A 72,089-nucleotide genomic window follows, 5' to 3' on the forward strand; every position below is an offset into this window, starting at 1 on the left:
AAGAGCCACATACTGTTCTTATTACTTTCAGTGCTTACCCATCAGCAACCAAAGATAGAGTATTGGCAGACTGTGCACTTATAATCCCAAGGAGATGAAATAGAACAAGCGAGTTCGTTTTGTATAGCATTTCTACTGTTGTGATAAGAACAAAGGGTATATACATGCACAAGCTAAAAAAAAGTACATGTTGTGTAATTGTAGTAATTTTATAGATGAGTTAAATGGACATCACACAATACGAACATGAAAAGCAAAATTCACTAATAATTTAAAAGCTTAGTTTTTCTTTAGCTTGTAATGACATTAAATAGCAAATTTTTGAAAACATCACAAAAAATCTAGACAGAGACTCTAGAAGTTAGGAAAACCTTTTTTATTTCAGTGTCGTTAATAGTGATCTTTCACTATTTTTGACAAAGTGCTCCTCATTTTTATTTTGCATGGGGTCCCACAAATTATGCAGCTAGCTCTGAAATGAGATAATAGAGCTGTAAAATTTAGTATAGTAACTAAGTAGTATGCTCAAAATGATGAGCTATTGCAATTTTTATTTCCTATGGCAAATTTTACATTAATTTTGCAATTGAAGAAGATGCTATTCTCCTGCTAAGTGGCCTTGAAATAGAGAAGCACACACACACACACAAATTTCTTTCTTTTAAACCTGTGTGCATCCATCTTTACTGGTGTGCAACAGGAAGGGCCTTAAACCCAGCACTATTTTTGTATTTGCTACCCATCTGAACACATTCAATCACATTATCTAAAACTCTGGGAAATACTGGATCTGTTGTACTATCTTATTTTTTTTCTTGATCTATATTCCAATTCCTTCTTCTTAAGGCCAACTACAAAGTCCTGTCTCAGAAATGTATCTTGCATAGCTTCCCCATTTAAGGCAACTAGTAGGTAGGTTTATATTCTGAACTCTTGAGCAAAGAAGCTGAAAATAGAAAATAAGATCCACTTCTTCAATAGAGAATTCAAGATTCTCAGGGGAACCAGAACTCTGTGACTAATAATACATAGTACTGGGATTTTATACATACATTTTTCCATCTTATGTTCATGGATATCCTGTGATTTATTTGTTATGATTGGTGTTTTACAGATAAGAAAATCAAGACTCAAAAAGGGTGGTTAATTTTCTCTGGCTAAAGTACTAGAACCAGAGTGTGATTGCTAATTAACTCAACAACTGTCTAATAAACCATGGTGCCTCGCACTCCATTAGGTGTTAATGATTGCTGATGGGTTATTCTCCTTCTACCTCAATTATATGTCTCCTTGGTACATATGTATATCAGCTGAGGTTTCTGGAGAAAGAGAATACTAATCTAAAAGAATAAAGCTTCATAATTAGTTTTTAATTGATTTTTCCCCAAATTACTGTATTCAGTACTTCAGTTTTTCATGGTGAAAAGACATTATCCCTGCATTCAAGTTTTTTACAATTTAGTGGAAAGACAGACACACAAATTTGAAATTGTAATACACAAAAGTAGTATTTTTTCAGATTCTATTTTGCATCAGAATCACCATAGGGTTTGTAAAAATACAGATTGCTGGACCCAAGCCCCAGTGTCTGATTTAGCAGGCCTAGGAAACAGCTCAATAATTCACGTCAAACCAGTTCCCACAAGATGCTGATGCTGCTGGTCTAAGGACTGCTCTCTGAAAACCACTGCCCTAAACGAATTGTTATAATAGACGTTTGCACATTGAAGTAGATGGAAAACAAGAGCTACCAAGTCTTTAGGATGGAATCAGGAAAAGATTCACAGAGCAGGGAATACTTGTATACAAATGGAAGGGTCTGGAGAAGTTGACCAAGTGAAGAAATACGAGAAATCTGTGAGCTGAGATGAGGAAGTCATTCCAAGTAAAAGTTCATTTAGAAGAGGAATGAGGTTTATTGCATTTTTGTGCCCCCAAACCTCCAATGTCTGGCTCACAGAACACATTAACAAATGTATCATGTTACTGAATAATTGAATGAATGAATGAATGAATGAATGAATGAATAAGCTAATCTAAAATGCAGAATCAACAACTTACAAAACTTAACCTGAGGATGAGATGAACTATGAACCTTCCCCTGTGGGCACAGGAATTTTCAAGATTCTCTTCTCTCTATCCTTAATAATTGTTAAGAAATAATGAAGATATAAATCAATTTAATAATTCAAAATGTACTTTGGCACTCTAACAGCCTCTCCACTGTTAATGCAATTTAAGATATGAAAATATTGGGTGGAATTAGTACAAAGAAATACAGACAGCTTGAGACTGAATTCAAGACAGCATGCTGGGTAATTACCAATCTACATCAAAAATGATGGCCTTGATGGAAGCACGCTCAGAGTCAGACTGTTGCAATCTGTCTGTGGCAAACACAGCCACGTGCTTTCAAGTACACACATGGCCCCACGGTCTGCACGGCATCAAAGCACTCATAGGCTTCTTCTTCAAGTGCTTGATTTTTTTTTTTTTTTTAAGAACAATCTCGACTTTGGAATATTCAGATAGATTTATTCAAAACTGCATTGATGGTAGAGAGGATAATCGACTCAATAACGATTCTAGAAATACATAATGATATTATTTTAGGGCATGTGCTTTTTTACTTTGAAGCAACATTCCTGTTTCCTACATAAAATTTTGTGTCTTGCAGTGAGAATGACTAGAAGATTTTAAAATAACTTTAACTTGTCCAAATGAAGAAGTGAGGTGTTATGTGTTGTTATTTGTTTCTTTCTTTTTTCATTATAAGTGTTTTCTACTTTCGAGATCAGAGCTCTGCTTTCAATTTAGAGGAAAAGCCAGGCTGTTCCCAGATAGTCAGCAGATAGCAGAGAATAAGCAGAAAGCCTCGGTATCTCAGAGCAAAATAGTGTGAAGGCAGATTGCCAAGAGCCTCCTCTTAAAAGATCAGTAGCTTCATTTTCCAGACAAACATCTCCCAGCCTGTAATTCATAAAATAAGCCATTCTTGCAAATGTAGCCATTTTAATCTCAATATCTGTGTTTTAAAAGTTAGAAACCTTGAAATATGTTCTCTTTCATTCTTACCCCATTGGATGAAAATGATGAGACTATTCCTGGATGATGAATCGAGACTGAAGAAGGAACCAGCATTAGGAAAGGAGCTAACAATTTGCTATCCATCTCTTCCACCAGACAGGTCGTATTACAGAAATGTATGTTACTATTCTAACTGTCCCCCTTAGATATTGGATATTTTGTCTTCCACCTTCCTCAGGACATAGCACCATTTCACTAAAAATTATAGCATCCACTCTAGCTGTTATTGAGTTAAATTAGGATCCCATGGCTCAAGTTGATGCAGCAAAGTCCATTTCCTGGAGAGCTTGCTAGTATAAATAAGCAGAAATGACTCAAAATAGAGCACTTCTAAGATCATCAAAAAGGAAAAGAAAAAAAAATAAACAAATATAAAGTCCCAAAACCAATTCTCATGGAAGGATTATTTAATCTAATAAATAATAATAATGCCAGAGTTGCATTTTGGTTAACATTCAAGCACTCTGCTAATCACTAAACATGTTTTAATTAGTTTAATACTTACAAAAATATCCTGAAGTAGGTACACACACACCCAGTTAATAACTTTTAAAACCTGAGGCTTGGAGTTTTAAGCTTTAGTTAAAACCTATTACAAAGCTAGTGAACACTTCATTCTCTATCCCTTATTTATCTGACCCTTACTTACATGCAAGTAACCATAATTTTATGCGTATTTTTAAATATGTAGATAATGTCAATATCAAATAAAGTAAGCACCATGGACTAAAACATCATAGTGATTTCAGGTGTCTGCTTGGTCTGAATCTGAGTACTATAATCCTTAGGTGTCCTGCTATCAAGAACAAAAACAAAAACATAAAAACTGACTGGGCGCCGTGGCTCACGCCTATAATCCCAGCAATTTGGCAGGCTGAGGGAAGTCGATCATTTGACGTCAGGAATTAGAGACCAGCCTGACCATCATGATGAAACCCCATCTCTACTAAAAATACAAAAATTAGCCGAACGTAGTGGCACATGCCTGTAGTCCCAGCTACTTGGGAGGCTGAGGCAGGAGAATCGCTTGAACCTGGGAGAGGGAGCTTGCGATGAACCAAGATCACACCACTGCACTCCAGCCTGGGCAACAGAGCAAGACTCCATCTCAAATTAAAAAAAAAAAAAAAAAAAAAAAAAAACAGGGGCCAGGCACGGTGGCTCAAGCCTGTAATCCCAGCACTTTGGGAGGCTGAGACTGGCGGATCACAAGGTCAGGAGATCGAGACCATTCTGGACAACACGGTGAAACCCCATCTCTACTAAAAAATACAAAATAGCCGGGCGTGGTGGCGGTGCCTGTAGTCCCAGCTACTCGGGAGGCTGAGGCCGGAGAATGGCGGGAACCCGGGAGGCAGAGCTTGCGGTGAGCCAAGATCTGGCCACTGCACTCCAGCCTGGGCAACACAGCGAGACTCCGTCTCAAAAAAAAAAAAAAACCAAAACCCAAAACCTCTTTTCTAATTCTGTAAGACTTGAAGACAGCATTCCTTTTTTATTCACTTAGAAAAAGAATTCCTTAGTCCACTGTTCACACATTTCCAACACAAACAATGGTGGTAAAATTAAAACAACTTGAAAGAATTTGGGAGAGGGAGTTTCCACCGCGGGTAAAGAACAAAGGTCCAGACCAAGAAGGCCTGAGTTCGACCTCCAGTTCTGCTTATTCTTCTTTAAACTTGAATAATTTACCTGAAGTTTCCCTCTCTGTTTCCTTAAAGACAAAGTAAGGTTCACCGCCGTGCCTGTCTTGTGACTGTGTCTGGAGGATTTCACGAGTTAATACATACAAAGCACATGAAGCCATGCTGCGTACACAGCAAGCACTCAATATCAATCAGAACACTTTGTAGTGTTCTTTGTTACCAAATGTGTTAAATGAAATCCATTGATTCAGAACAGAATATGAATTCTTAGGTTCAGTCAAGAAAAATAACAGCAGCCTAGTTGCTATTAGGCCTCTCAGGTCATTGTCAATTGGCTAATAGTTAAGTATTGAATCAATGTTTTGTCCTTAAGGATACATTCTTATAGAGGCTGTACTCTGTTTTTCTAACTGAGCAAGATGGGAGCATCTCACACCTAAAGTGACTCCAGGTCATAGGTTTAAAAAAAAAAAAAAAAAAAAAAAAAAAGCCCTTAATACTGTGATGATGGAATCCCTGTCCAAGTGCTTGGGTCCTGTGGGGTGTTTTCTGTGGGAGCTACGCTGTTTATGTCTCAGTAAAATTCATGATTTGTGGACAATGTTTATAATGTTTACAGAACAGCAATATTACCTTCTCTTAATGAGCTATTTTTCTCATAAATGATTACAGCTCATATCCCTGAAAACCAACCCAAAATAAAAATTTAAAAAATCACTAGTGATGGGTGATTACTCTCAGAAAGCTCTTTTTTATGAAAAATTGAATTTTTCTTTTGGGCTTACGTATAAATAATACATTCTATGCAACCAAGCAAGAAGTGGAAACTTCCTGGGTTAAGACTGAGGGAATAAAAGGAAACCAAAGCAGAAAACCAAAGCCAAGTGACAGGTTAACCAACTGAGGGAAAGCGACATAAAGTGGATGGGACGCAGTTGATGAAGCAGGATGGAGAATCATTGCCTACATTCAGAGCTGATCATCTGGAAAATGTGTGGCGATGTCTAGGACTGCCAGGCACCTCAATCTACCATGAATTTAAATGTTGCAAGTGTTGGAATAAAGGATGCTTTAGAAGTAGCATTCATTGAGGTGGAGGGGAGTGTTGGATACCTCAAAAGGTGATGGCTACAAAGTACTTGGTGGGCACTACAGATGCTTCCTGGTTTACAATGGTTTAAGTTACAAATTTTTGATGTTAGGATGGTGCAAAAATAATATGCATTTATTAGAAACTTTACTTGGATTTTTGAATTTTGAAGTTTGGTCTTTTCCTAGGCCTGTGATGCTGGGCAGACAGCGAGCTGCAGCTTCCAGTCAGCCGCATGATCATGAGGGTAAACATGCATGAGACATTCAACTTAAAATAGGTTGGTGTCGGATGGTTTTGCCCAAGTGTAGGCTAATGTAAGCTTTCTCAGCCCATTTAAGGTTGGCTAGGCTAAGCTATGTTTGCTACACTGGATACATGAAATGCATTTTTGATTTCCAACATTTTCAGCTTACAATGGGTTTACTGGAATGTAATCCAACCATAAATTGAAGAGCATCTATGCTTTTGTTCTGATTTTTTCTGTCTAACCAGTTTTAGGGGGTTTTTTGTTTGTTTTCTTTAATGCCTAAACACCTATTCTCCTCCAAATTTTCCAAAAAGCAGAGTATCATTCTAACATTCTAACGTGGTGTGAACGTGTATGTTCTTTCAAAATGTGCATTGTCTTTTGGTGGGCATATGCCTTTAATCATCATTAATATATTATCTTGACTATCTCCTTATTTTCTTCACTTTTTCCAACAAACACTATTTTTAAGGTCTATGCATGTTATTTTGTGTTTAGCCAATCCTCTGCCTCTTTGAATTTTTGCATATGGCTCCATGGTATACATGCAACATATTTTTCCTTTCTCTTATCTTAACAAGGGTGCAATCCCCAATTGCTCCTAACTCCTGGCCATCAAAAGTGATACTGCAATGACATCCTTACACATGCAAAGATTCTAAGTTTTGCCCACAAACTTGGCATCTGATATTCTGCATCTGAAATGAGGATGCTGGTAAGCACACCTCTCTTAGTCTCAAATCTATTCACAAGTATAATGAGGTAAGTGCATACTGGTCGGAGCCAAGGTGAATCTACTGAGTTCAACAAGCGTTCTGACCTGCTCCCATTCACAAATGCTCTGTCTCCTTTTGTGGATCTGAAGCAATTGCTTCTGTCAGCTGTGTAACATTTTCCTTGACTGCTGGTGCCTTGACACAATGAGGGTAACGTGCCCTGTTGGCAACCATAACTTGATGTTCAATAAGCCTTTTGATGTACCCTTTCTGAGTGGGGCTACTTCTGTTTACATCTCTTGGTCCCTGGACCCTGTTGAGAACATCACACTATATGAGAATCTTGGATTTAATATATACATTGCTTCCTACAAGAAATGAAACCTATTCTTTCGGAGTGCTGCCTCTGAGCTGGTGTTTCAGCTGAGTTGTTAGAAGATCATGTCAGCACTCTATGAGGCTGGGTACATCCAGATGGCATAATATGTGAAATGATCAGTGTATCCTGTGACCAACTGGCCATGGTGCAGTGTTCCGTGTCTACTGTGAGCCTACTCACACACTTATTAGGTGTAAAGTGGATCCCCTTGTCAGATGCTATGCTATGTGGGATTACATAACTGTGTATAAAATATTCTGAAAATTCCTGGACAGTGTGCTTCCTGAGGCTCACTGGGCAGCAAAGGCAAACTTCTACCTGGAATAGTGTCTATCTTGTAAGGACTAATGACTATTTTTTCTAAGATGAAAAATACTCTGTATAGGGACCTAAATAGCCATTTTTTTCTCTTTAGGGAGTCTTGACCTGTTAGAGGATGAGTGTTGGTATCCACTGCAGAAAAAGTGGAGTTAGTTGGGCCCATTCATAGCCTCTGTCTCTGCCAACATGACCACTTCACTTGCATGTTCATCACACCAATTCTGTAGGATCCAGTGACAAAAGGCAGCTAATGACGACTGGGTCACTTTTGTCTATTTGGTTTTTCAGGGCCTTTTCTGTGGTAGGTGTTTTCTGCTGGATGTTAACGTGTAATATAAAAGGCTTCACACACTTCATATCATTCCCAAACACCTGTCCATGTGTCTCTATGCCAGACATTCTTTCTCTGCTCTTCTATTCATTTTTTTTTTTTACTTCTGAGCCCCTGAACAGACAGCTGAGCCAGTGTCCAGGGATCTGTATATATCCTCACCCCACTCCTCTTCTCTTTCCACACCCAGGGATGACTAGGTGTACTGCTCATAGCTCTACCTATTAGGGACATTTTTTTCTCTCCAGTGTGTTTTTAGGGTCATCCCTGAGTGGTTGTAACTCAGACAGTATTTATTTTTGATTCATACTCAAGCACCAAGCTGACCCACTCACAATCCAAACTCGGATTTTTCCCTCCTTTTTCAGCTGGTTGTACAGGGTCCTGCTGCCATGGATGTGAGCCAGGGAAGGGGCACGAGGGGAACTATTAGGTTGACATGGAGCCTCTGGTCTACCTTCTCCAGCAGTTTGCTCTAACTCTCTGACATGCTCATGCTCAATCCCAGATCTAACATTTCAACTTATAATGAACTTCTACTCGTCCAGTCCAACTCTATGATTTTCAGGCCTAATAGAACTCAGATCCTAAGAGGTAGTTCTGAATAATACTTGCTGTCCATCTCCACCTGGGCCCAGTAGCATTCCAAAATGCATTTCCCAAGGATATATAATCTCTGTTATGAAAGCCATGGTCTTGCTCTAGAATAGGAAGTGGCTGTGTTGTGACTCTCACTGGCACTTGACATAAACTTTACAGGGCATCTTTTCACACTGATGACATCTTCAACAATATACGGTCAGCTGGATTACACTGTCTATTTCAGGGCTAATGACACCATGACTGTCTTAATCTATTTGGGTTGCTGTAACATATTACCATAACCTGGGTGGTTTATAAACACAGATTTATCTCTTACAGTTCCAGAGACCAGGAAGTCCAAAATGAAATCACCACTAGATCTGGTATCTAGTGCGGACCTGCTTTCTCATAGATGGCAACTTCTCCCTTCATCCTCACAAGATGAAAGGGTCAAACAAGCTCCCTCAGGCTTCTTTTATGAGGGCATTAATTCCACTCATGAGGTCTCCAGTCTGAAGACCAAATCACCTTCCAAAGACTTCACCTCTTAATATCACCACATTGGGGATTAGGTTGCAACATTTGAAATTTGGGGGCACAAACATTCGGATCGTAGCAATGACCTACAAACACCTGATACAGACTCTTTTTTCTGCTAGGTATCTTACTCAGAGTTGGTAGCCTTCCATATCACTGGGAAGATGGGCTGGAGTAGTGTATGGAATATGCTGTGTTAAGAGCCTAAAGATGCTGCATGCTTCTCTTCTTTCCTCTTAGCAGTGAGGATAGCATCTGCAGCATTTTTTCTTTCATTTGGATAGTATTTTTGGCATGGTCCTAACGACTGAATACCTTAACACTTCACTGTGCTTGTTCCTGAAACTTCATTTATCTTGCACCCTCTGTAGAGAAACTGTCTTAGCAATGCCTCCAGCATGCTTATCACCTCTTGCTTACCCTGTACAATCAGCATGATATTGTCAATGTAAGGAATCTGTGTGATGTCCTGTGGGATGTACACGTGCTACAGAGCTCTTTGGAAGGGGTGGGAAGTTAACATAGCCCTGAGACAAAACTTTAAGTAAATATAGTTGGATGTCTCATTTAAATGCAAACTGTTTCTGATATTCTTTTTTGAAATCGGAATGCAAAAGAACATGTTTACCAAATGAGTGGCCACATACTGTGTACCCGAGGCCTTATTAATCTTCCCTGGCAATGATACTACATCTGGTAAAGCAGCTGTGATCAGGGCTTCTCCTTGGTTAGGTCTGTAGTAGCTACAATTAAATGGAGCTATGACAGGAACTAACACTCCTGCACCATTTTTGTTTTTAATGGATATAATGTTGACTTTTACTTACTCTCTTGGCTTGGCAGAGGATGGGAGGTGAAGGGAATTATGCAGTTTCAGAAATTTACACTTGATCTTTCAACTCCAATGACTTACGTGTCAGATTAGGGAACCAATATGATGGGTACATCAAATAACAAGTATATCACCTCCAGGGACTGGGGAGATGACCTCTAGGTGGGTTTGCAGATGTGCTGGACCCACTGTCAGTGGACTTTAACTAAACCACAGGCCTCCAATCTAACAGAAAGGGGTTCATGATGACGCTACGAAACTCCAGGTCCCTGCCCTTCTAAACAAGCTTTATAATCAATAATCAATTGGTCAATGCCAAATGCCCAAAATGTCTGGTTAGTCCTTTTTCTCTAGGATATAATTGCCAACATAAAAGTCTTAGGGCCTTTGGGGGAGAACTGCGAAGAAAACATCACTCTTTTTTTTTTTTTTTTTTTTTTTTTTTTTTTTTGAGACGGAGTCTAGCTCTGTTGCCCAGGCTGGAGTGCAGTGGCCGGATCTCAGCTCACTGCAAGCCCCGCCTCCCGGGTTCACGCCATTCTCCTGCCTCAGCCTCCCGAGTAGCTGGGAGTACAGGAGCCCGCCACCTCATCCGGCTAATTTTTTTTGTATTTTAGTAGAGACGGGGTTTCACCGTGTTAGCCAGGATGGTCTCGATCTCCTGAACTCGTGATCCGCCCGTCTCGGCCTCCCAAAGTGCTGGGATTACAGGCTTGAGCCACCGCGCCCGGCCAAAACATCACTCTTGAAGGTTTTTTCCTCCTAGGGACCCAGTTACCTCTTTTGGCAATGAATTCTAGATCTGAAAATTGATTCTGGTCTGAGGATAAAGAAGGAGTCGTGAATTTTTAATTTTTTCATTTGGATGACAAAGCTCAGCCTCCTGCTTCTCTACTCTTCTCTTCTTGAAAAATAAATAAATAAATATTAAGCAGTACCCTTGATGATTTTCTACTTATTTTACACCCAAGAACATCATGACCTATTAACCATCCCACAACACCCTGCAGGTCTCATTCCCTGGCTACCCCTCTTAGTATTCCAGGTAACTAAGGCCTCTTGACTTCTGGTGGTTAAGAGCTTCCATCTTGTTTCAATTACTTTGTGGGAGAAGGTATCAAGCCCAGCTCTATGATTGCCTCTTCAACTGCTGGCCCTGGCCTGCTGAAGGAAGCCACCACTGAACTTGCACAGGCTGCAATCCTCTGTGAACTATGCTCACTGAAATGCAAAATCCAAACGGCTTATTCTCAGGGCCACAACTCCACAACTTACACTCCACAACTCTGAGCAGTAAGGACAGGATGAATCCTTCTCTTTATGTTCTTGGAATTAATAACTTCAATGTGCAAATGAAACATAAACGTGAAATCAATATTGCATGTATTAAGGGAGAAGGGAAGGTTGACAAATGTATAGGTATTCTATCCATCTTCATCTTATATTATTTGTAAGATGACATCAGTAGTTTCTAAACATTGAGGAATTTGATGAATTAAACTGGATAAAACTACATATTAGGAAGACCAAACATTTGAGGAACAGAAAGGAACTAATAAAAACTACTGGAAACGTAGACATGTATATTTAGGGGCATCGGAAACAGAAAAGATAAATGGAAGCAGAATAAATGGGAATAGACTGAAAGAAAAATGAGTAGACAGATGACAGAGGCCTCCAAAAGTTATTAATAATTTTTAAAAGGCAGTTAGAACATGAAGAATTTGAAGGGTAAGGTCAAATATAAAACTGGAGTCTCCACTGATGAAAAGGTAATGTTATGTTAATTATGCTAGTTTGAGTTTGAAAGTAAAGATTCCAAAACCAAAATTTTAAACTAAAATGAATTCATACATATGTCACACATACAACATGTTCTAATATCACATTTATTAAAGTCACTAGTGGTTCAAAGCAGTAAGGCTTATCTAGTGCCTTAATAAATGCATGGTTTTTAGCCAGAGATTTTGGAGAACACTCATTAGTAAATTATTTTTCACAAAATGCCTTTCAAACTTCAAATCAAGCCCTTTTAATTTAGAAGAGTCATGCGTATTCAACCCATAATGACTTATTCAATCCTCTTCTCCTATTAGTAATTTTCATTAATTTACTTAACCAAATTCTTTAAAGCTCACCATGTTCTGGGCACTATCCTAAGGTTTGGGAGTGTGGTGAGCACAGCAGACATATTTCAATCCTCATGGAGTTAAACAACAACATGTTAGGACCTGCGATCTTCCACGTATTGATCACTGCTGTGTTAGAGATGAAATGTTCAGATTGACTGACATTTATAAAGATGTCTGTATATTCAAGTATCTGTCAGTGCATATGTAAAATTCTCGAGTCATCCTTACTCCTTTTTTTTTTCCCATGTTCCATATCAGATCCATTAGCCAAGCACTAGTACTTCTACGTTCAAAGTAAATCCTGACATAACCACTTTCTACTTTCTACAACACTGATATTGTAATCCAATTAGCCCTTATTGTTCTCTTCCAATTTTCAACAACTTTCAAATGAATTTTCCTTTTTCCACTCTTGCTAGTTTCCCTGCCACAGTCTGCGATCCACACAATAGCCAGGATAGCGAATCAGATCATGTCACTTATCTGATCACATTCCCTGTGGTTTCCTATCTCAATAAGAATAAACTCAAAATATCTATGATGAGGTTTTCAGTTGTAGCAAATGTACCACTCTGGTAGAGGGTGCTGATAATAGGAGAAGCTATGCATGTGTGGAGGCAGGGAGAATACAGGAAATCTCTGTAGCTTCAGCTCAAGCTTGCTGTGAACCTAAAACTGCTGTAAAAATAAAGCTTATTTTTTAAAAAGCCCTACTGTGATTTTGAAGATGCACATATGTAATCCTGTTCCTGGGAATTTCTTTTATTTCATTTTGTACAAGTCTTCCCTCCCTCACTCCACTCCAGCCTTGCTGGTCTTCTCGCTCTTCCCGAGACACAACGACCTTGCCCTTATAAAGGGCCTTTGTACTTTTACTAGAGACCTGAAATATTATTTCCTAGGTGTGGCTACTTCCCTTCCCTTCCCAAAACACATTTCTGACAATACTATTTTAAAAAGTCTCTCCCCCTGCACTATTATTTTGTGACTTCATCATCCTGCTTATTTTTTAAAGCACTATTTGATTATATACTTATACATGTTACTGCCTCTTCTGGTTACATGGAAGCTCTGCATAAGCTTTATCCACTTAGTCTGCGGCTCTGTCTCCAGAGCTTAGAACATGACCTGATACTTAGTAGGTGCTTAATCAATAACTGAAGGAGTGAAATAGATGCTTTTATTAGGCATGCAGGCATAATTTAATTTTCTGAATAACTACATTTCAAGAAAGCAGTTCTACACTTAGTTCATTCCTACTCCTTTACCCAACAAATGAAGAACAAAGAGGAGCATGAAGCTTAGCAATTTGAAGAAAGAAAATTTACTGCTATATCATGTTTCATCCAATCCAGGTTATTGTCACCTTCTTAATTCTTTATCATCTCAGGTTTATTGTGACTTTTTTAGCTTTACTGTGCCTGTTTTATGTCTTATTTATTACAACACTCCTACTAAAATTGTTTTTCACATGATTATACTAGAAAGGTCAAAATTATATCAGTTAAAACAATGGGAAAACAATCTCATAAAGAATGCCTACTATTTTGCTGGAATGCTATACTGCTAATATCTAGACAACTTCCAATATGCGTAATACATAAGGAAAGAAGTATTAACCCATTTAACAGATGGGGTTAATAACATAATACATAACTATATATGGCTAGTAAGTAAAAAGTACTGGCTTCTAGAGAGATGAAAACGCTGTCAGCCTATAAAGCCCAGCACTTCAAACTCTTTTTCTTTTTGTTGGGGAAATGGTAGCTTGGTGAAAATTAATTTCAAAACTCACTATGCAATACCATAATGTCTGACACCTCTTTATTTGTTCTCAAATATTAACAAGTAGTCAATTAGTGTATTGACTGGATACCATGAATAACAGCCTGTGAGTTTCATTCATGATGTTTATATATGTTTCATTCTACCCATTTTGCTCTAGATTCAGTATTTCTGAGAATGGCTAAACTTTTAGAGGTTTCCATTATTTTAGCACTGTTTTAATGCACATTAATTGAGAAAATATGCGATGATTGAGAGAGCTAGTGTATATGCAGTGACATTTATAAATGAGTTAATCAAATTCATTCAATTTACTTCAGCCACTTTAACACATGGAGAAAAATACATACTTCCATGAAGTATTTTGTTGAGTCTACACAATGCTCATTCATGGTCTGCATAAAGATTTTAGGACCCTCATTTCCCCAGGGTTTGTGACAACAGATAAAGGACTACGGTCTCAACCCTGGAAAACAGGACTCAGTCTTCCACTTCCTGGACTCAGTCTCAGGGACCCCCAGCTCTTCATACCCAGTGTACAGGCCTCCCCAGGACTTATCAACTCAGTCCGTTCACACCACCAGCACAGGCACCGTGGATGAAATTGACAGGTGAACTGGGATATACACTAGTAGGTTTCTGCAGTCAGACAGAGGAACTCAGTCATTCCATGTTAGACTGGCAGACTCACTCTTCCTGTGCACCGTCACTCCTCCTGAGGTCACATCCTATTCTAACTCCTCAAGCTTAATGGTGGAATCTGACTCAACTGGAATGGTGTCCTGATTTTGGCTCTTAAATCACAAAATCTAACCAACAGTTAGCATTTGACCAAATGCATCTGAAGATCCAGTTATGCAGGCATCAATAAAAATGAACAATTAAAGCTGGAAATGCTGAATAAAATTGAGTGTCACTGATTTCTTTATGTGGGACTTCTTGGGGGCCTTTTATGCTAACATATACTGTGAACCTTCAAAAGGAAGGTTCAAAATACAGAAGAAGGCAATTCCTCCTTAGCAAGACATGGAACTAGAGCACCACCAAACACATCAGGACACGCAGCTGATCTCACCTACAAGCTCTCCTGTTCTCCACTGTCCTGTTTAAAGTGTTTAGACTATTAATGTTTTTAGATTATTTTAACAAACTTTTTATTTTAGAATAATTTTAGACAAAATATTATGAAGATAATACAGTTCCCACATACTCCATACCTAGTTTCTTACATAAATAAATAACTTACATTAACATGGTAAATTTGCCACAATTAATGGACCAATATCAACACATTATTATCAAATAACATTCATATTTGATTTCAATTTCCATTGTTTTTTACTTAATGTATTTTTTTTTCTGTTCCAGAATCCTATCGACAATACAACATTACATTTCATTGTTACGAATTCTCACAGACTGCTTTTGGTTGTGACAGTGTATAAGACCTTCATTGCCTTTGGTGACCTTGATAATTTTTAGTAACACTATTCAAACACTTTGTAGAATGTCCGTTGATTGGGTTTGTCTAATGTTTATCACATGATTACACTGCAGTTGTGGGTTTGGAGGAGTATAATAATTCCCAGGACTGCTATAACAAAGTGTCACAAACTAGATGGCTTAAAACAACAAAAATGTATTGACATGCAATTCTAGAGTCTAGCAGTCCAAAATCAAGGTATCAGTGGCACACCCTACTTCAGCATGATGTCACATTTGTTAACTGCACCTGCAATTATCCGAATAATATCCCTTTCTGCATGAGTAGGGTTAGGACTTCAACATTTCTTTTTGGGGAGGATATAATTCAGTCTTTCACCCCACCTCCTTCAGTGAAGTCATTTTAAATGTTTCTTATACAATTCGATAGTTTCATTTTATCACACTCTGCATTTCATCTTGTGATCTTATTGTTTTTAACTTTGCTTACAGTAAGATGCACTCCTTATGCTGTAAATGTCTATACTACTGAGAAATGCATAGTATCACACATCAACATAACAGTATCATACTGAAGAGGTACATCACCCTCACAAATTCCCTGAGCTCTCTATATATAGTCTCACACGCACACGCACACACTACTTGAAGCCTTGTCAACCTCTAATCCTTTAATCATTTTTATAGTGTTACCGTTTCCAGAATGTATGATTATTGAAATCACAGAATATGTGGCTTTCTTAGGCACCTCCTTGAATTGATGAGCCAGTTTGCTTATCCATTCATCTGTTGATGGATACCTTGGTTACAGCCAGTTTGGAGCAATTATGAATAAAGCTGCTATAACAATCATGTGTAGTTTTTTGTGTGAACATAAGTTTTTAAGTCAGTTGGGAAAATAGCTAGGAGAGTGATTGCTGGATTATTTAGTAAGATAAGCCTAGGTTGATTTTTTGTAAGATACTGTTGAACTGTCCTCCCAGTGGCTGTACCACTTTGCATTCCCACCAGCAATAAAAGAGAACTCCTTTATTCCACATCCTTGCCAGCAACTGCCATTGTCAGATATTGAATTTTTACCATTCTAATAAATGTGTATTTTGTTGCTTTCATTTGCAATTATCTCATGATGCATGCTCATAAGCATATTTTTATGTGTTTATTGCCTTCTATATATCTCTTCTAGTAAGGTGTCTGTTCAGATCTTAGGCTCATTTTGTAACTCGGTTTTTGTTTATAATATTGAGTTTAAAGAGGTCTTTGTACATTTTGGATAAAAGTTCTTTATCAGATATGTGCTTTGCAAACATTTTCTCCCAATGTGTCCCTTCTGTTTTCATTCTCTTTCAGTGTATTTTGCAGACCACATTTTTAAATTTTAATAAAGTTCAACTTATATATTTTTAAAATAAATTTTATGATTTTGGTTTTGTTATTATATATGAAAATATATCACCAAACTCAAGGTCACATATTTTCCTCTTTTATTCTAGAAGTTTATAATTTTTTTGTTTTAATTGAAGGCTATGATGAATTTTGAGTCAATTTTGTGATGTAAGGTCTATGTTATTGATTCAATTCATTCAATAGTTATTGACCTATCTAGATCATCAATTTCTCCTTGTATGAGTTTTATTTATGCTTTCCAGAGAATCTGTCCATTTCATCTGTTATCAGATTTGTGAACTTAGAGCTGTTAGTAGTATGCTTTTATTATCTTTTAATGTCGATCAAATCAATAGCTATTAGTCTGTTTTCATTTCTGTTATTAGTAATCGGTACCTTATCTCTTTATTTCATTAGCCTGACCAGAGATTTAGAATTATTATTTATCTTTTCAAACAAGCAACTTGATTTTATTGATTTTCTCTGTTTTCCTGTTTTCAATTTCACTAATTTTTGCTCTAACTAGTATTTGTTCTCTTCTGCTTATTTTATACTTAAATGTCTCTTCTTTCTCTAGTTTCCCAAGGTAGAAGCTTAGGTTATTATTTAGATCTTTATGCTTTTCCAATACAGTCATATAATGCTATACATTTCTCTAAAACCACCACTTTAAGATCTCAAAAATTAAAAGTTGTATATTAGTATTTATTTAAATGATTATTTTTAACTTGTATTTTAGATTCTAGGGGTACACGTGCAGGTGTGTTACAATGGTATATTGCATGATGCTGGTGTTTGAAATACAATTAAATCTATCACCAAGAAAGTGAGCATAGTACCCAATAGTTTTTCAACACTTGCCCCACTCTGTACCTTCCCACTCTTGTACTCCTCAGTGTCAATTATTCCCATCCTAATGTCCATGTGTGTCCAAGGTTTAGCTCTTAACTGATAAGTGAAAACACGAAATATTTGGTTATTTGTTTCTGTGTTAGTTCACTTAGGATAACGACCTCCAGTTGCACCCATGTTGCAGCAAAGAACATGATTTCATTCTTTTTAATGACTGTCTAGTAGTTCATGGTATATATGTACATTTTCTTTTTTCTTTTTTTTTTTTTTTGAGACGAGTCTTGCTCTGTCGCCCAGGCTGGAGTGCAGTGGCCGGATCTCAGCTCACTGCAAGCTCCGCCCCCCGGGTTCACGCCATTCTCCTGCCTCAGCCTCCCGAGTAGCTGGGACTACAGGCGCCCGCCACCTCGCCCGGCTAGTTTTTTGTATTTTTTAGTAGAGACGGGGTTTCACCGTGTTAGCCAGGATAGTCTCGATCTCCTGACCTCGTGATCTACCCGTCTCGGCCTCCCAAAGTGCTGGGATTACAGGCTTGAGCCACCGCGCCCGGCCCCATTTTCTTTATCCAATACACCATTGATGGGTACCTAGGTTGGTTCAATGTCTTTGCTATTGTGAACAATGCTGCATTGCACATACAGATGTATGTGTTTTTTTGGGTAGAATGATTTGTTTTCCTTTGGGTATATACCCAGTAATAGGATTGCTGGGTCAAATGGTAGTTCAACTGTTAGTTCTTTGAGAAATCTCCAAACTTCTTTCGACTCTTGAAACTTCCCCTTTGATCTATGTGTTAGAAATTAAAAATGCATTGCATAATTTTCTGATATTTGGGGACTTTCTAATTAACTTTCTGTTATTGATTTCTAGTTTATTTACATTGTAGTTTGAGGACATAATTTTTATGATTTTTACTCATAAATTTGCTATAATTTGTTTTTATGGCTGAGAATGAAGCTTATCTTGGTGAATGTTTTGAGAAGAATATATATTCTTCTACACATTTTGTGGAGTATTTAAAAAACGGTAATTCAATCAAACTGATTTTTAGTGCTGTTCAAATCAACTATATTCTTTCTGATTTTATGCCTGCTCAATCTGTTCATTATAGAGAGAGGTATGTTAAGTTTCTAACTATAAGGGTGGATTTGTATATTCCTCCTTTCAGTTACATTATTTTTTCATATATTTTGACACTGTTACTAGTTGCACACACATTTAGTCAATTTGTCTGCTCATAAAATTGACCCTTTACCATTATATAATGTGTTAGCCTCTTTATCCTTTGTAATTTTTCTTGTTCTGAAGTCTACTTTGTCTTAAATTAATATACCTACTCTATCTCTTTCTTTAGATTTGTATAAGCCCATTGTATATCTCTCTCCATATATTTACTTGTACCTATTTGAGCTTATATTTAAAGTGGGTTTGTGCAAAAAACATATTATCTACAACATGTACTCGGGTCCTGATTTTTGTCTGTTTAATCCATTCTGATAATCTCTCATCTTTAAACTGGAGAATTTACTCCATTTGCATTTAAAGTGATTATGGATGTAGTTGGATTAATATCAACTATATTCATAGCAGGTTTCTATTTGTGGCATTTGTTCTTTCTTTCTTCATTTTCTGTTTATTCTGGTTTTAATTGAGCACTTTGTATGACTCCACTTTATCTCCTCTTTTGTCATACCATTTACACTTTAAAAAATATTTTTAGTTATCACCCTAGAGTCCTCAACATACATTTTATTTTTTACTTTAACAATTACATGTGGGATACATGCTCTGGGATACATGTGCAGAACATGCAGGCTTGTTACATAGGTATACATGTGCCGTGGTGGTTTGCTGCACCTATCAACCCATTATGTAGGTTTTAAGCCCGGCATGCATTAGGTATTTGTCCTAATGCAATCTGTCCCCTTTCCCCCAACCTCCTGACAGGCCCCGGTGTGTGATGTTCCCCTCCCTGTGTCCATGTGTTCTCATTGTTCAACTCCCAGTTATGAGTGAGAACATGCGGTGTTTGGTTTTCTGTTCCTGTGACAGTTTGTTAAGAATGAAGGCATCCAGCTTCATCCATGTCCCTGAAAAGAACATAAACTCATTCTTTTTTATGGCTGCATAGTATTCCATGGTATACATGTGCCACATTTTCTTTATCCAATCTGTCATTGACAGGCATTTGGGTTGGTTCCAAGTCTTTGCTATTGTAAATAGTGCTGTAATAAACATACATGTATATATGTACAGTAGTCTTTTTTTTTCCTTCAAGTTCTGGGATACATGTGCAGAACATGCAGGTTTGTTACATAGGTACACATGTGCCATGGTGGTTTGCTGCAACCAACCAACTCATCATTTAGGTTTTAGGCCCCATATACATTAGGTATTTGTCCTAATGCTCTCCCTCCCCTTTCCCCCTATCCCCCAACAGGCCCCTATGTGTGATGTTTCCCTGCCTGTGTCCATGTGTTCCCACTGTTCAACTCCCACTTATGAGTTAGAACATGCAGTGTTTGGTTTTCTGTTCTTGTAATAGTTTGCTGAGGATGATGATTTCCAGCTTCATCCATGTCCCTGAAAAGGACATGAACTCATTGTTTTTTATGACTGTGTGGTAATCCATGGTGTATATGTGCCACACATTCTTTATCCCGTCTATCATTGATGGTAATTTAGGTTGGTTCCAAGTCTTTGCTACTGTAAACGGTGCTGCAATAAGCATACATGTGAGTGTGTATTTAGAGTAGAATGGTGTATAATCCTTTGGGTATATACCCAGTAATGAGATTGCTGGGTCAAATGGTATTTCCGGGTCTTTTTTTTTTTTTTTTTTTTTTTTTGAGATGGAGTCTCGCTCTTGTTGTCCAGGCTGGAGTGCAGTGGCGTGATCGTGGCCCACTGCAACCTCCTCCTCCCAGGTTCAAGCAATTCTCCTGCCTCAGCCTCCTGAGTAGTTGGGATTACAAGTGCCTTCCACCAGTCCCAGCTAATTTTTCTACTTTTAGTAGAGACGGAGCTTCATGTTGGCCAGGCTGGTCTGGAACTCCTGACCTCAGGTGATCTGCCCACCTCAACCTCCCAAAGTTCTGGGATTACAGGTGTAAGCCACTGTGCCTGCTGGCATTTCTTGTTCTAGATCCTTAAGGAATCACCACACTGTCTTCCACAATGGTTGAACTAATTTATACTCCTACCAACAGTGTAAAAGTATTCCTATTTCTCCACATCCTTGCCAGCATCTGTTGTTTCCAGACTTTTTAATGATCACCATTCTAACTGGCGTGAGATGGTATCTCATTGTGGTTTTGATTTGCATTTCTCTAATGACTGGTGATGATGAGCTTTTTGTCATGTTTGTTGGCCACATAAATGTCTTCTTTTGAGAAGTGTCTGCTCATCTCCTTTGCCTGCTTTTATATGGGGTTGTTTTTTCTTGTAAATTTGTTTAAGTTCCTTGTAGATTCTGGATATTAGACCTTTGTGAGATGGATAGATTGCAAAAATTTTCTCTCATTCTCTAGGTTACCTGTTCACTCTGATGATTTTTTCTTTTGCTGTCCAGAAGCTCTTTGATTTGATTATATCCCATTTATCAATTTTGGCTTTTGTTGCAATTGCTTTTGGTGTTTTAGTCATGAAGTCTTTGACCATGCCTATGTCTTGAATGGTATTGCCTAGGATTTCTTCTAGGGTTTTTATGGTTTTATGTTTTACATTTAAGTCTTTAATCCTTCTTGGGTTAATTTTTGTATGAGGGGTAACAAAGGGGTCCAGTTTCTGTTTTCTGCATATGACTAGCCAGTTTTCTCAGCACCATTTATTAAATAGGGAATCCTTTCCCTATTTCTTGTTTTTGTCATGTTTGTCAAAGATCAGATGGTTGTAAATGTGTGGTGTTATTTCTGAGGCCACTGTTCTGTTCCATTGGTCTATATATCTGTTTTGGTACCAGTACCATGCTGTTTTGGTTACTGTAGCCTTGTAGTATACTTTGAAGTCAGGTAGCATGATGCTTCCCACTTTCTTCTTTTTGCTTAGGATTGTCTTGGCTATATGGGCTTTTTTGTTTCCACATGAAATTTAAAGTAGATTTTTCTAGTTCTGTGAAGAAAGTCTAGCTTGATGGGAATGGCATTGATTCTATAAATTACTTTGGGCAGTATGACCATTTTCATGATATTGATTTTTCCTATCAATGAGCATCCATGGGATGCAAGGCTGGTTCAACATACACAAGTCAACAAATGTAATCCATTACATAAACAGAACCAATGACAAAAACCACATGACTATCTCAATAGATCCAGAAAAGGCCTTCAACAAAATTCAACACCCCTTCATGCTAAAAACTCTCAATAAGTTAGTTATTGATGGAATATATCTTAAAATAATAAGAGCTCTTTATGACAAACCAATAGCCAATATCATACTGAATAGGATAAAGCTGGAAGCATTCCCTTTGAAATCCAGCACAAGAGAAGGATGCGCTCTCTCATCACTCCTATTCAACACAGTATTGGAAGTTCTGGCCAGGGCAATCAGTCAAGAGAAAGAAATAAAGGATATTCACATAGGAAGAGAGGAAGTCAAATTTTCTGTGTTTGCAGATGACATGATTGTGTATTCAGAAAACCCCACCCCATGGTCTCAGCCCAAAAACTCCTTTAGCTGATAAACAACTTCAGCAAAGTCTCAGGATACAAAATCAATGTCCACAAATCACAAGCATTTCTATACACAAATAATAATCAGAGAGCCAAATCATGAGTGAACTCCCATTCACAATTGCTACAAAGAGAATAAAATACCCAGGAATACAACTTACAAGGAATGTGAAGGACCTCTTCAAGGAGAACTGCAAACCACTGCTGAAGGAAGTAAGACAGGACACAAACAAAAGGAAAAATATTGCATGTGTCTTTATAGTAGAATGATTTATAATTTTTGGTATTTCTGTTCTAGATCCTTGGGGAATCACCACACTGTTTTCTGTTTTCTGAATATGGCTAGCTAGTTTTCACAGCACCATTTATTGAATAGAAGATCCTTTCCCCATTGCTTGTTTTTGTCAGGTTTGTCGAAGATTAGATGGTTGCAGAGTGTGGTATTATTTCTGAGGTCTCTGTTCTACTCCATTGGTCTATATATCTGTTTGGTTACCAGTACCATGCTGTTTGGTTACTGTAGTATAATTTGTAGTATAATTTGAAGTCAGGTAGCATGAGGCCTCCAGCTTTGTTCATTTTGCTTAGGATTGTCTTGGCTATACGGGCTTTTTTGATTCCATATGAAACTTAAAGCAGATTTTTCTAATTCTGCAAAGAAAGTCAATGGTATCTTGATGGAACAGCATTGAATCTATAAATTACTTTGGGTAGTATGGTAATTTTCACAATATTAATACCTCCTATCCATGAGCATGGAATTTTTTTTTCCATTTGTTTATGTCCTTTCTGATTTCCTTGAGCAGTGGTTTGTAGTTCTCCTTGAAGAGGTATTTCATATCCCTTGTAAGATGTATTCCTTCAACATACATTTTTAACAAATTTATCTCTACTTTCAAATCATAGTATACTAATTCAAGAGTAGTATAGGAAACCCAAAGTAGAGTATTCCTGATTTTTTCTTCCCATTCCTTGTGACATTGCTCTCATTCATTTCACTTATCCATATGGTTTCATTGTCTAATATATTGTTACTATTCTTATAACAAAGTTATTCTCTACATCAATTAAAAATACAAAATAAAATATTTTTATTTTATTTATGCCTCATTTCTCTCTTGCATGACACTTCTTTTGTTGACCTGAGTTTCTGTCCTATATCTGTTTCCTTCTCTCTGAAAATTTTCTTTTAACTTTTCTTGAAAGGCAGACCTGCTAGTGATGAATTTTCTCAGATTTTGTTTTCCTGCGAGAGTATTTCTCAACTTTTGACAGATAATCTTGCTATGTGTATAATTCTAGGTTGCTGTTTACTTTTTTTTCCTTTAAACCCTTTAAAGGGTTTAAACTTTACTCTCTTTGCTTGCATGATGGTGCTAAGGTCTGAAAGTTGTTTCCTCTCAGCATTCACATGTTAATACACAATGTGGTGGTTTAAGAGGTGGGGCCTTTGGGAAGTATCTAGATCATTAGGAAAAAGTCCTCACGAATAGGATTAATGCCCTTATAAAGAAGACCCAAGGGAGCTTACGCATCCTTTTCTACCCTGTGAGGACACAGTGAGAAGGCAAAATCTATGAGGAACAGGTCTCACCAGACACCAAATTTGTCTGTATATTGATCTTGCACTTTCCAGACTCTAGAACTATGAGAAATAAGTAGTTGTTGCTGCCACCCTGTTCGTGATATTTGTGTTACAGCAGTGTGAACAGACACACATACATGGTTTTTGATGAGAAGTCCCCTGTAATTATCAGAATTGTTTCTCTACAATTTTATTCTAATGTTAACCAATTATCAAGAGGGAAAGATGATATTTTCATTGCATTTTTAAGTATTTGAACCAATTTTGATTAAAATGTATAATTTGGGGGAATGATATGATTTGTCCAATTTGTCTACAATCTGTTAAACAGATTGCATATGACTTTGATTTATCAAAGCTTAAGGCAGTCATGTTTAATGAAATATTAAATATGATTTATTATAGGAAATAGTGTTTAAAAGTATCAAAATGATAAATTCAAATAATATGGCTCATAAAAAATCTTTTGAAATATATATGGTAAATTTTGATTTATGGGCATTAATTTTTCTATTAGAGGGGTATATAGACATAAATATATATTTTCTATTAGAGGGATATATTTATATATTAATATACCCCTTTAATAGAAAACTTAATGCCCGTAGATCAAAATTTACCATATAATATTTTAATATATAATACCTCCCCGTGCATATGCTAGCTTCTTTCAAAATTTTCTCTTTTTGATTTTCTGTAGTTTTAATACGATATGCCTACATGTAGTGTGTGGTATTTAGCCTTCTTGATGGTTTTCTTTTTAGCTTCCTGGATCTGTTATTCAGTGTCTATCCTTACTTTTAGAGTGTTTTCAGTTATTATTAAATAACTTTTCCCGGCCGGGCGCGGTGGCTCAAGCCTGTAATCCCAGCACTTTGGGAGGCCGAGACGGGCGGATCACGAGGTCAGGAGATCGAGAGACGATCCCGGCTAACACGGTGAAACCCCGTCTCTACTAAAAAATACAAAAAAATAGCCGGGCGAGGTGGCGGGCGCCTGTAGTCCCAGCTACTCGGGAGGCTGAGGCAGGAGAATGGCGTAAACCCGGGAGGCGGAGCTTGCAGTGAGCTGAGATCCGGCCACTGCACTCCAGCCTGGGTGACAGAGCAAGACTCCGTCTCAAAAAAAAAATAAAAATAAAAAAAATAACTTTTCCCTTTTTTCAAATTTTCCTTTCCTTCTATAATAGAATTCCAAGTAAACATATTTACAACTTTCGAAATTGTCACAATGTTTTTGAATATTTGATTTTCTTTTCCTTTTTTTAATCTCTTGTTTCTCTTTGTATTTTAATTGGAAGGTTTCTATTTCCATATCTATAATCTCTCCTTGGCCATGTTGTGTCTACCAGTGTACCCATTGAAGGCATTCTTCATTTCTATTGCAGTATGTTTTATTTCTAGAATTTTCCTTTGCTTATATTACACATGTATTCATGTTGTATACTTTTTCCAGTACAGCCCTTAACATATTAATCATTGTTATTTTTAAATCTCTAATACTTCCAAAATGTATGTTATAGCTGAGTCTGTTTCTGATGCTTGTTTTATCTTTTCAGACTATTTTTTTTTCCTTGTCTGTTGACATTCTTTCTAAATTTCTTGTTGAAATCTGGTCATTTTATTGAGTGTTGAGAACTGAAGTAAATAGGCCTTGAGTGTGAGGATTTATACCAATCTGACTAGGGGTTGGGCTGTGTTTAACGTTTGATGTAACTGTGTCAGCAGTTTCAACTTTCTCTATTACAAATTTTTTGGTTTTGTTTTTCCTCTTGATTTTGGCCTTCTTTCATTACTTCTCCTCAGAGGCTGTGTCTTTCTTTAATCCACACTTACCATACTCGAACGCTGTTTGGCAGTACTGTGTGAGAGAGGGGAACCTTTCTATAACCTTCTAATTAAATTTCACTTTTTAGTGAGCCTGTGTCTCAGACCTGCGACTTTCACAAGTTGTTTGTCCAATGGTGTAGTTTGTTCTCTCTTTGGTGGGCAGGAAAGCTGAAGGGGTCTAGAGTGGGTACCCCACTGGGGATGAGGCTTTAGTAAAGTGTTTTTCCCCTGCACGTAGGCTTTGTTATAGAGAACACTTTGGAAATATTTGTCAATTATTTCTATTCTATTTCTCCCACCAGGTCCATCAGAGAATATTTACCACTAGACCCTGGTGGTGTTTACAGAAAAAGTCATAAAAGTGTGTGGGTTCCCTAAAACTTCAGCTCCCCGGGGTTTCTTATCCTCAAGCTTGTCCATATATAGCTACTAACACTTTGTACAAATTATCATTTCAGTTTTCCTAAAAGTGTGCAGTTACAGCAGCATCTGCTTCAGGAGAGAAGATCTTGGCCTTCATTTTCTGAATTCACCTGTTTCTTCAGATTTGGGGGCAGTGTCTTGTCTTAAAAATCTCAGTTTTCTGATGGAATATAAAAGTCACTGATTTTTCAGTTTATTTAGCTTTTACTTGTTTTAAACATAGGAGTAGTGACTGTTAAGGTTTCTACATGTCAAAACAAGTTGGAGGTCTGCAAGACTTTTGAATGTATTATTTCATTTTCCCTGTCAAACTTCCTATGAACTATCAGGCAATTTACTTCATCTTGGAGGTAGGGCACTTCTTCCTGCAGATGTGAATCATTTAATTTCAAAGAACTTTGTGGCATATGATAACTTTATGACAAAGAAAATACCAGAATATTGTTTCCCATATTCCATCCGTGATATATTTTTATTACCTTCCTCTTTTTAGAGATAAAAGTAAATAGGTTTTCACAGTTTAATTTCAGAAATTATTTATTCATTTATTTAGAAATATTTATGAAGGATCTAATTTGGGCTGGATGTTGTGTAAGGTTCTGCAAATACCATAATGAATAAGACACGATTGGTATCCTGAAAGACCCCAGATTTGAGTGGGAGGGGCAGGAACTTACATGAATAATTTAACTACTTTGAGATAAGTGGTAAAAGAGAGCTTTGTACAGGTTGCAATTACAATTTAAAGAGGGAAGAGGGAGTTTGGAAAAATTAAAGTTGCTTTCCCAGAAGAATTAATGTTGGTTTCTCCATCCCCCAAACATTGCCTTAGATTGTGTTCTTGGTATTTTCCTCTTTAGTAAACATTTTGTCTGGTCCTGAAAACTCAAAAATAAAATTTTACATCATGTGGTGTTAGTGGAAGTTCCATTTTCACTAGAAATTTGTTGCCTAAACAATAATAATTTTACTTCCTCGAACTCTAAGACCTATCTCATTATAAAAACAGATTATTATGTTATAAAGGGATTTTGGGAGGTGTAGGTACACTGACACTGATATTTTTAACAACTCTACCAAAACATACATGCTCAGATGACTTTTGCCTGTTAGCACAAAAGTCACCTTCAGAAGCTATTCCGTCATTTTAGTAATGTCATCATTGACCAAAAAGTTACTGGGCTGCATCTCCTGGAATTGCTTTCAGACTCAGTTGTATATTATCTTGAGTATGTATTTTTACCTAAATGGTAGAAAATGTTCTTCCTCTAAGATTGAATGTAATTTATGAACATAACCAAAAGTCAAATGTCAGCTAGGGAATAGTTAGAGAACATAAATAAATAGAGTAAAATGTAGGTCAAACCAAGTTTCACCTAAAAATTATAATAAATTTAACATGGCTATAATACTACTAAAAATGCTCCACTAATATAAAACTTAATGCCCATAGATCAAAATTTACCATAGAATATTTCAAAAGATGTTTTATAGGCCATATTGTTTGAACTTATCTATTTTGAGACTTTTAAACATGATTTTCTATAATCAAATTTAATATTGCATTAAACATGACTGCCTTAAGCTTTGATAAATCAAACTCATACGCAACCTGTTTAACAGACTGTAAACAAATTGGACAAATCATACCATTCCCCACAAATTATAGATTTTAATCAAAATTGGTTCAAATACTTAAAAATGCAATGAAAATATCATCTTTCCCTCTTAATAATTGGTTAACACCAGAATAAAAAATCCTTCCTTTTTCTTCAAATATTTCCCACACTGCTTAAGAATCTTGTCAGTGTTTATTGTGTTGGCAAAGCCACTTAAAAAGAAAATACAGAAGCAAAACATACATTAACATATTAGCAGATGAAAACTACGTAACAGTCAAGGCAAGCGTGAAAATGAAGGTGAGAAGGATTAAAATATGTCCTGGTTCTCACAGCCATTTCTTTCCCCATGGAAAATAATTGCACTATGAAATATCTGACATCGTGCACATTGCTTTGAAATTGTATCTTGTGGGTGTCTCCATAGTCAAGGTAATAAAATGTGATGGATTTCTAGTCTCTATTGCTCCAGGTAAGATAAATTTAGGAAACAATCATGATGTAATTGAGATCAATACGAGGTGCTGAAAAACTTTATGGGGGATCTCACTGACAGATGGGCAATAAGGACAAGCCCACAAGTAACCGGCTTCTGTGCCAAAACTTATCTGTTTTTTTTCTTTCTTTCTTTCTTTTCTCACCTCTTCTTATTAGAAGGAACAGTGAAGGGAGGAGCTGGTTTTCTCTTAGTAACAAGGGTCATTGTGGTATATCAGGCAAACCTTGGTAACCAGCATGTCTATTAGATATAAACCACTACTTGTACGTAATTTAGTGTGGAATTAGTTTAAATTGTGTGTTCAGCTGAGTATCTTTGGGTAATGAAGTAAGTGTTGAACAGCCTTGTTGGCACACTATTGAAAAATGAAAGTCAATCAAAAGGAAAATCATCTTCCTATAGAATGTAATGAATAATAACATCTAACATTTATTGAAAATTTGCAACAAGGCAGACACTTATGTCATTTAGTCTTCACAGCAACCTCTCAAAATCAGCCCTAATTCTACTCACTTTATTTTATTAACCACTGTTTTTAAAGTAAGTCAGCACAGAGAAGTTAAAGAATTTCCCAGACCAGGTGCTGTGGCTCATGCCTGTAATCCCAGTACTTGGGGAGGCCAAGGCGGGAGGATCACTTGAGGTTAGGAGTTCCAGACCAGCCTGGATAAGGTGGTGAAACCCCGTCTCTACTAAAAATACAAACGTTACCCGGGCATGGTGGCAGGGACCTGTAATCCCAGTTACTCAGGAGGCTGAGGCAGAAGAATCACTTGAACCCGGCAGGCAGAGGTTGCAATGAGCTGAGATCATGCCTGGGCAACAGAGCGAGACTCTGTCTCCAAAAAACAAAAGAATTTCCCTGAACTTTCACAGCCAGTATAGAGATCTTAGAAGTCAGACACAAGCAAACAGACTGCAGGGTTGAGTGTTTAATGATAATATTATGCGATTAAGATAGTGTAAGGGCTAGGAGAACTCCTAGATGCTCCTCCAAAAGCTATCATTTTGACTCCATGAATACCAGAAAGTGTTTTAAGGTGATTCAATGTATTTGCAAGTATAAACATAAGTGGGTCTGCATTAATCATATTAAGAAATGTAGCCTGCCTTCTTGTTTATAAGGTTGGTACATGTTGCTCAAGCTATCTGGTTATTAGCTTCACAAACGCAAGGAATTCAGTTCGTCCTCATGAAATAATTTGCTGAGTTCAAAGATCAGAAATGTAATGGCAGTACCTTCAAAGAACATAGAGCTGTATATTCTGTTCTATCCTCTACTTCCCCTCCTTTCCCAAGTTTCTCTTTGATCAAGCTAAACATCAGAATCTGGCTTTTAAAAAGACTCGAAGTGCCTTTCATTTTCTCTCAGTAGCCTGAGGAGTAACAACTTCTGCATCTTACACGAAAAAAAATTATTTCTCCCTAAAAATAACTTCAGCTTCAGATGCCCCCTGCAAAGAGGTTCAGATAATTTATCTTGAACTCAGAGAAGACAAAAGAAGGTAATTGCATGGGTGAGCCATTACCTGCAGCAGGGGAGGCAGGCACGGGAGGCATTATGGATCTCAGGAAAGCAGCACAGAACATTTCCTGCTTATGGCTTTGTGGGGGAAGAGGTCAGGGCGCACACAGTCTCCTTTGAGCCATTCACATCCTTGTTTGGATTATGAACACTCACCATATCACCTGTACGCCTGGATGTGCTTTGGTGGTTTCGTTTTCCTGTGGTTCTCTCCTTCCTCCCATTAATGCTGTATAAGTGTTAAGAGTAGCAAGAGCCTAAACAATTAATTTCTGTGTTCCTTAGCTAAAGTTGTTCCAGTGAAAATGAGTCTGAAATTGTAAATAATGGCTTAAATTAATAGAGCAAGACCTAAAAACTTAAAAATCAAGCAAAATGGAGCCTATGGTATAATCTACAACTCTAGGAGATCAGAATATGCCATCCCAAAACATGTCTCCTTCGAGACATAGACAAAGAAAAAGCTCAAAAAGAAAAAGTCAACCTTTTACAAGGGAAATTTACATCTATTAAAAAATATCTATTCATGAGAGTATCTACCTTTCTGTACCAGAAAGAGAAGGATGACTCCCAAATCACTAAAAACTCAATCAAGAGAGAATAGGTACTGTCTTAAATCTGCATGACAAACTTGACCCTTGTTTGCTTTTCCTGGTCACTTCCCTTTTTTCAGCCTCCCCCACATCCTTCTTTCCTGTTTCAACAAATGTATCAAAAAATCATACTTAAGCCTGAGTTCAAAGCCACCTCTTTGAGATGTACTCACTTCTCTGGATAGCTCTCATATACAATGACATATACATGTTACTAAGTTCTTTGTTTTTCTCTCCTTAATCTTTTGTCTCATATTTTGCAACAAGAGGTCCCAGCTAAGACTCACTCGGCAAGAGTAGAGAGAAAAACATTTTTCCTTCCTACACATCCAAAAGCATTAGTACCTTATGTATGGCAAAGCACTCACTATAAATCAAATTGCACAATGAGTCAGTAAATTCATTTGGACTAATATACTGTTTTGCTCCAAAAAGCCTAGAATGTTCACAGGAATTTCATTTCTTAAAAAAATTATGCTATATAGTTATTTATTTTTCTCCCAAGAACAATGTTTAGTTCAGGCCAATATTTTTTTTTTTTTTGGTCTTTTTTTAATTCACATATTCAGTAATTGAAAAAAAAAAAAAACAAAAACAGTGTGCTTCACACTAGCTTTAGCGCATAAGTTACTCTTGGTAATCATACATTTCCTTCCTGTCTCCAGGGTAGGCCCTCTTGAAGAATGAATCACATTCCTGAACTTCCCTGTTGATTTTCTATATACCACTACTCTATTCTTGCCTTATCTCCTTGGTTCTTATTTCATTCCTTTGGATGAGGTTGTAGTGGGTTTTTGTACTTACCACATACTTTCCTGCAAAAGCAATGATATAAACAACGGTTGTATTCTCAAGCAAGCCCACAAAAACCTATAATAAACCTGAAATACTACATATTTGCAATAACAATTCTTCTTGTTATTGTTCATTGCAAGTCATTTAGGCAAGTCATTTAACCTCTGTGGGCCTCAATTTCCTCTTCTATAAAATTAGGGGGCTGAACTACATGATATCCATGGCCCTTTCAGCCCTAACCATCTGTGATGACATTTCAACTGTATTATAATTTAGATGGTGGAATAAACTGAGAGCCCAAGCATCATCTCTAACATTATTTCAAGTTTCATTATTTGAAAATGCGATTCGCTTCATTTTGATAAATGAGGCATGAGCCAGTTTAAAAATTTGGCACCTAACAAGCTTTTTTTGTTTGTTTGCTTAAGTCGCCTGTGTCTATATAAAGCTGAGGTGAGTGAAGTATAGGTAGATCAAAAGGCTACTAATACTAAGTACCTCGGGCAGATTCAAACTTAAGTCCATAGTACGAAAAGCACAAGGCTCGTGTAAGCATAGACTTTGAGGCAAACCTGAGTTCAAGGTTCTGTGCCACCACTTATAAGCTCTGTGACCTTGGGCAAGGTTTTAATCTCATGCCTTATCTACAAAAGGATAATTACAGGGTTTTTATTAGAATTAAACAGGGAAGTGAATTTAAAGTAACTGATGAGCACTCGGTAAACTATAGCTATCATTATTATGAAAGATAATACTTAAGAATTTACCTTCTGGTTAACACACACACACACACACACAGTCCACCATATTTTAACCTATTGACTTTTCCTTCAAACTTATGCACTACAACATGTTTAATACAAATGACTTACTTTGACATTTGTCTTAGATTCAAATTTTCTTAGTAAGAGTGTTGCAGGTAGTGAGATAGGCACGAGCACACAGGAGAAGGCTCTCTCTGCACCCACTAGGAGTGTCAGGTGACAGTTCGGCAATTAGAGTTGCCGTTCTAAAAATAATAATTGGGCAGCCAGGGAGAGACAAATCTCCTGATGGTCCACACCTGTTAACGTTCGTGTTAATTGAATGCAGAACCCAGGGAGAAGCAGCTTCTCGGATATGCACGCTGAGAGGCAAAGTGGGGAAGTGTGAGGTTCTGGGGGCACACGCCACTGTAAAAAGGAAAAAAAGCCTCAGATGGGCAGGTATGTAACAATCCCTAAACACACTGCACATGCTCAGTTCCAAAGGGTAAGGAAGGCACTGTGCGGCGGACAGCGCACCCTAGGGGAAGAATCATGGGAAAGAGGCGAGCCCGTAAAGGCCCAGGATCAAGACTGAATAAAGGGGCTTTTTGCCATCTTCGCTTTTTCTCTCTTTGATCTTCAGGCACCCACTTGGATCTCTTCCAAGCAAATTTTTCTTTCTTTCCTATTCTAAAACCTTTTAAAATAAATTTCCTTTCCTGCTTTGGAACTTTCCTGCTTTATTCCCCTCCGTCAAATTCTTTCTTTTAGGGAGGCAAGGGCTGAAGTTGCTGTGGACTCATATGGATATGCTGCCAGTAACTTGAGGTAACTGAAATATCTTCCACCACTAGCAAGAGTAACAGAATAAACAAAAATTACTTATCATTATTAGATTTCATGTGCATTTATTTTCATTAAGTACACTTGATGTGTACAAACCTAATTTTCTGTTTGAATTTAGGATTGATATATTTCAGTGAAATAAATAGGTATCTTGCAAAAGAAAATTAAGGAATAAAATCTTTTTTTTTTTTTTTTTTTGGTGGTAGATGGAGTCTCACTGCATTGCCCTGGCAAAGTGCAGTGTGATCTCAGCTCACTGCAACCTCTGCCTCCTGATTCAAGTGATTCTCCTGTCTCAGCCTCCCAAGTAACTGGGACTACAGGCATGCACCACCATGCCCGGCTAATTTTTGTATTTGTAGTAGAGACACGTTTTCACCATGTTGGCCAGGCTGTCCTTGAACTCCTGACCTCAGGTGATCCACCCACCTCGGTCTCCCAAAGTGCTGGAATTACAGGAGTGAGCCACTGCGCCCAGTTTAGGAGTAAAATCTCAACCATTTCCAAAACATTTTCTAAAAAAAAAAAAAAAAAAAATGCCAAAGCATGTTGCTAACAGGTTAATATTTTAAAATAAAAGTAATTTTCCTTAGTCTGTTGCCGCCTTCTCTTTCTTTCAAACTGAGCTCCAGGCTAGGAGTATAAACTCTGAGGTTAGGGTAGTGTAGGTGCTGGAGAGAGGACAAAGACATGCCTTATGTCCTCTAATTGCTTCTGATCTGCCCAAGGAAAGTCAGTACATGATGTCATCTTCCAGGAGTGCTGATCAATCCTGAAAATGTTATTGATTTCTGGTGTATATGGAGTGCTAGTAAAATTGCTACAAAAATTTTAGAGTAATTCATGGAATATGCCTTTTATGGGACTAGAATCAAATTTTAAATGATCAAATATGAAGCATTGGAAAATAAAGACAGAAAATCTGAATTTCTGACTGAGAGAATAGTAGGGAAATTTCAAGAGGGAGAATCACAGAATAGTGATGTGAATTGGACTTTGAATGAATGAGTCAGTGAAAGAAGAAAGTTAAGATCACAAAGCATCACGTATCAGTCAGACTCTGTAAAACAGGTCACTTACGCCACCGCATTTAATTCTCAGTACAACCAGATTTCCAGATACCGAGTGAAGAAATCATCCCTCGAAGATGTCAAATAATGAAGGTAGAATTAAAATATACTTAAGCTCCGTGTGCGTGCATGCACCTGTAGTCCCACCTACTCAGGAGGCTGAGCCAGGAGGATTAATTTAGTCCAGGGGTTGAGTCCAGTCTAGAAAACATAGTGAGATCCCAGCTCTTAAAATAATAATAATAAAGCCTATAATATCTCCTATTTGTGCTTCAAAGTGAGAAGCTAGGAAATGCAAAAAGTACTTATCACTATAAAAATGCTTTTGTAGTTTAAAAAACTGTAAAAGATGACTGATTCCCAGGGTCAGGACTTCTAGATAAGTTACTGGTAAATACTGAGTATCGAGTATGTAATTTGACTCATGCTTATGTTCTTGGAAAACAAAATAAGAAAATTTTCATTCTTTTTAGACTTTGTAGGGCTTTAATTCTAGATTTGGTAATAAAATGACAAGAAAACATTGCCATAACTATGAAGAATCTATGTGCAAATTTCTACAGAATCATGGTGGAGAGAAATTTGAATTCTACCTGGCAGATCAGGAAATGATTTAGTAAGGAGGTGATATTTGACATAAATTGGAGAATGATTGACAATTTCAACAAATGTAGAAAGAAGATGAACATCACAACAGAAAAGAAAAATATGAGGCAAGTTATGCATTCATGGAAGTGCAAGATATTTTCTGGGAAAAGGCAAAGTTTAGTGTAGAAAGAGTAAGGTAGATGGAGAATCCAGAGAAAGTCAAGAGAGAAAATGAGATCAACAAGATAGAACTAGAGGTAAGCAGCAGAATGAGATCGCATTTGTGAAATGTAGAAAATGGGCCAGAGGAATGAGTTTGGAGGTAGCTAAAATGACTTTCTAAATGATAATAAAATCGTTAGTTAATTAAATTATTGCCTGGGTGAGGTGGCTCACACCTGTAGGCCCAGCACTTTGGGAGGCCAGGGCAGATGGATCCCTTGAGCCTGGGAGTTCAAGACCAGCCTGGACAACATGGCAAAACCCCATCTCTACTAAAAATTCAAAAATGAGCCAAGCGTGGTGGTGCGTGACTGTGGTCCCGGTGACTCAGGAGGCTGAGGTGGGAGGATGACTTCAGCCTCGGAGGCAGAAGTTGCAGTGAGCCAAGATCGTGCTACTGCACTTCAGCCTGGTAGACAGAGCCAGACCTTGCCTCAGAAAAGAAAATACTCATGGAAAGTGAGAGACAAAGAGACATTTCAGAATTAAAATTATTTTGTGGAAAACATAAAAGTGTATCTATGCAGAAAAAAAGAACAAGATGACTCAAAGGTTTCTGATCACTGGGAAAAGTGATTTCAGCCATTTTAGGCCATAGGAAAAAAAAACAAGCATGAATTGAATTTAAGACACTTAGCTGGAGATGATTGAAGAAAGTCCGAAATGCGGTGTGGATCAAATGAGGTGAGGATTTTCAATCCGTAAAATTCAGTACAGACTTGAATTTTTCAAACTATAAAATTCAATACAATTGAATTTTAAAAGAGTTATCAAACCAAGGTTATAATTGAGGACAGCACTCAAATGTTGTCTTTCACATCCTCATCCATTGTTAACATATCAGAAATGTATACTCATGTAGGAAACTAGAATGGTTTTTATTCTCAGAAAACAAGGTCCAAAAGCTGGCAAGGTGGTATAGGCAAAAGCAGAAGCAGAATACTTACTCTGAGAAATGAGGGGTGTTCATTTTGTAAGACAACATAAGAAATTATAGATAGATGATAGATTAGATAGGTAGGTAGATACATGCATACATACATACAGGAAAGGAAAGGAAAAAAGATTACAACTTATTCTTCTGAATTTCAAGATAAAGTGAAATTTAAGTCAATCGCCAAGTGTGTGATTAGGAATGCAACTGAGGTTATAAAATTAAAGACATAAAAAGGTACAAAAGTGTTAAATAACAAGTGTTAAATAAATGTGTAGCATAGCAGAGTGGAAAAAAATAAACTTTGAAATTCTAATTTCTTGTGCTATAAATCTCAACTTTGCCTTTTAAGTAGCCATATGACTTTGGGAATGTGATTTAACATCTCTGAATTGAATTTCAACATCTGTAAGATGGACATAATAGAATAATAATATCCATCTTACAAGGAGTATTTATGAGAATAAACTAGACAATATGCATAATGTATCTCAAAATGCTTGGGAAATGTTAATAATTAATAGACATTATTATCACCATTATTGCAATGCCCTCACTATACAACATTCATACGGTCCAAATTAGTACTCTTGCAATACCCGTCTCCTATTCTGTTATGGCCTAGTGCTTTCCTAAACTCTGAAGGACAAGAACTCACAGAGAAGAAATCCTTTCTGCCATTTTGCTGTTATTACAGTTGCTGAGTTGTAATGAAGCTCTATTTAATTTAGAAAGTGTGACTATTGCTCTAGAAATTTATTCTAGCCTGGGAAGAGGAGCACAGGAAGAGGAGCACAGAAAGCAAGGTTCTGTAATACAGCACTGGGGCTGACTCTGTCAAGCGCATTAAGGTGAAGCTGGAAGGAGGATCCAGGATGTTACAAAATAACCACAGAAATGGCTTACTCCATGCTTTTTCACCGTAACCAACGGATCACATTGGCAAAACAAAAGACGAAAACATTGTGCAGCCTGGGGCTGCCTAATGAAGCTTAGGCTTTGTTTTAAACACACGATGGCCAAATCTAATATTTTATGAATGTCTGATGATCTAAATTAAATTGAACACTTTCAATGTGCTCAGCATTGTCCTAGGTACCAGATAAAATACAAAACAGATGCTCTCTGCCTTAAAGTAGCCTGAAATGAAATGTAGCTCATTCTAAATAAAGAGAAAAAGGTTAAAAGTCAAAGCATAAAATATTAACACAGAATATACTAGTAGTAATAGTAACAATAATAACAATGAGTGATATTTGTTAGCAACTTCTGTGTTCAAGCACTAGACACTTTATGTATGTGAAAATACTTAATGTTCACAACTACAAACAAGTTAGAAATCTTCTTCTTGATTTTAATGGTGAATAATATATATTAAAAACAGTATGCTTGGATCTTAGCTACACAGTATTCTTATCAAAACAACCGACCATGAAAGAGTTTATAATCAAATCCAATGAAAAAAAGAAATATTACCATGAATAAACACATACAATGGTTTTCCAATGCAGTTCAAAACTATATAAGGATAGAATAATACTAGTTTTCATAAAGCCTGGTACAAGGAATTTACTTTTTTATGTGCCCATAAAAATGTGTTTATACCATCAGTAATTTAAAATAACGATGCTACATGCAACAGCTATTATAGTGATACATAATACCAGTCTACCAATAATTAAATAACACTTCAGTTATTTTAACACTTCTGTCATGTATTTCTAAAATGAATTGCCTTATATCATAAAAGCCTCAATTTTCTTCATTATTTGAAACATCTTCGGAGATGAGGATTTTCAACAAGCATGCTATAGTCAAAGTAGAGTGTATGTTTCTCTAATTCTCTTTTTTATGTCTTGGGTATTAAGCAAACAATGGTAATATATAAAAGCAGGACTGTATTCCCACAGTGCAATCAATTCAAGATCATGTTCAGGCACGATTAGGAAAGGCCTTTGTTCATCATGCTCAGTTGAAGAGGGAGTGAGTATGGGTAATGTTCTTTACAGGGATCAAGTCTGTATATGGAAATGAATACAGTGTCAAGTCTGCCCATAGCATTATCATTCAAATTAAAGCTAATGCTTTAATGATCACCTTATAAATATTAATATATTCATTAGTTCACTTTGGCAATGGTTACTTTTCATACCTGTGTCATATCTTACCTCAGTTAAAAAAAAAGAAAAAGTGTCAATAGAGAAGTCTATGTTTGACAGTCTACTGCCCACTGAGAGGTCTTTCTTATTTTCCCTACATTTAGAGAATTTTTTTGAAGAAATAAACAAAGGAAGCTGTTCAGCTACTAAATATAGGCTTCTCAAACCAATACAGCAGAATGTGGTCATTTGGTCTTTTGAATGTAGGACCTGAGCAACTGGAAAAATGTAGAATTTTGTGATTTAGGTAATTTCTGTTGTTATAAAAGTTCAAGTAATATACTAAAAGATGACCTACAGGCAGAGTAAATGAAAAGAAAATAGAGGTAATAGGAACGTAGGAGAGTGGAATGAAGGGAAAATAGAACAAGGCAATAGAACGAAGGAGTCAACAGAGACAAGATAGGCAATTAATTTCCTCAATTGTGTTCTGTGAGTAAATGGTGAAACTGTGCTCCGGCATCCTATCTGGTGTTACCTCCCTTAGATTAGGCCTCTAATGTTTTTCTTTGTAGATCCCAAGACAAGTGATCTCAATACAGAAGTCTGTATTTCTTCCTGCTTTTTCCTCCTGGCCCACAATATGAGTGCTGTAACAGGAAGCACCTTTGGTCAAGATAGGAATAGTGATAGGTTCTGGAGTATTTTTTTTGAATAAAACACAGGATCAGCTGAGGATTGAATGTAGGGTGTGAGAAAAAGACAGCGGTGAAGGATTTATTTTATTTTTGAGAAACTAAGTGAATAGCATGGGAAAGGAAATGTTGGGAAATAAGAGAAATCATGATATCTGTTTTGCAGAGGTCAAGCAGACAGACCTGCCAATAAAGATCGGTGATGTATCTATATATAGATTTTTAAAAAAATAACAACAGATAGTTTAATCCATTACAAATATTCCAGATCCTACATAAAAACTAATATAGACTACTAAAATATAAATAATCTTTCAAAAAAGAGCAAGAAATATTTAACTAAGGTAAACATGGTACTAATGACATAAACCATTTATTATTTATAACTATTAAGTGCTTTACATTTATTATTGTATCTTTGAATTATCACTTGAAACACATGAGATAAGTAATATTATTGCCATTTTATAAATGAAATATAAGGCTAATTGAGATGAACTTTTTTCATCTTCAAAATTTATAACAGGTATCTGTCAGGCCTCTGAGCCCAAACCAAGCCATGGCATCCTCTGTGACTTGCACCTATATGCCCAGATGGCCTGAAGTAACTTAAGAATCACAAAAGAAGTGAAAACGCCCTGCCCCACCTTAACTGATGACATTCCACCACAAAAGAAGTGAAAATGGCTGGTCCTTGCCTTAAGTGATGACATTACCTTGTGAAAGTCCTTTTCCTGGCTCATCCTGGCTCAAAAATCTCTCCCACCGAGCACCTTGTGACCCCCACTCCTGCTCGCCAGAGAACCACCCCCTTTGACTGTAATTTTCCTTTACCTACCCAAATCCTATAAAACAGCCCCACCCTTATCTGCCTTCGCTGACTCTCTTTTCGGACTCAGCCCGCCTGCACCCAGGTGATTAAAAAGCTTTATTGCTCACACAAAGCCTGTTTGGTGGTCTCTTCACACGGACGGGCATGACAGTGTCAGAACCAGAACTTAAAAGTCTTTCAGATTTCTAAGTTCAATTCTTAAGTATTATAATATGCTTTACTAAAGGCTCTGTATGAATAACTATATGCCTATAAAAATAAACCCATGTTTATGGAAAAAGAAAAACCAACAGATACAAAATAATTATGGAGTACAGAAAGGAAATGTGCAAAAAGTTTGACTTTTTAAATAACGGTTCTCATTAGATTTTCTATATAATACTGAAGACATTGAAGTTTAGTTTTCTTTAATGAAATAACCAAAGTAATCTTCAAACCTTTTTTCTTCCTATATGTAAGAGAAATTTTATCTAATGTTTGAAAAAATTAAAGGAGGAGTTAAGACTTTACCTGGATATCCAAGAATGGATAAAATTTACATAGAGAGGAACATTTTTTACAATATAATTAATGTACCTACTGATAAAGAAGGACTTACTTATTTCTGCCATTATGGTGTTTTCTATATGTCTTAGATCTTTGTTCCTCATTTCCTGACTTATTTTGTATTACATAAATGTTTTCTAGTGTACTAGTTGTATTCCCTTCTCATATGTTAATTATTTTAATTATTTCCTTAGTGGCTACCCTGGTGATTATAATCAATCACATATATTTGTAAAAACTGAATTTGAATTGAAACTAATTTAACTTCAATAACATAAGAAAAACTCTGTCCCTATTTATGTTGCTGTTATTGTCACAAATTGCATCTTTATATATTGCAAGTTCATTTACATAAATTTACAATTATTGTTTTATGCATTTTTCTTTTATATCACATTATAAACACAAAGAAGAGTTAAAAATCAAAAATTTAGTAATACTGGCCTTTTTACTGGCTTATTTTTCTTTGTAGAGCTTTGATTTACTGTCTTGTAGTTTGAGAACTATAAGCTTGAAGAACTTCTTTGAGCATTTCTGATAAGACAAGTCTTCTTGCAACAAACCCCTTCAACTTTATCTAGGAATGTCTTAATTACTCTTTCAGTTTTTAAGTATGATTTTTTCCTGATATAAGTCTTAGCAGTGCTATTCTTTCAGCCATTCAAATATGACACCACCCCACCATGTACCACCTTCTGGCCCCCATATTTCCTGATACAAAGCTGTTAGTCTTGTGAAGGATCCACTGTATGTGGTAATTCCCTTCTTTCTTGTTGCTTTTCAGATTCTCTCCTTTTCTTTTTCTTTTGAAAGTTTGAGTATAATGAGTATTGGTGCGGATCTCTTTGGGTTTATCCTACAAGCATTTGGTGAACTTCTTAGATGTGTAGACACACGTTTTTCTTCAAATTAGGGGAGTTTGGGGACATTCTTCCTTCAAGTATTCCTGCTCTTTTCTCTCTCTTCTCCTTATGGGACTCTCCTAGGGCGTATGTTGGTGTACCTGTTGGTATCCTCAGGTCCCTTAAGCTCTTTTCATTTTTTGCATTAATTTTTTCTTTCTGCTCAACTGACTGGATTGTCCCTTCTTTGAGTGTCTTAATTCTTTCTTTTGCCTGCTCTACACCATTGCTGAAGCCCACTAGTGTATTTGTTTTCTTTTTAGGTATTGCACTTTTTAGCTCCAGAATTTCTATTTGGTTCCTTTGTACAACTTTACTCGTGTATTGATAGTTCCTACTTGTTTGTATACCATTCTTCTTCTTTCCTTTAGTTCCTTGTCCATGGTTCTCATCATTCTTTGAGCATATTTAAGATTATGGATTTAGTCTTTGTCTAGTCAGTCCAGTGTCTGGGCTTCTTCAAGGACAATTTCTGTCACTTTATTTCCTGTTAATGGGCCATATTTTCCTGTTTCTTTGAATACCTTATGTTGTTATTGAAGACCAGTCATTTTTAATATTATATCTGGAAAGCAGATCCTTCCTCCTCCCCATGGTTTGCTGCTGCTGTTTGTTGAGGGCTGCAGTGGCACTTCATAAAGTGACTTTTCCAAATTATTTTTGCAAATTCTGTATTTCTTATCATGTGTGGTCACTAAAATCTCTCTTCTGTCATATCAGCAGCCAGCCAGTGACTTGACAGAGACTTTCTTAAATATCTGGTGCCAAAAGAAAAGGAACAGTGAACTACCCTATTCTCTGTAAGTTGCCATTGAACTGGGACATGCCTTCAGTACTTACCTAGGTTGCCTGAAAGTTCCCATAGTCTTTATCTGCTTGTGTGTGGTCCAAAGAGTAGCTAAATGTGTTAGTCTAAGGCTTCTCAGGCCTTTTCTGTGCATGCATTAGACCTTAGGTATACACATTGCACTTGGTAGCCCTTCAAAGCTAATAGTACCCCAAGAATACTCCTCAGCAAGCTTTTTTTCCCTTTTCCTGTTCTTCTGCAATTCCTCGCCTACAGTTGGTATGTTTTTAACTACTGCTGACATATGCCCCCTAGAAAGCTGCTCAGGCTTGTGGGGGTGAAGTTTGGGCTGAAATAAAGGGAAGCCTCTGTGCTGGCCCCTCAGGGAAGCAAGAAACAGATTAAAATTCACATCTTTTTTTAACACAAAGGTTTATATTGCATTGCCCTAGCACCAGAAAGATGAATCACAAATATGGACTGATAACCCTGTAGTCAATGACAAACTGGAAGAAAATGGGCAATGGTAGGCAGGTGAGTGACAGTGCCACAACGTTCTTTTATTATAGGTTTGTTTGTTTGCTTTTGTTTTTGGGGGATGGAGTCTTGCTCTGTCACCCAGGCTGGATGCAATGGTGAGATCTTGGCTCATTGCAGCCTCCGCCTCCCATGTTCAAGCCATTCTTCTGACTCAGTCTCCTAAGTATCTGGGACTACAGGCACCCACCCACATGCCTAATTTTTGTATCTTTAGTAGAGATGGCATTTTGCCATGTTGACCAGGCTGGTCTTGAACTCCTGACTTCAAGTGACCTGCCTGCCTTGGCCTCCCAAAGTGCTAGGATTACAGGCATGAGCCACTGCGCCTGGCCTATTATAGTTTTGCAGTCTCTTTATTAAGTCCCCTTCTGGTTACTATAAGTATTTCATCAGAATACAGAGTTTAAAAAAAAAAAAACTCGATTCTGTCATTTATGCTACCTTATTGATTGCTTCAGTGGAAGGGCCAATTCTTAGAGTGGAAGGGCCAATTCTTAGAGTATCATATGTCAACATTTTCCATGAAATCCCAAAATCATCGACTTTAGTGACAGACTTTAAAGTAGTATTTAGAGAAATCATTTCATAAGCCAACCACTACTGTTTCAATACAAATTATTTAACAGAAACATATGTGACAACCCCTCAAAGTTTTCCCAAATTGCAGCATCAAAGTATTTTATGTTGAATAGAATAAGGAAGAAGGTAGTGTATATAGAAGTGAGATAAGATATATTGAATCTCATGTTTCTAAACATTCTTCCTAAAAGAAAACAGAATAATTAGATGAAGGAGTAATCACAAAGCTGTAACTGAAAACCAGCTGAATTTAAAAATTAACTAATTCAGCAAAAGATAAAATCATATTTGAGACAAAATTAGTAAAACGAAATCCCTCTCCTGATTTGGTCTTGACAACTTTTTAAATTAAAAGCGTAACAAGAAAACCATACAAGCATTAAGTATAAAAATGAAACAAAAAGCAAGCTTGTTTTGGAGGACATAGATCTAACTTGTCTCACATTTGATGCCTCTTCAACATTAAATTCAGAAAGAAATGAAATAAACTTTACAAAATCTTAAGGAAATTAAAAAAACATACAATCAGATACATTAGATTTTACACATGATATGTTTTATTTACTTACTTAGTCAATAAATTTTACTGTAGCTTCTTTGATTCTGTTATTGGAAGTAGTCATAGAGATACAGTCTTAAATGGGAATTATAGCCGAGTGGGAAAGAGAAAAATTAAGTTAAAAAATCAAATAAATCCAAAATAATGTAACCACTGTGGAAGACAATATGGTGAAACACCATTTGTATGTCAATGTTCAAAGAAGCACTATTCATAATAAGCAACACTGGAAATAGCCCAGGTGTCCATTGACGGATGAATGAATAAATAAAAAGTGGCCTAGATATACACAATGGAATATACTCAGCCTTAAAAAGAAAAGAAATTTTGACACATGCTATACTATGGTTGAAACTTGAAGACATTACATAAAGCGAAACAAGCCAGTCACAAAAGAATACTGTATGGCCCAACTTACAGCAGGTGGCTAGTGTAATCAAGCTCATAAAGTCAGAAAGTAGAATGGTGGTTGCCAGGGAGAAGAAATGGTGAGTTGTTTAATGGATTTAGAGTTTCGGTTTGAGAAGATGAAAACATTCTGGGGATGAATGATGATGACGGCTGGACAACAATGTGAATCTACTTAATGCCACTGTACTGTACAGTAATAAGAATATTGACATGAGATGTTTCTGCAAAACATATCAATGCCCCAACCCCTGTTGGAATGAGAAAAGCAGAAGCTCTGAAATGTAACTTTAAATGGAGAGCAAAAATTCAATGTAGCAAAATTTATAGAAGTGCTGAAAACATAATTAAATATCTAGCAGTAATACATTTGGTTAATAAGGTAAAAAACAATATTTTACTTTAATGGAAACATCTGAGCTTGTGAACTGTTTTTGGAACGAAAGTACGGATGATTTCCTACTCTAGGGTGGCTCATTTAAAATTATATGTAATAAAAGTTCTCAAGCATTTTGATGGTTTTCATCTCTACGATTCACTTATCTGCTTGTTGAACACCAACTATGGGACCAGCATAAATAAGAGAGATTTTACCCCTCGTGTGATGGAGCTTATGTTGTAGAGCAGTGATTTTCCCAGCGTAGTCTCTGAACAGCAGCATCAGCATCACCATATTAGTGCATTCTCACACTGCTAATAAAGACATACCTGACACTGGGAATTTATAAAGGAAAGAGCTTTAATTTGGTTTGGTTTGGCTGGGGAGGCCTCAGGAAACTCATAATCATGGCAGAGGGGAAGCAAACAAGTCCTTCTTCACAAAGTGTCAGGAAGGAGAAGAATGAATGCCAGAGAAGGCAGAAGCCACTTATTTAACCATCAGATCTTCTGAGAACTTACTATCATGAGAACAGCACGAGGAAATCTGCCCCCACAATTCAATTAGCTCCCACCAGGTCCCTCCCATGACACATTAGGATTATAGGAACTATAATTCAAGATGAGAGTTGGGTGGGGACACAGCCAAACCATATCAACCAGTAACCTCATTAAAATTGAAATTCTCTATGCCACCCCAGACCTATTGAATCAGAAATTGTGGAGGAAGAACCCAAAGATTAGTGGTGCTTCAATAAGCCTTTCAGATGATTCTGGTGCACACTACAGTTTGAGAGCCACTGGTGTGGAGTACCAGTAAACGCTAAGTTTGACTTTTTTGTATTTACCTGCAAAGATGTTTTGCACATGTGAAATCTGTTGCAATGAATACCTAACAATAATTATGTAGAAGCTTTAGGTCATATGACAAGTATCCAAGAGTCATTCAAAACCTTAAATATTCTTGTCTTTTTAAATTATATGTAGTATTTTTCTACTTCCATTTCTGCTGTTGTATATTTCCTAGATCCTAAAATGATAGTTTTCTTTGAGGACACGCAATCCAGATATGCCAAACACAATCATTTATTAAATATTTATCATTTAGTTCACTGTGAAACAGCCCTGAAAGTTTAGATAGAGGTCAGGAAGATGTATCTGTCTTAGGTTGAGATTCCAGATTCAGGATCCTTTCTTCAGCAATAGAGATATACTTCAAACATCTATCAATTCACTAATAAATGTTTCAGATTGTCAGTGTCACTCATCCTCCTAGCACCTGGAACAAACAGTGCCAAAGCATCTGATAGTAAAAAATTTAGGACTGGAAGAATCATAAAAGGTTTTCTTTTTTTTTTCCTTTCTAATTTTAATCACATTTCTTTATTTCCAGTAGTCTGACTTATATCAGACACTGAAATTAAAAGATCTTGATTTACAACATGAACAGCCCCTTACGTTCCATGATAAAAACACCTATAAATGAAAGTACATAGAGTTATATATTCCTGGGCAATGTGGCTCCTCTGAATGACTGGAGCCCAAGCCTTTTGCCACAATATTATGTTTACAAATGTGGGCGTATGTGCATAAGTAAATGGTTCTGAGGAAAGATCCTGTCTGGGTATCTTTGACTTTCTTGTAATCACTTTCACAGCCTTCATGATACGGCATATACCTAATAATCCAGGCATATAGGGAATGTGTAGAGATGCATGCATAATTAATGGATAACTGAAGTTCTGAAAATAAATTGTTAAAGCACATGGTAGGAAACGCAGCCTTGTGGCATGATGATATTTGTGCTGCTTGCCTGATAATTGTGTACAATTCAGAAGAGCACAGTGATTTTGTAATTAACGCTTGATACACATTACCTTTAATTACTTAAGGCATCCTCGCTTGAAGGCATCTGTGTGTGTGTGTGTGAGTACGCGCATATGTGTTTCCGTGCAGAATGATTTTCAGCCTCTAATGAGAGTTTTCTTCCTACTGATAAAGTACTCAGCTGATCCAGTTCAAATTCCCAGCTTGAAGTGAGGGCAGCCAGAGTTAGAGAGAAAAGCAAGATACGAGAGAGACAAATTAAACCAAAAAGTATCTTTGGATACTCTTTAAAGAAAAATAGTTTTATCAATAATGGGCAGCAGAACTTACATCATATTGAACTCCTGCTAGAGAAGCATTCTTGTTACAAGAACACATAAAGGGGAACAGCAGACACAGGGGCTATTGGAGAGTGGAGGGTGGGAGGAAGGAGAGGATCAGGAAAAATAGATAATGGGTACTAGGCTTAACACCTGGGTGACAAAATAATGTATACTACAGAACTCCATGACATGACTTTACATATACAACAATCCAACATATGTACCCCTAAACTTAAAAAAAGGAAAAGCATCCTCTTTATTGCTAGACAAATGCTATGATAAATGGAATGAAGGTGTTCATACCCAGTAAGCGATCACTCACCTTTACTCCCAGTTCAAAATTTATTTTCTCCTTGAGCATTTAAGTTGCAGTGTAGATGGTTAGAAATGATTGACTTTCATGGTTTATTTAATTTATTAATATAGTAACCTATAGCCATCTGGGCTAGATCTAAAGAAAATTATATAGGGGCAATGTTCAATTCCAACGCCTATTTATTCTCCTTCAAATACCCAGTCACATCTTGCCACTCTTCGGCTCTCTAGTTCTTCTCACTCAGCTTCACCTGGGCCTGGAGGATGCAGGTGTGCTGGCTCTGATCCAGAGGGCAATCTGGATCCCGGGAAGCCAAGTGTAAATGACAGAAGAGTTATATGCTCTTCCCCTGGGGCATTTTTTTCACAGCTTTTTAAAAAATCTGCTCTTTTCTCTTTTTTAAAAAATTAAATCAGTTGCCAACAACTGATAATCATTGACAAATCACATAAAAATCTGAATTTTGGGCTCCACTTGAAAAGTTTAAATGGCTAGCCACGACAGGTTTTCTTTTCCGCAGGGGACCACTCTGTTGGAGAAGCTGCCCTTTTAGAAGGAGGAGGAGGGCTGTGCACTCCAGGGGGTCTTCAATACTAGCTACTATCACCTTCCAAATGAGGCTGAGGCCAGCATCCATTTATCATCAAGTTTCTGCTGTTGCTTTTTATAGTCCTGATTCAGTTTATACACTTATATAGCCTGCTGGCCACTGCAGGCATTTGAGTTTTTTAACACCTGCTATAGGTATGTTTTTACTTTTCCTGCCAAGTCACCAGCCCTATAATCTTTACATAAAGCCAATGAGTGTCCAGCGTCTTATTCCAGCCACATCGCCTCATAACCCAAATATCTATGACAAAGGTTACAGGTTTCTGGCTTTATCCTTTTCTTTAATATGCAAATAATATTATTCACACCACATTCTAAGCTTACAGTAATAAATTCAGTCCTAATTGTAAAGTTTCTGGGAGTTAGCAAAGGCAATTTGGGTGAGGGCAAGGCTTACTGAGTGAATACTCTCATTTTTCTCTATCAACTCCTGCTCAGAAGCTTCACCCCTTCTGATCACCTGTGGCCTGCTTGTCATGAACTCTTTTAGTTACTCCAGCTCCATTTGATACCTGCTTTCTCAAGAAATGGTCTCAGTCCTCCCTTTATTGTTCTAGGCAGTTGACAGCATGAGGCTAACACTTCGTTATGGTGGTAGACATTTGTTGATTACCTTGGTGATTACTCAGGGAAATTAGAAGATATAACTTACAACTGAACATCAGGCAGGCTAAGCCAAATGAATCCTTATTCTTTGGCTTCTTAAGTGTTAACCCGCCACTTAAGTTATATATACAAATTGTTTGCTATATACAAAGTGTTTGCCAAAGAAAGAGTAAGGTATCTGTATCAGAGAATCCTAAGGATGGTTTAAAATTGTGAATATATTGTATAAGACCCAGAAATCACAAAGAATGGATCTTTGGCATCAGTAATATGGTACTATTATTTTTAAGCAAATATGAGACCTGGCCGCAACAACAGAAGTACTGCTTTGAAAGAAAGTATTGGTCATTGGTCAGACATCTGATAAAGCACTGAGTTCAGTTTTGGGCTCTATAATGTTCAAGCTGAAGAATAATATGTATACGATCACTTTAAATATATTATACAAAATCATTATATATCTTATATATAATTATATAATGTAGCTTAGCTACATATTATGTTGTTTGACATCATGTATACATATGTGTGTGTGTTTGTGTGTGTATCCATCCAGCTATCTATCTATGATGTAGTTAAATAAATCACAGAGGATAAACCTCTATAAGGAACGACTATGTGTTCTTAGTTTCCTGGTGTTGCCTACAGATGGCACTAAACACTGGACACTGATTCCTGGTGACCAACCCCAGCCCAGCAGTGCATGTGGCTCTCAAAACTCTTTTCAGTGCAACCATCCTCCACTGTCCAGAGGACCCACTGGGCATTCGTACAGCCTCCACCAGCAGGGAAGGGAACAAATAATGCGTGAGTTCCTGAAGCAGTCTTAAAGCAACACCGCTGCTGGCTTTTTAGAAACGACCACCTGGGAGTGCAGCAGATCTTCACAGCGGTTTTTTTTTTGAAGTGACTTCATACTCACTTTGAATTTGAGGCTAAAATCTTAAACAGCAGCAGCCCCTCTGAATGCAACTATAGCTATAAATATTCTGTTTTCCAGATTGAAGAGTTTTATTTCTGTATGTCCGGATACTAATGCAAGAAGACCAGAGTGACCATCAATTCTAGAGCACCTCTTTATATGTTAAATTCAGCTGGACTATACTCCCACCTAGCATTTGTTCCTAACTTTAAAAACAACACACCAGCCGGGCACAGTGGCTCACGCCTGTAATCCCAGCATTCTGGGACGCTGAGGCGGGTAGATCACTTGAGGTCAGGAGTTTGCCAGCCTAGCCAACATAGTGAAACCCCCGTCTCTACTAAAAATACAAAAATCAGCCAGGTGTGGTGGCGGGCACCTGTAATCCCAGCTACTTGGGAGGCTGAGGAAGGAGAACCGCTTGAACCTGGGAGGCAGAGGTTGCAGTGAGCCGAGGAGCAGAGATTGTGCCACTATACTCCAGCCTGGGTAACAGAGTGAGACGCCATCTCAAAAAACAAACAAACAAAAAACAAAACAATAAAACACCTAAATGCCACACACGCACACACACACACCCCTAAATCTAAGTCCTAATTCTTGACTCTTAGAAGAAAAATAAGTGTTCCTCTCACCAATATTTCTCAACAATTACAGGGAAATCACATTCAGCTGTGAAGAATACAGAAAATAGTTGTTTAAAAATTGTTCGATTACCAATGTTTTGAATGATATGATTTTCTAAAAAATAGTGTTAGTCCTGCTACTTTTTAAGGATCTTCTGAGACATAGAAGGGGGTGTATCTAATCAATGTGCCCCCACACACCTGCTATCAACATGTAATATACAGTATTTATAAAAATTATCTTTTATATGTGTTGGAGATGAGTGGCTCACCACATTTGCCCCAAGATCTCTTGTCCCTTCTATCGATGTACAAGGCCACCATTGGAAATAGTTACCATGGTGAAAGACATGTGGCAATATCCCCAAGCAGGCTTGCAACATCACCAACAGCTCTCAGGAAAGATTCACGCAATTAGAGGCAGGTAAGGACGACACCTGGAATGGGAGATATGAGTCTCTCTGATATTAGAGACCTGATATGGTTTGGATCTGTGTCCCCACTCCAATCTCATGTTGAAATGTAATCCTCAATATTGGAAGTGGGGCCTGGTGAGAGATGATTGGATCGTGGGCGAGGCTTCTAATGGTTTAGCACCATCTCCCTAGTGCTATTCTGGTGATCGAGTTCTTACAAGATCTGGTTGTTTAAAAGTATACAGCACCTCCCTCCTCTTTCTTGGTCCTGCCCCTGACATGCAAGATACCTGCTCCCACTTTGCCTTCCACCATGAGTGAAAGCTCCCTGAGGCCTCCCAGAAGCAGATGCTGCCATGCTCCCTGTACACCCTGAGGAATCGTAAGCCAATGAAACCTCTTTTCTTTACAAATTATACAGTCTCAGATATTTCTTTGTAGCAATAAGAAAACAGACTAATACAAGACCTTTCACATATTTTGTCTCCTTAATGCCACATCATGAGTGTTTCTCTTCTCCATCTAAGAAACTCTCTTAGAGGTGTAAAGGCACCGCTACTAATTTTAGTGGATTTAGAAGGTTTTCACTGTAGGCCCTTACACCGCCAGACAGCTCCACAGAGTGCCTGCATTCCTCGTATATGTGCCATACGAGATAGGTCAGTGTGCATTGCAAGAAGAGATTCTTCACAGCAGCCTCAGAGGAACTTTCAAGAAAGCTTTTAAAGAACAGTGCCCTTGGTCTGATGACCTTGAAGTTGTAGTTAAATAAGTCCTCAGTGATTGGTGCAAAGGCAAAAGCCAGATGTAGTGCTGAGACAAGGAAAAGGTCTAGTAGGACATGCAATTGTCTAGGCCCAGTTTATTGAGAATTGAAAGTTATTTGGGTACCTACCACACGCCCCACTTTGGAAAGGAGAAGTCTAAAGGGAGTTTCAAGAGAGACAGGAGTCATTATAGCCTTCCTGCAGCAGGTCCAACTTGGAGTGCCCTTCCTTTTCCAAGATCATCTTCCTGAAGAGCGTGGGACTCCCTGGTTGCAAAGACCAACCAGCACAACTGGGTCCCAGGCATGGGAACCAGGCTAATAATTCATGATGAATTATTACATCTGAAAAGATTAGCCTATGCATATATAGCCTATGCATATTGGGAGTTTCAAGAGAGACGGGAGTCATTATAGCCTTTCTGCAGCAGGTCCAACTTGGAGTGCCCTTCCTTTTCCAAGATCATCTTCCTAAAGAGTGTGGGACTCCATGGTGGCAAAGGCCAACCAGCATAATTGGGTCGGCGGCATGGGAACTAGGCTAAGGCAGCTCAGGAATCACATTTGCAAGAGAATTTCTCAGGACCCTAATCCAGATTGCGGTTCCCTTTCTCACAAGGGAAGATATTTCCTGACTTACAATTCTGTAGAGCAGAGCTCTTCCTCTAGACTTCAGTAGAAAAGAGAGATGAAGCTGTTAACTTCCTCATTTTACCTTATCAGGCATGTCCCCACCAAGTTCCCATCACAAACTTTGCTACATTAGTGTTCTCTGCACTTGAGCTTCCACAGCTTCAACTACACACAGAACATCTTCGAGTACTTATGTCCTTGGAGACTAATTAACCTCAGATTCTGGAAGGTGAAAAAAGCAGCAGCAGCCTTTACATCATTGCAGATAAATCAAACAAACTGATGTAAATCAGTAGAGCTAGGAAGCAAATATCCAGCTTTTCAGAATTAAATTGAGAATCTTCCTTGACATCTGAGGCTTGATATCTTTCAGCAAAGATGACAGTCCTGAAACCGCCTTTCCAGTGCCAAGTGGAATATAAAAAACAATTCAGGGCATCATTTACATATCACACAGACACCTCAAGCTGGCGAGCTCCTTGCTTAGTAAAGAAAATACAAATAAAGTGAGGCTTTTGGGATTTGCCCTGGGAACTTAAGTTAGTAGGGTAGGTGCTAGTTGATTAATTAAGCAGCGTTGGGCATTGAAGGGTTAAGGGAAGGAGCAGAGTTTAGAAAAGAGTTGTTTTCCTTCTCACTGTTCTCCATTTATCACCTCTCACCATGAGACAAAGCTCTGAGCAACCAGAAGCAATGATTGTGCAAATTATTTTCTTTCAAACATTGAAGTAGTGTTGAGTTGAGGGGAGGAGGTGGTAAGAATGGAAACAAGATCAAAATACACAGATGTGTTTTTGTGATGCAAGGAAAATCAGCTCTTATAACAATTACCTAAAACTTAGTCAGACTTTCCCTGTAATAAGGGGCTTTTAACTCTTTTAAATCTCATGTATTTCTGGATTTGATTCTTACTTGATTTATTTTTCTTTCTTACATCCCATTGTTTAATATATTCACTTGTTTTTCCTAGCCTACAAGGGCATTCCCTATACTTAACATAGGGACTGGCACATAGTAGATACTCAGTACACATTTACTAAACTAAATACCAATTAATTAAGTCCACACGCAATAATTTGGATTTCAAAGTGAGCTTTATTATTTATAAAAGAGGATAAGGAGCAATAAAATTCTGGAAAGAGCTTTCTTATTAGAGTCATAAAAGCCTAATTCAAATCCTGGTTTTTACAATCAATAACTACATGATCTTCACCAAATTATGTCATTTAGGCTTCAAATTCTTCACTTGTACAAGAAAAAAGGCAAAAGAGACAGGGAGAGAATTAGTGAGGGAAAGAGGAAGGAAGAAAAGAAGGAAGGAAATCTCATAATAATGAATATCAGTGAGTGCTTAGTATAGACACTGTTTTGAAATATTTACATGCATCAGCTGATTTAATACTCTAAACAGTTATCATTCCCATGAGAAAATTGAGACACAGAAGTTAAATAATTTTTCTAAGTTCACACAGATGGTAAGCAGTGGAGATGAAATGGAAATCCAGGCAATGTGACTCAAGATACTATTTATCACTCCCCCAAAAAACACACATGTGCACACATGTACACAAACACAAACTGCTCCCCCTCACAAGACTAATACACTACCTCTTAAAGTTGATGTGGGGATTGGGTTAAATAAGACATCTTATGAAGAGTCCCATCAATGGTGTTTCATGAAAGTTGTTTTCATGTTCTTTTTATGAAAATGCACAATAAGCTTTTCTATCCACGTGCATCTAAGACTAACCTTGTTATTTGCACATCTATGTCTATAGCAGGGTTATCACAGTCACCAAAAGGAAGAAGCAGTCTACATGTCCACCGACAGACAAATGAATAGACCAAATGTAGTATATACATACAATGGAGTGCTATTCAGCCTGAAGACAGAAATTCTGACACATGCAGCAATATGGATGCACCCTGAGGACATGACACTAAGGGAAACTAGTCAAAAAGGCAAACATTGTATGATTCCATGCATACAAAGTACTTAGAGTAGACTAAAGACAAAAAAATAGAATGGTGTGTGCTAGGGCCTGGTGGGGGGTAGGAAATTGGGAGTTACTGTTTAATGCTTATAAAATATTCATTTTTCAAGATGGAAAAGAGTTCCGGAAATTGGTTACACAACTATGCCAATGTACTTAAGAATATTGAGCCATACACTTAAAAAATTTTTAGATGGTAAATTTTACGTTATGTTACGTTATGTAATACCACTATTAACAATCAAACAAAATTTTAAGAAGGAAACTTTCACACCAAAGTATCTTTTTGAACTAGCACATAATAGCATAATAGGTGTTCAATAAATATGTCCAGTACTCCCTTTCAAATGTATGCAGACTCACCTGAAAGTTAGTCCACAGCTAACTGTCCACCGACTTTCGTCTTTGGACAAATAAGAGCTTGCCTAAGAGTCCAGATGCACTTGGTTGGCTTTTATTGAACTAGGTCTACTCAGAATTCCACAGAGGGCCCTGGTGACTGCTTCAAAACCAGTCTTCATTTTGCAATCACCATAAAGAGAACAGACCCTAAATGTGAGAAAACTCAACTGCCTATTCTTGCACTTTCTCAATCTAAATTACAGACTCCTGAAGTTCCATAACCTTCTGAAATGTGAAAATCTCATCAAACTGCTAAAATAGCAGATTCTCTTTCAGCCAAGAGAGAAAAATAAAGGGCCACTAGGAGATGGGAAACAGCGTATAGAGACAACACTTACCTACCGATTACATTTCGAAAGCTGAGATTTCTCAAGCACCATGACTAATTTAGATATTCTAATTAAATGTAACCGGAACAAAGCAAAGGTTCACCCAAGCAAATTAGGCAAAGTTAGTTTTCAGCAACTTTTACCACCCCTTTCTAAGGAATGAAGGGCCTCCTTCTGATGGATACCTTCGTCTTGGTTACTGTAGAGTAATCCCCAGCTCCACTGAGCGTTCCCCAACTCTGGTTAAATCTGTTCTCCATTAAGACTCTGAGAGGATGTTAAATTCAATCACATGCTGACACCAATCACTAAGAGACTTAACTGTTACCCCAGGTAGTGAGGATTTCAGCTTTAAAATCAAATAATATTGGGCTTGAAAGGAATCTCAAAATGTCATCTTACTAATTTCTCCATCTAATTAAAAGAATTTTCTCTGTAGTTCCACTTCCCACAATCATAATAATGCCCCTACCTAAACCCTTGCAGCTATTGGCTACCCACTGTATTATAAAATCCATTTCCATGTCTGATGGCTTTCCTTATTGAAAAGCTAGCCCCAAGGTTTAGCCATACTTATTCAACGTCTTTATTTCTGTCGTTTTAGTTCATCCGTTTCTGAGCTCTTCACATTCTTGTCAGACTCCTACGAATACAGTAATTACAAATTAAAAATAAAATCCTAAGCCCCACAGCTGACTGACCAGATCTACTCCCAGCCAAGGGGACCCCAGAAAAACCTAAACAACTCAATTCTCAGCCATGACAGACAGGGAGGTCAGACACGCCTCATTATACCCTGTCTTTTGGAGTTTGGGCATAACTGACCCGTATTAATATTAAAATAGAGATTTTAAAACAGACAAAATAGACTTTGTGGCAGTCTTGATACCCCTACTAATAAATGTAAACATTGATGTTGAACACGTCTTAATGATCTGGGATACTTCTGGAAACTAAACTTATGTTCTAGTTTATGTCCATAAAATAATAGGTAAAAAAAAAAAAAAAAAAAAAGACTGATCAAAAAAATACCAGAGGACTTTAGGGGCTTGATATGAGATACAAAATTGTAATCAACACCCAAGACAAGGCAAGGCAAGGGTTAAGCCAAACACTACAAACCATAAAATCTTGTTAAACAAGGTTTTTAATTAACCTAATATAACGTGGTTTACTTTCCAACCTTACTCTGGCACAGCGCCACATGACAGCAGACCCCGAAGGAAAATCGGAATATTTTACCCCAAAATGTATTTCTTCAACACATTTTGAAAAGGCCCTGCAAAGCCATTTTTATGAGGGCAATTTGCATCTGAAACCTCTCTCCATTAATGTAGGAGGCCAGGCCTTCCCTTTCTAGGCCTTTCCCAGACCTAGGAGAAATGAACTAAGAATCTGGCAAATTTTTTTTTTTTTTTTTTCTGACACGGAGTCTCGCTCTGTTGCCCAGGCTGGAGTGCAGTGGCGGGATCTTGGCTCACTGCAAGCTCCACCTCTTGAGTTCAAGTGATTCTCCTGCCTCAGTCTCCCGAGTAGCTGGGATTACAGGCACACGCCACTCTGCCCAGCTAATTTTTGTATTTTTAGTAGAGACTGGGGGGTTTCACCACATTGGCCAGGATGGTCTCCATCTCTTGACCTCGTGATCCACCTACTTCGGCCTCCCAAAGTGCTGGGATTACAGGTGTGAGCCATCACACTCTGCTGAGAATCTGGCATCTTTAAAGAGACATTTTACCATCTATCCTCTTTGACTGCTGCCACCTCTAAGGCTTCATCTACATAGCAAGTCTTTTTCCCCATAATCCCCTTATCTTGATCCTTGCTACTGACTTTCAAATCTTCAGTCAAAGCTTAATGCTTCCAACCTACTGCCAGTCAGAAAATCTTTGAATCCACCTATGATCTATAAGCTTCCTCTTCAAGATATCTCACCTCTTTAGACTGGACCAATGTATACTTTGTATGTATTGATTTATAATTTTACTCACCATTTTTGTCTTTCTAAAATGTATAAAACCAAACTCTAACCAGCACTCCTTAGGGGCACTCCCTCAGGACCTTTTGAGACTGTCTTCTCTGGGCCATGGTCACTCACATTGGCTCAGAATAAATGTTTACAGAATTAAAATGTGTTACAGAATTTGGTTTTCTTCCATTCACATAATGGTTATTATGCATATCCCAGGAACTAAGGTAGGAGTTTTAAATTAGTTATCATATTAGTCCTCACCACAGCCCTATAATACTTTCTAATGATAAAAAGTAGTCCGTCACTAAAAAGATGGTTATTTCTAATGACAAAGTAAGACAGGCATCAGGCATACAGCGTCCACCAAATTGTCCAGTCATGTGTTCTTTAATTGACAGAATCATAATCTACTCTAAATCCTACCTTTTACATTAAGATAAATTACTTCTTACTCATTCTGATAGGAAAATACTCACTATGATGTATTTCTATTTTTGTATTTCTTATTTAATGCACTTAACATGTATATTATTATGAAATATTTATATGTATATAATTTATTTCTACAGATATACATTTATATACATATATAAATTTATCTGTATATTTTTATACATATTTATATGTATATATTATAATATACAAAATATTTGTATATTTAGATATTTATATGTTTAGAAATATATATTGTGTATATTACACACAAATATATTAATATGTTTGTGTATATTTATATTATATATAAGCAAATGCATAAGATTGTCATTATAAAATATATTTGACATTATTATATGATTTAATATTTAATAAAGCTCATTTTGAAAATGCCTTTTTACCTATATCTCAACTCTGCCATCAGGAATCAAGTAAGTTTGCAGTCCAGAAATGGCATGGGCACACAATAATCTTGCAGGCCTAGAACAGAATTGGCAGCAGGAATCAAAGAGCAAAATGCCAATAGAGAGTTGAAACAAAGAAAAACAAACATCTTAACCCAAATTTCTTGTGACTGAGTTCTTTCTCAGCCATGTGAAATGAATATGCAATTCCATTCTTAATACCCCTACTAATACATGTAAGCATTGATGTTGAACACGCCTTAATGATCTGGGATACTTCTGGAAACTAAACTTATGTTCTAGTTTATGTCCATACAATTATAGTAAAAAACAAACAAACAAACAAACAAAAAAAACCTCTAATCAAAAAGTGCCTGAGGACTTTAGGGCATTGACATGAGTAGTGGGTGACCCAGAAACCTCCAAGGTGACACCTAATTACAGATACATATTAATACCGGTAGCATTACAAACTGGCTTTTATTAATAAACTCTGACAAATCAGAGAATGGGTTGTTTGTAGGGGTATAGAGCAGAAATAGATCTGGGTTTTTTTGACAGAGATTTAAGAGAATCCAATTATGAATCAGAAAAATCTGGCTTAATTCTATTTCTGCAATTCCCTTCATAACTGGGAAAACCGCTTATCCTTACTATAAAATAAAGATGGGTTTATATTCCTACTCCAAAATTTATTATGAAAGTGACATCTTTTTAAATAATATGTTGGAGAGCCTTATAAATTGACAAAGAAAATGGGGATTCACATATTTAAGCAACAAATATTAATTAAACATCAGCTATTCTGTGGGAGGCACAAAACACAGCAGACCGAGCTACTTTGGACTAGGTAAGAGCTGCTCCACCTGAAACAGCCCTTCCAACAGAGCTTTCCATGGCAAGCCACCTAAGTCAGGGAAGGTCACTCAAAGTGAAACAACAGGAACAGAAAGACGAGTCCAAAGACTGTTGCAAAGACCAGACGGCAGCTTCACGGAGCTCAAACAATAGCAAGGGAAACAGACTGAAGCATTATTATGGAGGCAATAGGTATAAAGCTTAGTGACTAACATTTGTGGTGAAGTAGAGAAGGGGAAATAACTGAATTGATCCCAGCCTGCACGATTCTGCAGTGGGAGTGTTTCAGTCAAAATTGAGAATAAAAAATTAGGCGTGGAGAAGTGTAGGGTGTGAATAGATGCGTGTTTTTTGAGTAGCCTAAGCTATTCAACTGTTAGACCTGATAGTGAATTACATCTGAGGCTCAGAGAAGAATTCTGGGTGGAGATTTGAGAGTCAACAGTTTATAAGTGATAATTGAAACTGCAGGATGAGCGCGTAAAGTTAAAAAAAAAAAAAAAAGGTGAGAAGAGATAAGGTGAAATAAGAAAAGGGTCAAAAACAAAACCTTTGGAAAGAACACTTAAAAAGTTAGGCAGAGACTTAAGAGTCAGCAAAACAAAGTAACGCGACCTGAGGTCAAAGGAGAACAGAGTGCAGTCTCACAGACGACAGGAAAGAAAAACAGTGCTCAGGAAGAGAATGCTCAATCGTGTCAAAAGCTAGAGAGTGTTGTATCATAGCCGTCAAGAGTTTCATAGTGAAAACAGCCTTTGAATTCCAGCTTTGCCCAGTATGGAGAGCAACTTATGCAACCTCTCCAAGCTTCTGTTCCATCCTCTTTCAGTTGGGGAAAGGATGCCGTCTCTCTTCCAAGGGCTGAAACGCTTAGTCCTGTCCTGATTATATAAAAAGCACTCAGCAAATATTACCTGCTATTATTAGTTTTAACTATTTTTAATAAAAAGAGGGCTGAAAAGTAACTGCTGCATTTTGTAAGTGGGACATGACCTGTCCACCTTTCAAGGGTAGATTCGGAGTGGTAAAAGTAGGAAGCTGACTGCGTCGGGTTGAAAAGCATTCGACTGAACCAGATAAGATTGCCATTCTGTACATCAAAATCAGTCCATTATCAGCAATGTCATATGATTCAACCTAGTCCATAGTTGAATAGTTGTGGAGATAGTAACTGTTCATTATTTTTTAATATAGTCTTGACATAAGGTAACAACTAGTGAGAGATTCTGGGGCTGGGAGAGTTGGGTTTTATTTCGTTTTAAAGAGAAACATGTAAGCCTATCCATAAAAGAATGAGCAGGTGCAAAGGAGGAGAATAAAATTAGATAAGAGGACATTATTTTAAGTCATTCAAGAAAGCATAGCCACCATAAGCACAGGCTCTCTCACTGTCTAGCTATTGATATTGAAAAAAAATTACTTAACCCCTCTATTACTCATTTTTCTCATCCATAAAAATAATAGCAACCATCTCATAAGATTATTGTGAGGTCTCAGAATAATACCTAGCATGTATGATGAGCTCCCTAGTTAATAATACCTTATATTTATCATTATTACTACGGCCATTATCAATGTTACCAAGTCCCCATGATCCAACAAGTCGACAGAGGAGACTTTCCAAGTGGGTGAAAACATCAGTTACCTCCCTGTTCTATTCGGGGACCACATCCCCGAATAGAACCAAGTGTGAAATCCTGCCCTAGAGAGTCTTTTAAATTCCACCACCAGAGGGTCCCATCTTTGAACTTTAAAGGCTTTCCTTCAGCTGTCAGAAGGCCTCAATTAGTTTGAAAATAAGAGAAAGGATATGCTAGTTCCATAGAGACGCCATGACAAATAACACAAACGATGGCTTCAAACAGCAGAAATGTACCCTCTCTGAGTTCTGGAAGCCAGAAGTTCTAAATCAAGGTGCAGGCAGAGTCCTATTTCCACCAGAGCCTTTCAGGGAAAATGCTTCTTTGCCTCTTCCAGCCTCCGGTAGCTCCAGATGTTCCTTCACTGTGCTCACTTAACCTCAATATCTGTCTCTATTTTCACATGGTCTTCTCTGTGTCTATGTCTCTTCTTCTTTTAATTATACTTTAAGTTCTAGGGTACATATGGATAACGTGCAGGTTTGTTACGTATGTATACTTGTGCCATGTTGGTGTGCTGTACCCATCAACTCGTCATTTACATTAGGTATAACTCCTAATGCTATCCCTCCCCCCTCCCCGTTCCCCACAATAGGCCCCGGTGTGTGATGTTCCCCTTCCCGAGTCCAAGTGATCTCATTGTTCAGTTCCCACCTATGAGTGAGAACATGCAGTGTTTGGTTTTCTGTTCTTGCAATAGTTTGCTGAGAATGATGGTTTCCAGCTGCATCCATGTCCCTACAAAGGACACAAACTCATCCTTTTTTGTGGCTGCATAGTATTCCATGGTGTATATGTGCCACATTTTCTTAATCCAGTCTGTCACTGATGGACATTTGGGTTGATTCCAAGTCTTTGCTATTGTGAATAGTGCTGCAATAAACATACGTGTGCATGTGTCCTTATAGCAGCATGATTTAGAATCCTTTGGGTATATCCCCAGTAATGGGATGGCTGGGTCAAATGGTATTTCTAGTTCTAGATCCTTGAGGAATCCTCTTCTTTTCTTATGAGGACACTTGTTACTGGATTTAGATCCCACTTAGAGCTCATCTCAAGACCCTTAAAGCAGTTACATCGGCAAAGATGCATTTTGCAAATCATTCATGTTCACAGGGTCCGGAATTATGGACATTACTTTTCACAGGTCATCATTCGAACTACAGAGGATATTTCTTACATCTTTTCACCTTCTCCACATGAGGGGTACAGGTTTTACTTATAGAGGTCATGAACTAACCAAATTTATCTCTGATTCTCAGCATTTTCACAATATCAAACCTATTTGGTTTAGTTTTAAACTAAACTAGGCATAATTTAACGGTAAATAAGGACATTCAAATATACAATAAACTGTTCTACTTTGTCTAGAATAAGCCTCACTATGTGCAGCCATTTAATGGTAATTGAATCTTTCACTTTTATTCAGTTATACTGCAGACACCACCACGGTTTTGGGGGAACACAAGAAAAGTGATATGAAATTTTTTACAATTTGGAGACGTCTTCTTTGAAAAAATAAAATTTGGTAGTATTTAATATGCATGTATTGCCTAAAATACATTTTGTTTTGTTTACTCTACATGATACTAATAATATGTTCAATGAAAATATGAAACTGCAAATGCTTTATTAATGTGTTTTAACATTGACATTGCAAAAGATTTCTATTATGCTACTATTAAGACATATGATAATCACAAGGATTATGTGACATTATGGCTTTCCAAAAATAGGTTTCTATTACTCTCATAGACCCATCAAATCAAGAACAGACCTAGCAATATATTTGTTGTAATGCTTCCTCAAAAATAGGAAGCTTGACCTATGTCCCAAATTTTCCCACAGTTAAGCCAACTTGAAGCTGTTACCCTCCCATAAACATCAGTGTCTGTAGGGTGATCAGCACATTAGACTTAAATATATGAGATCTATTACATATCTGTTATAACATTGCATCTGTGCAGCTGCATATTATAAGTGTTTGTTTGTTTTTCCTGAGACAGAGTCACACTCTGTCACCCAGGCAGGAGTGCAGTGGCACGATCCCAGCTCACAGCAACCAACCTCCACTTCCTGGGTTCAAGTGATTCTCCTGCCTCAGCCTCCTGAGTAGCTAGCACTACAGGCACCTGCCCCCATGCCCGGCTAACTTTTATATTTTTAGTAAAGACAGAGTTTCACCATGATGGCCAGGCTGGTCTCTAACTCTTGGCCTCAAGGGATCTGACCACCTTGGCTTCCCATAGTGCTGGGATTATAGGCATGAGCCACTGTGTTCAGCATATTATGAACTATTCTTCATTTTCAAAGATGGTATCTCTGAGTGGGCTGGAAGAGACTGTAATTTCACTTCTGGCTTTCACATGCTACGTCCTCCAACCTACTATCAGCAGAAATGTCCTTGAGGTGTTTTTCCTATCAAGAAATTGTGCTGACCCAGACTGCTTCTGTCTCCAGATTTGTCCTGTGACAGATGACAAACATTTACAAGGTAGAGATCATGACCAGGGGTGCGATGTGTGGCTTTCTAGTGGAATGAAGCTAATTGCCCTACACAAAAATAGATCAATGATCTTGTTAGCACAGCACTCTAAGCAAATGTTTTTATGCAACAGGTTCAAATTCTGTGTGCACACAAAGAGAGGTGCATACTGTAAAATGCAAGACTGGTGACATCCAAATCAATCTAAAACAAATCCAGTCCACTTTTCATGTGCTAGAATCACTAATTACTTTAATCAAGGTAAAGTATCTTAATTAACACAAATAAGCATTTCTATGGTAACAGACGCATATCAAACTCAGCATTTGTACCTGTGATTTTTTTTTCTTGGATGAAAACAGTAGTCCAGAGTTTATGCATGAGTATGCATGTGTGTGTGTGTTTAATTGAATGTGAATATTCAGCAGGTTTATTATTTATTATTATCTATATAAATAATACCATTAAACAAGAAAGTCATCTGTGAGAAATAATGTTCTCTTAAAGGTGGACTTTTGACCTTCTAGTTCAGCAGAAAGCAAATAAATGACAGATAACCACATGTTCACTAATTTTATAATGCCCACCTTAAAGATGCAGCATGTTCCTTTGATAAAGTTCAAAAATAACATTCCAATTTTCAAAAAGGCTGGCAAACATATTGCCTACTAAATCTCAATGGTTTATCCAAGTCCAGCGGCTTCTCCGGCTCAGTAATCCAAACAACATGTCATTCCTAGAGGGCCAGAAATATTGCTATTTGAACACAAAACCATCTGGAAAAAGATGGCTTTCTGCTATGATATATAATAAACCACTGGAACTTTTGTTGAAAATCTAAGGTATAAAGGAACTTTCACAATCCAGAATGAAATCTTACAGCACCTATAGATTTGTGAACATGGGTTCTTTTTTTTTAATTTGAGTCATAGACAGTTGTATGGACACAGTTACACAATCTTGTAGACATCTATTGTATTTATTTGGATTTATTGTATTGTATTTATATCTCTGTGAAGAAGTTAGACTTGCTCTATCTAAACCGATTTTCACAATGCATTATGAGTTTTCCTTCATATTTAGGATATTATGTATTCTAGTTCCACAGAATTCTGTGTTACTTAATATATTTGCAGGCTTTTGAAACTATCTTTTATTTCACATCATTTCTGTTTTGATGTGAATTAATTCCTAACCTTGATGCTGTATGTCTGTTAGCTCATTTGGGGGAAAAAAAAAAAGCTGTCATCTAAGAAAGGTGAATTAAAGTAGGTTAAAGAGAGACAGAACTTTTATTACCTGAAGGCCCCAAGACAAGAAGCATGATCTGTTCTGTTAAATAATCTCTTTTCATAATAATGTTACCCTATTAGTTCAATACTGGTCCATCAGCCTTGTATGGGGCAAAGGAGGATACTTTTTGGCATGACCAATTAAGGGAATATCTAAAAATACATTTAGCACTGTCAAACTGTTTTTCTTTCTTTGCTTTCACTGAAATGTTGCATGACCTGACCTGCTGTCAGGGTAGAAAGCAAAATGCTGGCTTAACAGTTGCACCTGGTTTAGGGATGCAGCATTGGCTGATATGTAATATGGTGCCACCCAGACAGGACTACACTATTTCACAGCATTCTGAGTCAGTTGAGCCTCATGACGGCCACAGTGTCACCTGGCCCAACTGAGAACATTTTCTTTCTTCTATCCTACCTTCATGACATCCTAAATCTAGAAATAACAGGTCACTTCATTTGTACTATATTATGAAATCTGTAGTATATTATTGAGAGTTAAAGGGGTGTGTGTGTGTGTGTGTGTGTAGACATGGTCATACACATGTACTAAATATCAAAACTATTCAATTACTCAGAATTTTCATTAGTAGTTTGACTGTTATAGTTAAAATTCAACCATATGTGAACTTTCAAGAGACGTTAATACCAATTACTTCCGGTTTGTTTCAACAAGGTATAGCAAACACTTTGTCACACCTTACAATTTGATAAGCACCTTCCTATGCACTATCTCAAATCCTCACACCAATGCAGTGAGCAAAAAATCTTACTTTCTTGAATTGCACAAGCTCAGAAACAGATATGAGCTGAAGGCCAGGCACACAGAACTACTCTCGTCTGCACCACAGTAACTTCCACAGGGCAGAAAAGTGTGTGCAGAACTGAGAAGTGGATAGGATTTATCTTTCTTTTTTTTATTTTTTTCATTTTCTGCCCATGACTTCTGCCCAGTGTACTACCCAGTGATCTCTTCCTGCTTTGTGGGGCTCTCTCAGAGAAAAAAAAAGTAGGCATGAGGAACACAAAAGAAAGAGATTTTTAACATCTCTTCACAGAAAATAACTTTAATAAGAAATATTTGGTAATTTTGCCATCTTTGTGGGAGCCCCATAGAAACAGTATGTTATTGATATGTTTAGAATTCTCCATAGGAAATGAGTCAGCATGAAACTATTTGACGGGATATATGTTGAAGCAATGTCTATTCATTCCAAAGATGGAATTTCAGCTAAAGTTTCACTTATTCATCCATTTACATCATGTTTTACTGCTCTCATCAGGTGAGAGCTCTTCCTTGTTAGACTGAATTCCACTTAATTTGTTACCTCCATTCGTACCTGAGAATAAGAGATAATGTGCTTACATTTCACAAGTATCTGTCAATTCTATTGCACTCCGACTTTTTCCATCCAGGTTCTAAGATTCTGCCAATAAATTTTACAGAATTGACAGTTCTCATTCTGGCAGAGCATGTTATTGGGGCTAATAAACAATTATATATCACAATAATACTAAAGAACAGAAACTGAATTAGTATATGTGCTATTGACTATACCCCATTTATTAAGTTGAAACTTGATATGGAATCATATTTATATAGTCAGAAAATCATTTGCATACTTTCCTATGGAGACATGAGATGAATTTCAATAGTATTTATAAAATCTTTTGTGGGCCTCGCTGGAAGAGCTGTTTTGAGGATTAATTGTTGACTCTAAAGTGCTTATAACACATAAATGCTAAACAAATGACTCAAACAGGCAGCATAGCCATAGAAATCATGATGAGTTGACATACTTTAGCTCTACAGTTTAAGGACAGGAGAGTGTGTAACTTCAAAATCAATGAAATAAGAGATATAGATACTTGAAAATTAGAAGCTTTTTGTTAGTGAAGAGATAACTGGGAAAGTAGTAGCTTTATGTATGGCTAGGCGAGTCGCGGTAAAATGTATAGAAACAAAATGTTAGAACAAGGAGAGACCTAGGGGATCCGTATATAAATAACATTATTTTATGGAGAGGCCAAGTGTCTTAGGCAGAACCCATAGCAACTAAAAAACAGTCAATTCTTTTGACTTTTAGTTTAGTTCTCCTCCCAATAAAACACTGGATCACATCTGCCCCAAGACAAAGTATAAAAGGCACATATTTTTCTTTGCTATTCTTTCTTGCTTAATTTCACCCTCAGCCCAAAACTCCCAGGCACCAGATGTGCTCAAATGCTGACTTAGGGGCCTTTTGTTCATTTCCTCTTTCATCTCAGCTCTTCGCGTTCTCAGATCCTCTTGTTCCCAGATCTCACTTTACACTGTACATGCATATTTCCACCCCATCAAACTTTTTTCTGCCACCCTGAGTTGCCTTTTAGGTATTAACTAATTTATTATTCATCATTAATGGAAAAATCTGCATACTGAAGACATTTTTACTGGATGTTTGCATTTTAATAGATTTACTAACCCCAAGAAATTGATTTTTGTGATGACAATGTCGTCCTTGGGATAGGTCAATAACACAGATGTCTTTGGCAAGAGAGTCATTTGGTGAGTCACCAAAAACAAATCTTGCAGCTAAAGGCTACTTGACTACTTCCTATATCTCTCCTAAAGGTGAACAAGATGAGATGAATAAAGAGGTCAGTTTTTCAGAAGGATAAACTGGAAATAGAGTGCCCCTATCAAATAAAACACTTCATTGGTGTAGAACATTTCAGAAGCATTGCAAGCCAAACAAAATTAGACAATTTTGCTCTTCTTGGAATTTTCTATTTTGTTTACATTTTCAAACTTATTGTCATAAATATTTTACAGTGTTTTCTTACTATCTTCTTACTCTTTGTGTATCTGTGGTCACGTGTTCCCATTTTCATTTCTAATATTTTCCATTCAAGTTTTCCATGTTTTAGTTTTAATAAATTTTACCAGTGCTTGTATTAATACTGCTTCATACCAAACTTTAACATAATAAGCTTTTTGAATTTTATTAATTTATTTTCTACCTTAATATTTAATGTATTTTTATTTCCTTTGGATGTATTCCTTTATTTAGCCTTTGCCTCTGAAGATGGATACTTATCTCCTTTATCTGATTTCTTTTGTTTTCTAATATCGGTATTCTTAGTTTTTCTTCCCTCTAGGTTCTTCTTTAGCTTCACGCCACAATTTTGATATAATTTTATTATAAAGATATAAGCATTTTTTTATTTCCTGTTATTGCTTTTCCTTTGACCCTTAAGTTAAATATAATATTAAAATAACAACTAAACATGGCCAGTAGGGAAATTATATTACAGTAAATAGCATAACTCAATATATTACCCATTCTTTTCATCAGCACAATTGATGTTTTAAAATTATTTGTTTATTCATCCCTTCATTCATTCACATTTCCCCTACGGAACTATTTTATAATGAGGTCAAGATGTCATTGGTTACCATTTGGAACAACAATATAAACTGAAAGAAGTTGAGAAACTTTGAATCTTAAACAAACCAGTTTGGACCAAAGAAGAAATAAGGACAAATATGTAATGGCAGAGTCTCGTGTTGGCACCATTTTGCACCAGACTTCTTGGATTACTGATATTTACTTCATCTCTTTGACATTGCAACAGTCTGGTAGTGTTCATGAGAAATTTAAAAGACCTTTCTAGGTCAGTAGATTTATAGAACCAATGCAGAAACTCCTGTTAAATGCCAGACTTTTGGAAACTTAATCAATCTTTGCTGCAAATAGGTCCAAGTCCCTGAGTGCTGGCTCTAGGGATGTAGAAAAATATCCAAATCGTGCTTTAACTATAAAATTTTTTTTGCTTGAAAGAAATTGAAACTTGAAACTACCCTTTGATATTGCCTGCCACGGAATTTAAATGTGAAATTAAAGCATGAGCAAACTGAGAGACACACAGAAAGAGAGAGAGAGAGAGAGAGAGAGAGAAACAGAGAGATCAACTTTCATTTGCTCTATTTTGTCCTTAGATTGAATCTCACTTATGCATTCACTGTTTCATTCAACAAGCAAAGAGTAAGTGCCCGTTATCACCACCAGGTACTGTCTCAGGTACAGCAATGAGACAAGCAGGGAACCTGATCTCACAGAGCTTACCTTCTAGTGAGGGGGTGAGAAACAGTAAACGAATATAAAACGTACTTATAATTTTTATTTTTTAAAAAAATAGTAGGGCAAGATAACTGAGTGTCTGGGAGCCTACCCTGGAATGGTGATCACAAAATCTCTCAAAGGTGAAACATTTAAACTGACGCATGAGTATTAAAAAGAATCAAACTAAGTAAATACTCTGTGGAAAAATCATTTCAGTGGTGGAAATAGCTTGGGCAAATTCCGCAAGGGAGGAATGAGACTGATGTGTGTTAAGGACACTAAGAAGGCAGGCATACCCGGAACATAGTAAAAAGGAAGAATCGTACAAGATAAAGTCTGAGAGAGTGTGTAGGCCAGGATCCCTTAGGGCCTCGTGGGCCATGGTGAAGAGTTTGAATTAAATCCAAGATGATGGGAAACTGCAGAAAGATTTCAAGCAGGGGACTGCCATTTAATCACATCCTCCTCATTATTCCTGCAGGCCCAAGGGCGTTGAAGATGTTTGGTCTGTAAATTGCCAAAACACTATCAACCTATCTTTAGTTTGGTACTACATAAAGTTTGGCTCCCAAGGTATAATTTGTAAACTAAATGATATTATTCTTATACTGTGACCTGGGGAAAAGAAAATATTCAGTGTATCCATTTCAAGTGCCTGGATATAAGAAGAAAATCTAATGTACTCTAGCTAGAAAGATTACAGTGCATCTTGTAAATATTTCTCCAGTGTATAATTCCCTACTTGGATGAGTTTTTACCTTGAATCAAACTTTAGTCTATTCTAGCCAAAGGAAAATAGAATACAAATTATGAATTCTTTCAAAAATAAAGGAAAAATGATATTCTACAATAAATGCAGAAGCCTGAGCTCTATCATCGTTCTTGCATCCAGAGATCATTGTAGAATGACAGCTTTGCTAACAGGGCATTTCTGGGTAAGGCCATGGTCTGCTGAAATAGAGCTATTAGGAAAACAAATGATTCTCTTTAGCATCTTTGCACTAGCATAAGTTTTATGCAGCTATATCATGCTGTAGCCTTCATTGATATACAGTGATTCTTCTGAAGAGTTTTAAAGACAAAGCAGTGGCAGAAGTTATCACTCACTTGCAATATTAAAAACCAACTAGAGTCATAAAATATCATAGAAAATATCACCCACCCTGAATTCTCATTTACCAAGGGTCAATAACTGATATTTTGATGCATTTCCCCTTATTCATTAGATTCATTTACCTGATTAAATGTATTCTGTCACTGTATTAAAATGCTTACCTTTCCACATGTCTATGAATCCTAATGTTTTAGATTATTCTTACTCAAAAAAGCAAGTTAAGGTACCTGCATGCTCTTTAATAAAGGCAAAAATCATCTCTTAAACTCAATTAAGATTTACTCTAAAATGATTACATGAACATGCTATTTTTAAATAACAGAAATAATTTAAATACTTTCACAATTGGGGAATTTTGGAGAAAGCAAGAGAGGGATGTTAGTTATGATAAAGGTCAGGGTTTATGAAATGGAACAGAAAGGAAAACCTAAATTAAAGCACACTAATTAGCTGTGACCAGCATACATTCTCTCTATTCACACCTCTAACCAAGTCAACGTTCCAGGCAGGCATAGGGATGGGGCAAGATACTTATAGTGTTTAAGCCAAGTATGGTTTGCCTACACCTGAGAAGCTTCTCGTGGGATATTAGCAAACGTTACATGGGTGTGGCAGCTGTTGATATTTGAAAACACCTATAAAAAGAAGAACAGACAAAAAACAGACTTTCTGATTCAGAACTTTTCAGGATGGAGTCCAAGCATCTATCTTTAAAAACACACTAAAACCGTCTTTTTCTAGTCATATCTGAACTTATCCCTCCTTTTTTAAAACATGCTTGTCAAGCAGATTTTTGTTCTTTCTTCTACTCCAGATATTTTATTGTCATAAATGCTTTGCACTATGCCTAGAACACTCAGTTTTGGATTTTTTAAAATCCAAACATTTTTTGCATTTTCTAAAAACATTCTTAAAACAAATCTTTCTTTCAATCACAATATTCCAATGATAATTCCCTAAGAACAGGAAGGAAATTTAGAAATAAGAAATATAATTGGAAATAAAAGCATATAGATTGTCAATTGTGAAATCTATTTCATTGTTTTATTTGTCTTTCTTGCTGTTGTTTTGTTTAATCTTACTTAGAGTTTGCATCCAGAAAACTAAAACGTTATTTCCCAATCTAGGCCCTAATGTTACCTATTAGGTGGGTGCCTAAGTAATTGTGGTTTTTGCTATTAATTTCAATGACAAAAACCACAGTTACTTTGGCACCAACCTAATAAATGTCAACGTTTTCCTTTCTAAGGCATCCCAAAACAATGCTGGACACTATGTTCAGCCTCCAAGTTGCAGCAATCTTTTATAGATGATCTTGAAACAGCACTCTAGTTAACCTGCTGATGAGCAGGGTGGTACCAAGCTACCATGGCCCTCAATCTTCTGTGTGCTAAGGACTCAGACAGCTTCTAGTTGGGTTCACTCAAGCACAGCAGCAGGATCAACTCTACCAAACCATTTCCACTTGTCAGCCACAAATACATACAATCTTGCACATTTAATTTTAGAATGTAATTCATGGGGTTATTTCCCAAATCCCTCAGCACAGCATCTGTTCAGAGTTGGCCCATATACATAGTCTGACAGTTTTTATTCCTTTCCCAAGAGAATCTCTTAATGATATCAACTTGTCAGTCATCTTTGAACAGCAAGTGGTGTCTCTGATGTCAAGCTTTGGAATTGCTGCATCTAAATATTGTTACCCAACTATTGATTATGGCTTATATTTTGTAAGACATTCATTCGCAAATGTTTATTGAGGGACTACCATCTGCCTGACACCATACTTATAACTAGGAATTAAAAAATGTGAAACAAGCATGATCTCTGTCCCCAAGAAACTCGAGATGGGAGGGTTAGGGGGAACCAGAGTCAAAAAAGTTTAGGGTGGGAAAGGGAAGGGAGGTCTACTTCTTATCACGGCTTCACACCAGAGGTTCTTCCAATTTATGCAGTTCTACCACTCTTCTAAAGGGATACAATAATACAGGCACAGAAAGGAGATTAGAGCCTGTAAGCCCTAATTTCCACATCAGCGTGCTTTCTGCTACATAACTGAAACTAAAATTTGACTAGCATTTAAATAAAAGTTTTCCTACTTTTGTTCTTATTGCAGATATCTTTCAAGGCCCAGAGACATAATATTTGCAAATTTTAAAAAACGACTATAGGACAGGAGACATACACTTTTTGTTTATGAGTCAGAAAGTTTTGTTACATAGAAGAAAACTACAGAGCACCTGTCCTCTGAGGACAGTCCCATATTTCACAGATAGTGTTCAATTATTCCTTACAATATTCCTATGATGCATCATGATGAGATTACTTGTATTATGCACAGCACTTTTCCTCCTTGGACCTTGAAGGTGCCTTTTACAGAATCAGACATAAAAGAAGGTAATTCTCATAGTGCTCCAGGGAGATGGAAAAATATATTAAAAGCCATGGAAAGACCAAATCACTATTGGTGGCTAGGGAAATAAGAGTCACTGAGAGTTAAGGGACTACACAACAACTCTGGAAAAAAAAATTTTGTCCCTACTTTTTAAAGCAACAGACCCTCTTACAACATGTTTATGTATGGCTGTGTTCAGGTAGTATAACTGGAACTAGAAGAGCAGAAACAGTTAAGGGAAAAGAAAAGCCATATTGGTTCAAAGTCTTCAGGAGTCAGGACAAATGGAAAAGGTGGGAAAATGCTCTGTTGCTCTCATTTTTGTTCATTTATAAGTTCATGCATTTCACACATATATTTTGTGTACTGTGCTAGAAAAAGAGGATGACAGAAATGAGTGCAACAGTTCCAGGTCTTCCTGTCTGCAAGTCCACATCCTTCAGTAGCAAGGGAAACAAAGAGAGAGTGTATGAAATCTACAAAGGCAGTGGTGTTCACATCTATGGCCACCATGCCAGGCACATTGTGAGCAACTCAGTATTTACTGAATACATGAATGACTTCACGAATGGGTTTCAAAGCACAGAGAGGTGAAATTAGGTTACGACATTCCCTTGAACCTTTCATTTCTACCATGAGTTCAAATAGGTTTCAGTTTATGGTGGTTTCCTGTAACCTGATTGAAACACACACACACACACACACACACACACATACACACACCATTTTATGAGTGGGGGAAACTGATTTTAACAGACTTCCCTAGATTCACACAAGAAGCAGAGGGGACTTCACAACATGTCATTGTCACTCCCAGTTTAGAGATTTCTATATTAAATGAGATAACTGCAAATTAAATGTTCTACTGTCCTAATGAAGCATACATTGCCCCTCTCCAAATCTTCAACAGCATGATGTTCCTTAGTTATCAGAGACCACGTAATACCACAGCCCGTGGCTGTTGATCAGCATAGCCCTACTCTTTCCTGAGGGCGTCTGGGTCTCCTATTCCTGCAGTGACAGAATGGATCCTCACATCCATCTTCTACTGAGCCAACCTAATTAGTTTCTGATGAATCTTAGTGATAGCTTATGCATTTAGACACCAAGAATTTTAATTGATCTCCAATTCTTCAATCTCTTTAATATATGTTGGCAAGAAACTATTTTCCTCTCATTCTGTTTTCTTGCAGATATTTTAATAATATGTACCTTCTTGCAGTTGCCATTGGTATTTACGTAGCAAATGTAAAATGTTTTTTTGTTTACTTATGCGAAGATGAATATTAACTTTATTTCTGAAGAAACATCATGTGACCAATGTATCTGAACTTCAGGAAAAATAATATCAGTAGATATTACTGTTCCTAAATATAAGGGAAAATATCCCTAGTCTCAAGAACAGAAACAAGTGTCCAAGGATTTGTCAAAAAATTTGTTCAAAAAGGACTTCACGGCTTAACAATGTCTCCAGAATTTATGGTTTGCATCATTGGGCCCATTCATTCTTTTAATTTTTAAGTGAAAATACAAAGCATGAGGGAAAACAAATAGCAAACAGCCATGAAACCAGTCGAAACTGATGTATTACCAGGATCAACTTAAAGGCTAAGGCAGCACATACACATGTCGGACTTCATTTTTTGAAAATTATAGTGATATATTTTGTGGAGATAACTTGGGGAGGCATTTTTATAATGATCTGTATATACAGGATAAATAATATGACTCAAGCTACAAGAATAAATGTTTGTTATTTGTTTTTAAAAAAACTATTTGGGGAAAAACAGAAGCTGCTATCTAATCTTGTAGTAATAACTCAAAATAAGGAAAAAAGTATATATATATATATATATATATATATCAGAAATAATAAGAAATTAGAAATGGACAACAACATCCTTCAACTCCACATGTCAGTAAAGAAGATACACAATGCTGGGTATGATGTCATTGATAATTGAAATATAAAGTGACT

This window comes from Macaca fascicularis, chromosome 18 (genome assembly GCF_037993035.2).
Source record: "Macaca fascicularis isolate 582-1 chromosome 18, T2T-MFA8v1.1".
NCBI lineage: Eukaryota > Metazoa > Chordata > Mammalia > Primates > Cercopithecidae > Macaca > Macaca fascicularis.